Source organism: Sorex fumeus, unplaced genomic scaffold (genome assembly GCF_029834395.1).
Source record: "Sorex fumeus unplaced genomic scaffold, SorFum_2.1 ptg000063l, whole genome shotgun sequence".
Taxonomy (NCBI): Eukaryota; Metazoa; Chordata; class Mammalia; order Eulipotyphla; family Soricidae; genus Sorex; species Sorex fumeus.
Window position 1 is genome coordinate 76673145 of NW_026606120.1, and position 70002 is coordinate 76743146.

Genomic DNA, 70002 nt, shown 5'->3' on the forward strand with positions numbered 1-70002 from the left:
GACACGCAGGGTCTCATGGGATGGGGGTGGAGCCAGCCCTTTCCTCCCCACCCCAATGAGACGCCTGAGTCACTGCCCACGAATGGCCTCTCTGGCTCCTGATCAAGCCGCTTAATGGCCATGATCCCAGAGACTCAGAAATAAATCTCGGAACTCAGTGGCTTTCAGCAGAAATGCGTCTGGACCCCGCAGTAAATTACTGTCGCTGGGCAGGGGGGAAAGGGTACTGTCCCTCTGCCTGCTCCCCCTTGGCGGTTCGGTGGCCACCATCCTCCAGAGGTCATTGGACAGTCAGGTTTGGGCCCTCCGTGACGAGGCACGTGGGGTCTCACGGGATGGGGGTGGAGCCGACCCTTTCCTCCCCATCCCAACAAGACCCTGAGTCACCACCCACAAACAGCCTCTCTGGCTCCTGATCAAGCTATTTAACAGCCATGATCCCAGAGACTCAGGAACAAATCTCGGAACCCAGCAGGTTTTGGCAGAAATCCCTCCAGATTTAATTGTTAAAATTCCAGAATTTCAAAATTGCGCGCAACATCATATGTTATTCATAACCAGCAATAGAAAACAAATTGTCTACGGTTGCCTTTTCAGCAGATCTGAGTGTTGGGGTGAAATCCCAAATAATAATGGTGGGTCTGGTGTCAAAATATTGAATGTAATCAAAGTAGAGAGAAAGTAATGTGGAAATCATCTGCCCCACAGGTAGGGGGAGGGTGTGGGATGGGGGTATACTGGGGTTTTTGGTGGTGGAGAATGGGCACAGGTGAAGGTACGGGTGTTTCATTGTTATGACTGAGACTTAAACCCAAAAGCTTTGTAACTGCTCTCACGGTGATTTAATAAATAAAATTTTAAAAATTAAAAAAAAAGTAAGGTGGAGTTCATGCCCAATTCAATCAGCCTAATCAGTGACTGAATAAATAGTATTTTTAAAAAGAGGGGGAGGCTGGAGCAATAGCACTGCGGGTAGGGCGTTTGCCTTGCGCACGGCCGACCCGGGTTCGATTCCCAGCATCCCATATGGTCCCCGAGCACAGCCAGGAGTGATTCCTGAGTGCAAAGCCAGGAGTAACCCCTGAGCATCGCAGGGTGTGACCCAAAAAACAAAAAAAAAAAAAAGAAGAAGAAGTAATTCCCGGGTGAAGGGGGGGGGAAAAAGTAATTCCTGGGCACAGAACCAGAAATAATCCCTGAGCACTATGTGGCCCCACACAACAAAGCAAACTAACTAACAATCACTGTCACTGTCATCCTGTTAATCATCGATTACTCGAGCGGGCGCCAGTAGAGTCTCCATTTATCCCAGCCCTGAGATTTTAGTATCTTAAACTTTATGCTCTCTGAGGATGTGATGCGGCACGCCAGCTGGGTGTCCTTGGGTATGATTGTGACGCACTTGGCGGGGAATGCACAGGGGTTGGTGTCCTCAAAGAGCCCCATCAGGTAGGCTTTGCATGCCTCCTGTAGCACCATAACTGATGAGCTCTAGGAGTGCAGGTCGGTCTTGAAGTCCTGTGCGACCTCGTGCACCAGCCGCTGGAATGGCAGCTGGCGGATCTTGTGTGGCGCCACGCTGTGGGGCCGATAGTGATGCAGCTTCTTCACGCCATCGTGGCTGGTGCGCTCTTGCCTTGGTGGCCAGCTGCTTGCGGGGTGCCTTCCTGCCCACTGACTTGCGCACTGTCGGCTTAGTACAAGCCCTCTCGTTCTTCCCAACACAGCCGGAGGATACTTCTGAGTTAGGGAGATGAGACCCATTTTAGCTACTGTTGTTGGCATATTTGGTCCGTCACAGGTGGCTTGCCAGGTTCTGCCGCACAGGCTAGATACCCTCGGTAGCTTGCTGCGTTCTTCAGGGAGGAGATGGAGGCTTTTGGGGCGATCTCTAACTGCCCCCGCAGGTGTTCCTTTAACAATAGTTTCTTTAATGTTTTGTGCCCACACCCAATTGTGCTTCTGGCTCTGTGCTCAGGGATAACTCCTGGCAGAGCTTAGGGAACCATATGTGAGGCCAGGTATTGAACCCTGATCAGCCATCTACAAGGTGGACACCTTACCCCCGTATCATCTCTTGAGTCCCTAATTTTTTGTTTTGTTTTGGGTCTATATCCTCCAAGTACTGGGGTCAGGGGCCATCAGGGGGCATGAGGTGCTTAGGATTAATTAAACCCATGGTTCCTGCACTCAAATCATGCTTCCCAACACTTGGAGTTACCTTCCTAGCCCCAAATAATATTTTAACCCAATACTTCCTGCACTGTAGCACTGTTCTCCCGTTGTTCATCGATTTGCTCAAGCGGGCACCAGAAACATCTCCATTGTGAGACTTGTTACTGTTTTTGGCATATTGGATACGCCATGGGGAGCTTGCCAGGCTCTGCTGTGCAGGTAGGATACTCTTGGTAGTTTGCCAGGCTCTCCAAGAGGGATGAGGGAATCGAACCTGGATCGGCTGTGTACAAGGTAAACACCCTACCCACTGTGCTATCACTCCAGTCCCCAATACTTCCTAAAGCCATTATTTAGATGGAACTATTAACACAATGGTTGGTATTCTATGCTTTAGACTGAATGGCATACTTAATTTGGAAACCATATTTCATATTTCATCAATATATTTTTTGTTTGGGAGCTACACCTGGAATGCTCAGGGGGCTTCTCCTAGTTCAGTGCTCAGAGGTCACTCCTGGTGTGCTCAGGAGACTCTGTGGCATCAGAAATCAAACTATGGCCAGAGCAATAATACAGTGGGCAGGACATTTGCCTTGTATGCAGCTAACCCATGTTCAACCCCTGGCATTCCATACAGTTCCCCGAGCCCACCAGGAGTAATTTCTGAGTGCAGTACCAGGAGTAACCTCTGAGCACCACCAGGTGTGTCCCAACAACCAAGACAAACAAACAAACAAACAAACAAAAATTGAGCTAGCATGCAAAGGGTATGCTTCAACCCTTTGAATTATCTCCCTGACCTAAAAAAAAAAAAAAAAAAAAAAAGAAAGAAAATTGGTGAGGCACTACTTGAAGCATAGTCCTGTTTCTGTACTCAGGAATCAGCCCTGCAGTGCTTGGTGAATTAGGCAGTGCCAGGGATTAGACCCAGACCTGCAAAGCCAATAGATACTCAACGCTTTCAATTCTCTCCAGCCCTCAAAAACATTTTATGACTATTTAGATCTCATGCAACTTATTGCTAGAAGAGAAGATTCAGGGGACAAAGACAGTATAGGGGTTAAGGTGCATGCCTCGCACATGGCCAGTTCCCATTTGAGACATGGTACTAGGTATGCTCCCCTGAGCACCGCTGGGAGTTATCCAAAATTGCCACACATTGCCACACAGTGCTGAAGTGTGGCCCAAAAACCTTTCCCACAAGAAAAAGGAGGGGGGAAGTACACTCAGATACCCAAGTTGCTTTAAAACATTAGAAGTCTTCCCATATATAACTTGAGCAACTAAAATGTTATGTTTAAGGGGCCAGAGTGATAGTATAGCAGGTAGGGTGCTTGCCTTGCACATAACCAACTGGGGCTCGATCCTAAGCATCCCCCAGTACTGCCAGGAGTAATTCTTGACTTCAGAGCCAGGATTAACCCCTGAGCATTGTGGGGTATAGCCAATAAATAAATAAATAAATAAATATGTTATATTTAAGGGGCCAGAGAGATTGTACAGTGGATAGGATGCTTTCCTCGGACACAGCTGAACTGAGTTCAATCCCCAGCACCCAATATAGTTCCCTGAACACAGCCAGAAGTAATTCCTGAATGTAGAATCAGGAGTAAATCCTGAGCACTACTGTGTTTGGTCCCCCCCCAAAAAAATAACAATTTAAAAAAAAAAAAACTACCCTACCAGGTCTTAATCTCTTACCCATGCACGAAGTTTCCCCACTATCCTAGAGCTGTAGCAAAATTGCATTATCCCAAAATACACACACACACACACACACACACTGCATCCGGACCTTGCTTTCCTCTTGCTTTGCAAGGAACATTCTCTGGATTCCAGCTTCCGGGGCCTGGCTGCCCTTCCTCCCCTGGCCGTCCTTGGGCTGACCCTGAAGCCTGTCCCTCTCATGCACCTGCTCTTGCTGCTGCTGCTGGGCGAGGGCCCGCTTCCTCCGCTCCAAAACCATCTGCCTTCGCCGGGTCTCCCAGTGGTAAGCACTGCCCATAACAGTGCGGGCAGTGGGGACGGCAGAAGATCCCACACAGGGCCAGGGGCCAGCAGAGCCTAGAGGCTACCACTGTCCCCCCCCACCCACCTCTCTCTTCACACCCACTACCTATAGCCAGAACCACCTCACAATGTAGCCAGTACCAGGGCAACTGGGCAGGGCATCCCTGCCTGGGGAGAACAGCAGGTGTTTGTCCCAAGCTGCCAGTAGCTCTTTGCAGTAGACTGAGCAGGGAGAAGTCTCTCACCTTCACTCTGCAACTCAGTGAATCCCAGGGTCGCTTTCAAGGTGACCAGCTTTTCTCTCTGCCTCTTTCTCCCAGTCTTGCCAGGATTCCAGCATCCTCCTCTGGCCTTCTGCTTGCTTTCCCTCTTCCCAAAGAACTCAGTTGCCACTCTTCTCTTTAAATTCCACTAACCCTTTCTGGGGTCTGAAGAAGATGGCTTCTTAGAAAAAAAAATTCCAGAGACCATAGTACAATAGGCAGGGTGCTTGCCTGGCACAAAGCCAACTTGGGTCCAATCCCTGGCACCTTGTATGGTCCCCTAAGCTTTCCAAGAGTGATATTTGAGTACAGAGCCAGGAGTAGCTCTGAGTACAGCTAGGTGTAACCCCCAAACAAATAAAATGAGCATAAACCTTGTTGAGCACCTCAAGGTGTGTGAGAACCCCACAACTGGATGTGTGATCCCTACTCCAAGAGCACCTTAGCTAAATGTTTAAGCACCACAATCAGAGAGGTGCACAACCCAGTCAATAGAACATCAGCACCAACAAAGAAGGGAAGGAGAATGCGGGAAAGGAATAAAAACCACATACACAGAGCTGAAGCTATAGCACAGCAGGTAGGGCGTTTGCTTTGCATGCGGCCAACCCAGGTTCGATTCCCAGCATTCCATATGGTCCCCCAAGCACCACTAGAAGTAATTCCTGAGTGAGTGAAGAGCCAGGAGTAACCCTTGTGCATCGCCGGGTATGACCCAAAAAGCAAAAAACAAAACACACACACACACACACACACATACAAAGGGTGGGGCAGGAAGACAGTTTGAAGGGAGGGAGGGAGCAGCAGTTTCCATTCCAGGCACTGAAGGGTCCTCCAAGCCCTAGCCAGGAACGACCCACAAGCACTGAGTCGAGAACAGCTTCAGTACCCCTAGGTATACTGTAAAAAAAAAAAAAATCTTAAAAAAAGAAAAACACATAAAGTAATGAGGGATGGAGAGAAAATACATTAGGGATGATGCCTACCTTGCACGCAGCTGACCCAATATGGTCCCAAGTCCTCTAGGAGTGATCCCTGATCGAGAGCCAGAAGTAAATCCTGAGGACAGGGGGGTATGGACCCAAGACCCTGGTTCTATCCCTGGCACTGCATATGGTCTCCTGTACACAGACCCAGGAATAGTCCCTGAGCACCCAGTCCCTGTTTTTCCATTCCCCTGTACTTCGTCCTTTTGTTGCTATGGGTCGACCAGCAGAATGTCCACTGAACACTCAAGTCTCTCATGCCACCACGACTTTTCCCTGAAAAATCATGAGTATGAGTTTTTTCCTGTATGAGTTTTTTCCTATATGAGTTTTTTCCTGTATGAGTTTTCCCTGAAAACTCATACTCATGATTTTTCCTTTCAACTCAAATTATGCTGTTTGGGGGAACTTACTCATTCCCACAGTTGAAGAGGTGGCCAGCTGGTCTCCTCGATTACTTGTGAAAATTAATGTAATGAGAAGAACCTGAGGCTGGAACGAGAGTATAGCAGCTAGGCTCCTTATCTTGCATGTGGCCAACCCCATTTCGTTCCTCAGCATCTCATATGGTCACCCGAGCACTGACAGAGGTCATTCTTGAGCACTGAGCCAGGAGTAAGCCCCGAGTGCAGCCATGTATGTCAGTCCCCCCCAAAAAAGATGAAAGTACAGAAACTGGTCTAAATATTTATATCTCTAGACCTTAGTTTTCTAAAATAAAGATGGTATCCTCAACTGATGAGAAGAGGGACTATTTCATCCACAACGTTGGGACACGTGGTTAGCCATCTAGAAAAAAATAGTAAGATCGGAATTTCATTTCTGGGATTAGTCGCATCCCAACTTGGGATATGTAATTCCTTACTTTACTTTATGGGGTTGTAGGGTAACATTGGTTTGCCCTTCCTCCCTGGCCCCAGGGAGCTTGGGTTTCTTGATTGCTCCCCCAACCTGTAAATTACCTTTGCCTCCTGATCAGACTCTGCAGACTTGTAAATATTGTTTTTCTCTTTTCCTTAATATCCTTTGCATGGTTAGTTACTTCAGAGTAAATACTTTTTGTATGGACACAGGAAGACAGTTAAAAAAACAAGACCGTAACTTGGGAGTTAATTGACTCCAGATAACATTATATGCTCACATCTGTTGGCTCAATTTAAGTCTCAGTTGCCCTTACTCCCTGGATCCCCAAAAGCAGGGTCCCGACAAGGAACTGGATGGACTCAGGGCAAGCAGTGAGCTACCATGGCATCGAAATGGGCCTGGCCAAAGTGTCATATGCTTAACTATCTGTTAAGAGCATAGTCATGGCCAAATTCTGTCATGATCCAAGAACTAATAACTAGATTTGGACCCTGCTAGGGTTAGGAATAATTAATGCAGCCTGAGCACTGTAGTCTGAGTCTGTGGCAAGATGTCCCCAGGAGAGTCATCCTACAAGCCTAATTGTGTCAATTACTGTGTCCATACAGAATAGTAAATATCAGAAAGTAGAAATAAAGATGGTAATTAAGTTGGAGGTCTAAGGAGAGGAGAAACACACCTTAAGGGCTGTACTGCCCTGAGGGGCTGCAGGTGGCCAAGAAGGCTTGAATAACATGTTGATTTCACTTACTGTGGGGGGAGGTATGGTGAGAGAGGAGACAGGGCTGTGGGATTGGAGAGAGTGTGACATAGAGAGTGGCTGAGGGGACTGAAAAAGAAGGAGCTGTGGAGCGAGTTAGAGAGAGGGTTGGAGAGAGCTGGAGGAGAATTGTGAAAGTCAGAGAGAGAGTTTGGGAGAGCTACGAGAGTTGGAATAAACGGCAACTGTTCATCAACCAGCTTGGCCTTCGTTCCTCCTTCATCGGCCCAAGGCAAAGGTGCCATCTTCGAAGGAAAGTGGCTCAAGGGTACCAAACGCAGGCGGCAAGAGAGAGCTGCCAAGAGAGCCAGCAAACATCCATTAATGTGTGAGCACTCCTAGCGTCACCCGGGCAGAAGTTGTTTAAACAGCCCGGGAAAGGAGTTTACAGATGGGGTAAAATAAAATTGAAAACTACATTTCTGGATTGCAGAGATACCTGGATAGCAGGAGCACATGCTTTGCATACATGCCAGAGCCCTGTGTGATTCCGCGGCACTCCATAGTCCCCAGAACCCTTGTGTTTGGAGTAATGTCCAAACACTATGTTGAAAGAAACCCTTGTATAACGCCCCCCACCTCCCCGCCACGCGAAGTGATTTTAAGAACTAGAACAAGGACCCAGAGAGAGCCAGGCTCAGGTGTTGCCCTGATTTTCAAGTGCTTTGGTCTGTGAACATTAACATGAACCAGCTAAGGGGAACCACTGCCAGTTACCCACAATCTCGGGCAAGATGTTTAACCTCTGAAACAAAATCATTCATTTCCCATGAGCCCTTTGCAATGACAGAACATGAAAATCTTACGTGAAACAAAATCGTTCATTTCCCATGAGCCCTTTGCAATGACAGAACATGGAAATCTTACGTCCAGAACACCTCCTTTTGCTTAGCGGTGGGACACACCCAGCTGTGCTCAGCGCTTACTCCTGACTCTGCACTAAGAATTATTATTATTTTTATTATTATTTTGCTTTTTGGGTCACACTGGGCAATGCAGAGGTTACTACTGGCTCTGCACTCAGGAATTACTCCTGGCGGTGCTCAGGGGACGATATGGGATGCTGGGAATGGAACCCGGGTTGGCCGCGTGCAAGGCAAACGCCCTAGTGGGGCTGTGCTATCGCTCCAGCCCCACTATGAATTACTTCCAGCGGTGCTCAGCAGACCAGAGGGGGTGCCAAGGACCAAATCTGGCCTTATCTATAGTGACCTCCAGGATGCATCTACTGCCATAAGACCCTTTGATATACAAATGTAAAGCTCAGGATGCATCTATTGCCATAAGACCCTTGGATGTACAAATGTTTACCTTGAATGCTATGTAAAACTCAGGACCCTTTGATATACAAATGTTTACCTTGAATGTTAGGTAAAGCTCTTGTTGCTGACCTTACCATGTATGGTTATATTGCTTCTGGTCATGACTGCGCTGCCCCAGACCCTATATAAACAGCCTGTAGCCCTCAATAAAGTGCTGTCCTTTTTTCTCTGTTTCTAAACTGCACTCTGTCTCTTGTGTCTTGTGTTCATTCCGCTGGTCCCTCCTTGCACCTGCGAATCAATCCCTAGGGCCACCTCCGCAGGCCTAAGAGTGGTTTAGCGGCTTCCCCCCCCCCCCCCCCCCCAGCAGGTTTCGAGATTTGTTTCTGAGTTTCTGGGATCATGGCCTTTAATCAGCTTGAGCAGGAGCCAGAGAGGCCGTTTGTAGGCGGTGACTCGGGGTCTTGTTGGGATGGGGAGGAAAGGGCCAGTTCCAGAGGATGGCGGTCACCAGGCCACCAGGGGGAACAGGACAAGGCACTAAACCTATTCCCACCTGGAGTGGCCCAGCACCAGTAACTTACTGGAGGCTTGTATTTTTACCTGTCTTCCTGTATCCCTACAAAAAGTAATTGCTCTGAAATAATTAACCATGCAAAGGACAGTAAGGAGCAGAGAAAGACAATATTTACAAATCAGAGTCTGATCAGAAGACAAAGGTAATTGACAGGTTGAGGTAGCAACTGACAAACACAAGCTCCCTGGGGCCAGGGAGGAAGGGCAAACCAATGTTATCTTACACACACCCAGCTGTACTCAGCACTTACTCCTGACTCTGCAGAGTGAATTACTTCTAGCAGCGCTCAGCAGACCATAGGGGTGCCAAGGACCAAACCTGGGTCTCAACCATGTGCAAGGTAAGCGTCGACTCCTTGTATTCTCTTTCAGTCCCTGAGAACACCTTGTTCTAAAGGGGAAAACACCGGAGAACCAGGAGCTAGGGCTCCCCCGGCTGAGCGCGTGCTTTGCACTTTCACAAAGGAGACCCGGTTCCACGCTGAAACCACAAGGACTCCCAAGCACCAAGCTGGGAGTTGAACTCAAGCAACTTTGAGCTGCCCTACCTCAAAAGAAGAAATAATAAAAATTAAATGAAGGAGTCATCACCTACCTCCTAAAATGGATGCGGACAGAGGGAAGTCTGTGAAATGCCCTTTGGGCACAGTTTGCTCCCCTCCCAGAGGCCCTTTCAGGCACACCCCTTCCCCAGACCAGCCAGGCCCATACAAGAGCAGCAACAGATGCTGCCTCCTGGTGGCACGTCTGTCGTCAACAGCTTCCTGGAGAAAAGTGGGCAAGCAGTGATTCAGGCGCTCTGGTCTCCCACCTCCCGTTAGGGCCTTTCCTGCATGTTGGGTTTGCAAACAGAAAATCCAGCCTCTTCAGAAAATGTCTCATTTCTGGGCTAAAGAGGGTACAGCAATTAGTGTGAACCCTTGGCACCACAGAAGGCCAGTGAGCACTGAAAGTGGTGACACCTCAGTACAGAGCCAAACACAGTTCCTAAGGAGCCAGAGAGACTGTACAGAGGATAGGCGTTTGCCTTGCTGACCCGGGTTCCGTCCCTGGCATCCCATACTGTCCCCGGAGTGTGCGGAGTGCAGAGTCAGGAGTAAGCCCCGAACAGAGTAAGCCCTGAATGCACCCGTGTGAGGCCTAAACACCGAAACAACAAGACCTGATAGGGTCCACGTGGGGACAGATGTCAGCTGACACCAGGGCTCTGCTGCTCAGGGAGAGGCTCAGGCGAGGAAGAGGTGTGTGTGTGTGTGTGTGTGTGTGTGTGTGTGTGTGTGTGTGTGTGTGTGTAACTCCAGGAGGGTGAAAAGGCCCACAGCCCCAGGAGCAAGGGCAGGGAGGAGGCACCACCAAGTGACAGGTGAGAGGGGCAAAGGGAGTCGGGGCTGGGCAGGCCCTGGCAGCTAGGCTGACAGTGAGCCGAGCTGATGCGGTCTCCGGAGCATTTCACGCCGCACGTGGTGCAAGACAAAACCAAAAAGGCACCTAGAGAAGAGCTAGAAGAGAGCTGGGGGAAATGACTCTCCAGCCAGGAAGGTGTGAGGGTTCCGTGACACTTCTGCCTCAAAACTCAGAAGCCAGGCCAAGTTCTAGCACAGAGTTAAGGGGCTTACGTGGCAGAAGGCCTGACCCATTCGATCCATCCCCAGAGACATAAACTGTTCTTGCGGCAGTGCCAGTGTGATCCCTGAGCACTGAGCCAAGAGCAGTTCAATCACCTCTGATTTTGACCCAAACTCCACAGCGAGCGAGTGAGCGAGCGAGAGAGAGAGAGAGCGAGCGAGCGAGAGAGAGAACTTTGAGGGTGGGGATCCCACCTGGAGCTGTACGAATTCTGTGGCGTGACTAAACCCGTAACCACTGAACTCTATCTGTAGAGTTACACAAAACAAACAAGCAAACAGAAACATCTTAAACTCGCCGAAGGACCCAGCGACGAGCAGGTTATGCTTGGAAGAACAGTGAGGTAGATGCCAGACAGGGCAGCCCCCATCGCCAGGCGATCTAGCCCCATGTCTGCAAGGACAGAGACCAGCTTCACACTTTGACCGGAGGCCTTGGTGCCCAGAGCAAAACGTTGCTGCACTGCTCTCACCTCTCTGCACTCGGGTTTAGAGCCTCCCAGTTCACCATCCGGACGGGGCCAGCGGCCTCCTCATTGCTTCCCCTGTGATTGAGTCGGACCCGCACATGGTTGATGCACCTCACAGACAGGCACACGAGCCACGCGTCCCGGCGGCACTGCGGGCGCCCGCTGGGGTTACTCCTTCACTACTCCCAGGCATCTGCATCCCGGCTGGGCTGCTGGGCGTCCCCGCCCCGCACGTGCCAGATTTCCGTGCGGGGGAGAGAGAGGATGGACCCCAGGGGAAGAAGGGCTGGACTGGGGAGAGGGGCAGGGTGGGAAGTCAAGCCCCCCAGGGCCCCGGATGAATCCGAGAGTGCGAGGGGGCAGAAGGGCCCTGAAGGGAAGGAAGGCTCGCGGCGCCGCAGGCGGAAGGCGGGTGAGCAAGAGGGGAAGGAAAAGGCCGTCCCGGCAGAGCGTCCTTCCGAGTGGCCGCGAGGGAGTCGGGGGGCCCGCGCTGTCGGCCGGTCCTACCCCGCCGCCTCCCCGCCGGGGAGACTCGGGGGACGCTCGCAGGCCCCTCTGGCTGCGCCGCCCACCCCCGGATGCTGCCTTGGCCTCGGTGGGTCCCAAGGAGGGGCTCGGGCCCAGCCCGCTTGGGCTCCGGCGACACACAGGCGGTGGCGACGGCGGGTCCCCGCGCGGCGGCCGCGCTCCTAGCGGCGGGCGGGGGCGGAGCATGTAAATTGGAACGGGCCTGGCGGGCCCCGAGCGGCGGGCGCGGCCGTGGGCCGGTTCGCGGCTCGAGACGCGGAGGGCAGAGGGCGCGCGCGAGCGGCGCGTGTGGGGCGAGTCGCTGGTCCGCGCGGGAGCAGCGCCGAGGTGTGGCCGCTTGCGCGCGTCTGGGCGGCTCACCGTGAGTTGAAAGTGGGCGCCGTGGGCGGGGCCGGGCGCCGGGGCGCTGGCAAGGTATCGCTTCTCGGCCTTTTGGCTAAGATCAAGTGTAGTATCTGTTCTTATCAGTTTAATATCTGATACGTCCTCTATCCGAGGACAATATATTAAATGGATTTTTGGAGCTAGGAGTTGGAATAGGAGCTTGCTCCGTCCACCCCACGCATCGACCTGGTATTGCAGTACCTCCAGGAACGGTGCACCCCCTTGGGGGAACAAGAGTTGTTAAAGGTAGAGTTGTCTGCACTTCCTAGTTTGTCCTTTGCCCGGGGGATAATCTTCTTCTCAGGCACTCTGCAGGTGTGCGTTTGGCGGGGCAGGTTGCTAGTGGGAACTCCCCAACTGAGTCCACTTGTAGAGTGGGTTCCCCCACCCCCCGACTGAACGGGTATGGATATGCAATAGGTCCTTCTCCACCTGGGCTTCTTTAACATGATGGAACGGGGGGCAGATAAGGGAGAGGGTTCCAGAAGGAACTTGGAGGGGAGAGCCGCCATTCACATGCAGGTTCAGGCCCGGGGGTCCCCTTTGAAACAGGCTCTTCAGTCTCTTGACAACCGCCGACAGCCCTGCTCGAGCAGGTCTTCCTCCGACTGTGTGTGTGTGTGCTGGGGGAGCAGAGCCGTTGTGGCTCCGGGGACCAAACCGCCCGGGACCTTGGTGCACGGCACGAGTCTGGACCTGTCCTGTCTCCGGCTCTTGTCCGTGGGTGCTCACGGGCTCTGCGCTCAGGGGTCTTGTCCGTGGGTGCTCCCGGCTCTGCGCTCAGGGGTCACTCCTGGCGGACTTCGGGCACCGGCTGGGGTGCCGGAGAACGAACCCGGGTGGGCCAAGGGCGTGGCAAAACGCGGCACCCTCTTTCCTGCCCTCCCGGAGTTCTGTTCTCTCTGGGTGGGTCCCAAGGAAGGGGCTCCGCCCCAGCCCGCCTTGGCTCTGGCGACACCGAGTGGCAACGGCGGTTCCCCAGCGGCGGGCGGGGGCGGAGCATGTAAATTGGAACAGGCCTGGGGGGCTCCGAGCGGCGGGCGCGGCCGTGGGCCGGTTCGCGGCTCGAGACGCGGAGGGCAGAGGGCGCGCGCGAGCGGCGCGTGTGGGGCGAGTCGCTGGTCCGCGCGGGAGCAGCGCCGAGGTGTGGCCGCTTGCGCGCCTCTGGGCGGCTCACCGTGAGTTGAAAGTGGGCGCCGCGGGCGGGGCTGGGCGCCGGGGCCATGGTGAAGCATCGCTTCTCGGCCTTTTGGCTAAGATCAAGTGTAGTATCTGTTCTTATCAGTTTAATATCTGATACGTCCTCTATCCGAGGACAATATATTAAATGGATTTTTGGAACTAGGAGTTGGAATAGGAGCTTGCTCCGTCCACTCCACGCATCGACCTGGTATTGCAGTACTTCCAGGAACGGTGCACCCCCTTTGGGGACATACCGTGTGCAAAAGAAATGACTGAGTGCTCTTTAGGCTTTTCCTTAGAGGTTGAGTTGTATTTCAGTAGTCCAGTGCTTGGCGACGGCCAGTATCGCAAGTTTCTTCCTTGTAGGGAACGGATTATAGTGGTAGTTGTAAGGTGAATCTCTATTGCTCTATTTTCCTACGTTATCTTGCTTCAGTCCTTGGCTATCTTTTTGGTTATCCTGTAGCTCTTAAAGGCTCTTTAGTCTTTTGTTTTTGCTTGCTTGCTTTTCTTCCATCCTCAAGGCATTAGTTAGCACAAACTGTTACTCTCTGGGTTTTTAGTGTAGTACTTTCAGGGATAGCTCTACCCACCGCTACTCCAAAGCACTATTGAAGGACCATGCAGTACTAGTAGGTATACCGTCGTTTTCCTTCGTGGCTTTGTCTCTGAAGTTAGCTCATTTGTGTAGGGTATTTATCTCGTCTCTATCCACTGTGGTCTTCTCTTGACTGGTGTTCTGGTTCACCCCCATCCCACCGCTGTGCCCTTGGCCGGATCCGTAGGCCCCAGTGCAGGTCGCTGACGCCTTGCTCGGTCCCGCCTTTTCCAGCACCGCCCGGGGCGTGCGAGACACCACCGAGTGGCTCGGGAAGCAGGCCCTGGGGTGCGGCCCCACGCTCGGCTCACCCTCCCCCGCCCCGATGGATCCCTGCCTCCCTCTTGAGTCCTAGCTGTTCGGGCTTTGGGGGGTTGGGGGGAAGGTCTCAGTCCTCCCGCCTCCGTACCGCGGGACTGAGGTCTGACCCACGTGTGGACTCCGGCCCCCGCTCTTGGGCCCCGGACGATTAAATCGGAACCCGGACCCGGGGAGGCCCCGGACCTGGACCGCGATCTCCCGGGTGAAGGCGGCGGTTTGCGAGAGGGACGGGCTTGAAGGGCTGGAGCGGACGCTTTGCTTGAGGGAGGCCGGGGCAGCGCGGGGTCTCGCGGACACCCCCACCCACCCTCGCTCTCCTCGGCGGCCCCGCGTCACCCTCCTCCCCTCGGGAGCAACACCAATGGCTCCATTGGGAGTTGAGGCACCCGGCCTGCGATCGCGGGGCACGGCACCCCGGAGAGGGCACGCACGGGTCCTCCCGAGAAGGACGACGGGCGCGCGGTGCCTCCCGCTCGGCCTGGAATACGGAGGGGGCGCTCCTCGGGTCAGAGCGGCCCCTCGGTTGTCGGGGGGTCCCTCCCGACTGGTGGTGGGCGCACGGGGCCATCCGCAGGCAGGAGGCGCGCCACTACTGAGGAGTCTCGGAGAGTCGGGGGCCCCCGGTGTCTGTGGGGGGTGGGGGGTGGGGCAGCGTGTCAGTGTGACCCGCCATCACCCCCCTTGGGGGGCTGGTTCCAGCGGCGCGCGCCGCTTGGGCGCTGAGCGAGGCCGACCTTGCGGGGTGAGGGGTGGGGACGGTGCGACGCTTCTTCCCACAGAGCTGGACGCCGAGACGCTCTCGTCCCCTTCGTGGCACAGATAGGACGTTCCAGAGGTGACCTTCCAGGGCTCCCCGACGGGGACGAGAGAGGGGGCCGGGCCGGCCACTGCACCGCCCCACGGCGAGAGCCCGTGGGCACCGGCCCGATCCCGCGGGGTGGGGGTTGGGGGGTGTGGAGCTGAAGCCCCGACTTGTGGGTCTGCGGCCGGGAACTGTCCCTAGCCCGGGGCTGGGACCCGGGACCACCCCTTCTGCTCCGGACGGGGGCCCCCGAGTTGTTCGGGAGGTGACACGCCGAGCGACACGGACGCGAGCCGTGAGGTCCGGGGGAAGGAGAGGCGTGGGGTGCTGGGCTGGTGAGAGCTACGGAGGCGTCGTCGCTGCCACCGGGGAAGGGCGGAGGACCGGAGGGAGAGTCTGTGGAGGGCTCCGAGGTCCGCTCCCCCCGGCAGTCCCGGGACGCCGTTCGCCCGCCTAGCCCGCCTCGGGTCTCTGCGCGGGTCTCGTCCGCGCGACCGGCCAGGTGGGCGGCGCAGACCGGTTTGGGCTTCCGGCTGGCCGGGTCGGTCTGGGGATTGGAGCGGCTGGCGGTGGCCCCGCCTCCCGGGGCGGGCAAACTACCGGGGTATGCAGATTAGGAGCAGGGTTTAAGCCTGGGCAGCCGGGGGAGAACCGGGCGCGCAAGACATCTCGTTCTCGGTGTAGACAACCGAAAAATCTAGAGGCGAGACCAAGTGGCATCCAGCGTCCTTTCAAAGGACGGCAAAGAAGCGGATAGGGTGATGGTGTCAGAATTCTGTCACCGTAAGTGTGAGATGGGTGACCGAGGAAGGTGAAGGCGAGCGCGGCTCAGCCTGGTATCGCTTCTCGGCCTTTTGGCTAAGATCAAGTGTAGTATCTGTTCTTATCAGTTTAATATCTGATACGTCCTCTATCCGAGGACAATATATTAAATGGATTTTTGGAGCTAGGAGTTGGAATAGGAGCTTGCTCCGTCCACTCCACGCATCGACCTGGTATTGCAGTACCTCCAGGAACGGTGCACTCCCCCAAACAAGCTGGTTTCAAAAGAAAGACTTTTTTTCCTATACCTGTTATCCGTGTGTTTATAGGTGCTTTTTCTGTTCTCGCTTTTCCGCCCTGCTTGTCATCGTCTTTTCTTTTACTTTCCTTTTTCTTGCTCCTTGCAGCGCTTGTGCTGTGCTTCTCGTGTGCAACCTGTGTATCCTGACACTCTAGAACATACACTGCTTACTTGGCTGCTGCGTTATTTTATACTGTTTTCTCTCAGGTACTTGAGTTGTTTTTCACAGTTTGGTTTTGGTTCCGGTCTAGCGCTCCTGCCATTGCTGAGGGGTCATTTTAGGTTCTTTAGTTGCCTACTTATTTTGCTGCTTTCAGGGGAGCGATCGATTCCCTCAGGGGGCGACCATGCCTGCCGAGTGGATTTTTTTGGCTTTCAGGATTTCTCCCCCGACTCAGGTGTTTTAACGGCAGCAAGGTGAGAGAGAGCGTCCTGAAATTCAACTAGTGTTTTCGTATAAGGGGCATCCTGATTTCCCTGGTGGTGGTGGTGGTGGCGGCGGTTGTTTGTTGTTGGTTTTGGCCACACCTGCTTTTGCTGCTCCCGCATCAGGTGGGGTACGCCTCGAACGACCTGGCCAGGCCGCGTCCACTGCTACTGTGCGTGTTCTATTGTTCAAGTTCGCAGCAGCCAAGACTGGAGATAGGAAAGGAATGCAGGGAAGCTCTGGGACTATGGGAGGGGCTCCGGGAACCTCCAGCCTGGCTGAGTAAAGGTAAAGGTAAAGGCCCTCCCGTTGATCGTCGATTTGCTCGAGCGGGCCCAGTAACGTCTCCATTGGAGACTTTGTTGTTACTGTGTCTGGCATATCGAATACTCTCGGTAGCTTGCCGGGCTCTCCGAGAGGGGCGGAGGAATCGAACTCGGGTCGGCCATGTTGGCCGCTCCAGCCCAGCCTGGCTGAGTAGGGTCAATGAATGTAGTAGTTGCAGTTTATTCCAATCCCATCTCCATTCTCTGATTCTCCTCCTGCTTCTTCCTCCCCCATGCTACTTCATTCTCCTTCTCTGGAGTCTGGATTCTGATCCTCATCTCCTTTCTCCTCTTGTTCTGTAGTCTGGATTCTGATCCTGATCACTCAGCCCACTCTTACAGTCTAAATAAATCCCCAAGCATGAGGAGTTAGGGTAACAATTACACATAGGTGCAATCACAATCAATAGGGGTAGAATTCTTTCCCTTGGGGACATCTGCTCCTAGGACAGATAATGATCCTCATTATCAGATCAATCCACTCTGGAGTGGATTCCCATGGGTGTGTTTCTCTTCTCCTTGTCTAACAAACATATAAGCATATATAATATAAATCATTTTGTAATGATACAGTAAGAAATACCTTAAACTTAATAGAATTGCCCTCCTAGGGCCATCTCGATCTCAGACTGCAGTGCTCAGGCCAGATAGTCCTGAGTCCTACCCCTAGCAGGATCCTCGTTGTTACTTTTAGACATAGACAGCATTTGTCTATGATCAAACTCTTATAGTTAAGACTTATAGTGGCACTTTGGCCTGGCCCATTTCAATGCCAGGGTAGCTCACCACTTGCCCTGGGTCCATTCAGTCCCTCGTTGGAACCCTGCTTTTGGGGTGTTAGAAACTAAGGGCAATTTAGGCTTAAATCGAGAAAGCAGATGCCCGGGAGTGAATAATATTCAAAGCCAATTAAATCCTAAATTGCAAAGCATAATGTTAACGGTCTTCCTGTATCTATACAAAAATAGCATTGCTTTAAAGTAAACTGTTTATAAGGCATAAGGAGAGGAGAAAGGTAATATTTCACTTATAAAATCATAGATTTCTGACGAATCTAACCTTACAAGTTAACAGAGTCTGAGTAGGGGGGGAAAGTGATTAACTGGTTTGAGGAGGAGAGCATAGGGAAGAATTTACAGATAAACACAATGGAATGGAAGTATCTCAGGAGCACTGTGATAAACCTGAGTTCCTCCTGGAGAAAGGGAGAAAGGACAAAGCAATGTCATCCTACACCGGGCGAGTGCCAAAACTACCGGGCATCGAAATGGGACATTCTAGAAAGCATAAATGCATGCATGGTCTTGATGCAAGCTGTTATGACTTAAGAGACAGAACCCCCAGGGGGAAGGACAAGCTGAACTGGCCTGAGGACTTGGTCTGGGATTTAAGGTGAAAGCCTTGCTTGCTCTCAGCCCAGAGAACTAGGTGTTGGGATCCTTGTCTCTTACTGATTTTAAACAAACAACTACAAGTATTGATAACTTATACAACTAGAGAGAAAGATAAAAGCAATGTAGATGTTGTTTGGAGACAGAGTGTCTTCTTGAGTTGATCTCCCCAAAAGAATTTTCTCTGCCAAATGTTTATCTATGTAAATGACCAGTCACACCAGTCCTTGCCTCAACCCCACTTCAGATGTTCTATAAGTATGCTAGCGGCGCTGCATTAAACGGACCATTTGCACCATCAGACTGTGGTCCCTGTCTCCCTGTCTCTCTGTTGGGGAGCCCTTGGGAGGTGGGGAGGTACGGAGGCAGTTCTGGGCCACCAAATGCACATAACATGTCACAGCAGCTGCCCCCTCAATTTACTGTGTGAACTCACAGTATCCATTTTGTGTCTTCTAATATTTTTAATTCATTGAGTCCTGTGTTGAGAACCTTGGTTTCCTGTAACTTTTCAGTTACCTAAGAGCATTAAAATATGTATCTGAACCATTTATCTAATATCTTCTTTCACAAATCTCACCAGAAAGTATTGGATCAACCCTGTAGCATGTATAATTCAAAGATCTCCTTAGAACAATTTAGTTAATATGGTCATTCAAATAAAAGAAAAAAAGTTAAAGGGGGACCTCCTCCTCCAAAAAAAAGAACAATTCAGTTTGACCATGGTTTCTTTCCTTAAAAGTATGACAGGTTTACTTTCATATTTCACTATTTTGTACAGCTTGAGAAATTAGGAATTAAGTTAGGAATTAAGTTGCTAATCATTGTCTCATTTAGGTTGACAAAATTGTGCTCATATAGCACTTATACTATTAAAGTTCTACTGAATATCTCTCTGAATAAGAAGCATTGCATCATTTCTATAGATGTCCAAGAGATTTTAGGCACATACAACATTTGGCAGGAAAGTTGCTCCACATTATGAATTTTACCAGAACATACTCGTCTTTAAGACACTGTTTCTAGGAAAAATACAGAATTATAGTGGTAACACACCTAAATTGCCATGAAACACGCAAAGAGTTCACGATTCTAGATAAAACTCTCTTAAAGTCAGTATCAGGTTTCATACCTGGTGACAGAACTCACAAGAAATAATAACTGCATGTGTTTTCAGGTGGTGGGTAGAAAATATAATCTGAAAAAAACTGACTAATTTACCACCTTTTTTGGATCAATTCTCAATTTTCAGAAACCCCTAAAGTTAACAAATCAGCTCTGCTGTAGCTAAAGCTAAGTTTTAAGACAGCTTTTTTTCCCTTCAGTTTGTTATCAGAAACTGACTCCTTAGGCAGCAAGTCTTCTGGGGCTGGGAGCTCTTTCCAGGGGGAGTGACAAATGGAACTTTATTCTCTACTAGTATAAATAAACTAGTATAAATGCTGACATGCTCTTTTCTGAGCAATTCTAGAAATTGAGTTACAAACGAATTTGCAGAGTTTCCTGCCCCCGGGCCTGGCTGTCCTCGCTGGGGCCCCTTGGAGGGGAGCAGGTTGAGTTTCCCTCCCTGCCCCGACCAGGGCTCTGGCAGCCGAAGACCTCCAGAACCAGCCACCACCATGCTGAGACCACTCTCCACATGCATGAAGGTACCGGCAGAGGACCAAAGGCATGCGGGTCCCAGGGCTGAGATCTCCAAGCCTGCTCGGATTGGGGCTGAGCATCCTCCACCCAGATCCTCCAAATTCCAGTAGGCAGGGGTCACACCCACCAACTGGCCCCCTGGCGCCGTGTAATCCCATCAACGGCCAAGACCCAGAGACAATAAAACCCAGCTCCCGGAAGTGCGCGCCGCAAAGGTGGCAGCGCGACACCTTTTTATCTCATTCTTACTTTGGACAAAATGGCAGGCTACCGAATGTATAACCTGCCCACATGGCAGAGTCTGGCAAACTCCCCGTGGTGTACCCAATATGCCAAATACCAGTAACAATGATGGGTCTCATTCTCCTAACCCTGGAAGAGCTTTTAATGTGGCACTTTTTAAAAAAATCTCAGGGCTAGGACAAAGGAGATGTTACTGGGGCCTGCTCGAGGCTATCGATGAACAACAGGATGGTCGTGATCGAGTTACAGTTTCCTACATGTGTTTTTTGTTTATTCATGTTTGCCATCTAACCAAGTTAACAGAACTCAGAAAAATCAGGACAAATAACTGTCTTTTGCACTAGTCAAGAATTTGTGAAAGAGAAGCTGGAGAGATAGCACAGCGGGTAAGGCGTTTGCCTTGCACACGGCCAACCCGGGTTCGATTCCCAGCATCCCATATGGTCCCCTGAGCACCGCCAGGAGTAACTCCTGAGTGCAGAGCCAGGAGTAACCCCTGTGCATCGCCAGATGTGACCCAAAAAGCAAAAAAAAAAAAAAAAAAGAAAAGAAAAGAAAAAGAATTCGAGAAAGAATAGATTAAGTTCCTCTTTAGATGGCTGGAATCAACTCTGATCCTTAGCACTTAGCACTGTCCTCCCATTGTTCATCGATTTGCTTGAGCGGGCCCAGTAATATCTCCACTGTGAGACTTGTTACGGTGTTTGGCATACTGACTACTTCACGGGGAGCTTGCCAGGCTTTGCCGTGCGGGCGAGATATTCTCAGTAGCTTGCTGGGCTCTCTGAGAGGGGCGGAGGAATTGAACTCAGTGCAGAGCAAACGCCCTACCTGCTATGTTATCGCTCCAGCCCCAATCCTGTACTCTGTCTTAAAAGTACTAATTACAATCTAAAAGACTCATTGATGTCTGTTTGGGTTTGTTTTTTTTTCCTTAGGTTTGGGGCTATACCCAGTGGTGCTCAGGGATTACTCCTGGCTATGGACTCAGAAATGACTTCTGGCAAGGTACGGGGTGCCTGGGATCAAACCAGGGTCAGTCGCATGCACAGCAAATGCCCTGCCTGCTGTACTCTTGTTCTGGCCAACTTTAGAGTATTTCTTTCACACTTGGAAGGTAGGCTGGGGAACCACTAGCTGTGGTCAAGTTAGTCCTGACACTGCACTAACAAATGACCTTTCACAGAGCTCAGGGGACCATTTGCAAAGCAGGAGATCAAACTGAGATGTCTGTCACTGACTCTAGTTTACTATTTTATTGCATTTGGCTAGATCGAAGATTATATTATTATGTTAATGCAGTGTCTTATGTTTGGGTGATTCACTGTATCACTGTCATCTTGTTCATCAATTTCCTTGAGCAGGCACCAGTAACGTCTCCTTCATCCCAACCCTCAGATTTTAGAAAGTGCCACATTCGAGGCTCTTTCAGGGTTAGAGGAATGAGACCCATCATTTTTACTGGTTTTTGGGATACTGAATATGCCATGGGGAGTTTGCCAGACTCTGCCGTGCGGGCTGGATACTTTCAGTAGCCTGCCAGACTCTCCAAGTAAGAACTAGATAATGTCTTCTGGGAGCTGGGTTTTATAGTCTCTGGGTCTTGGCCGTTGATGGGATTACATGGTGCCTGGGGTGGGGGTTGAGGGGGAGGGGAACAGTTGGTGAGTGTACTGCCTACACACTGGAAGATGGGGGATCTGGGTGGCAGAGGCCCAGTCCCAATGCGAGCAGGCTTGGAGATCTAAGCCCTGGGTCCTGCACAGCTGGATTCCTCTGCCGGTTCCTTCATGCGTGAGGCTCGTCTGAACATGTGGAGAGTGGTCTTAAGCATGGCTATGGCTGGAACCAGAGGTCTTCAGCTGCTGGGGCTCTGCTCAGGGTGGGGAGAGAAACTCAACTCACCCTCCTCCAAGGGGCCCTGATGACAGCCAGGTGCGGAGGCAGGAGACTCTGAGCTGTTCTCTTCCGGGAGCTGGGTTTTAGTCTCTGGGTCTCGGCCATTGATGGGATTACACGGGCGGATTTTGGATGATTATTTCAAGTATTCCTTAATTTTATTGTTTTTAGCTTTTGGGGCCACACATGGTGGTGCTCAGGGCTTTACTGGCTCTGTGCTCAGGGGTCACACCTGGTGGGGTTCTGGGTACCACATGGGGATGCTTGGGATTGAACTCAGGTTGGCCTTAGGCAAAGCAAATGCCCTATCTGCTCTACTATCTCTCCAGCCTTAAATATTCCATCATTAAGAGTATGTTGACTGATTTTTCTTATGTTGAAGAAGTGATTTAGAAAAATAGTAAATTCTTTTCAAGGTCTTTACTTGTTAATATATTATTCAGGAATTGCCTAAAAATAGAGAAAAAAACTGCATGTTTTTGTTTTGTTTTTGATGTTTTCTGCTTTACATGTTCCTTTTAGAAATAATCTCAAGAGCATCAGACAATCAAAGAATATGGTAAAAAAACATGCAACATATATATGCACATATAGTTTATTGTAATTATTAAAATATTACTGAATTAGATTTTTTTTAGGGCTGGAGCGATAGCACAGCGGGTAGGGCGTTCGCCTTACAAGCGGCCAACATGGCCGACCCGAGTTCGATTCCTCCGCCCCTCTCGGAGAGCCCGGCAAGCTACCGAGAGTATTCGATATGCCAGACACAGTAACAACAAAGTCTCCAATGGAGACGTTACTGGGCCCGCTCGAGCAAATCGACGATCAACGGGAGGGCCTTTACCTTTACCTTACCTTAGATTTTTTTGGTGGCTGTGGTAGCAAACTGTCTTTAGTATCTGTTTTCATTGTCATTTTAATTAGAAATCAACTGACAAATCTAACATGAACCTTTATGCTTAAGTTTCTATTCTGGTTCTAGTGTGGCAAGTTTTAAATCTTTTCTAATGCAGTCATGGGGAAAAAAATATGTTTCTGCTTGAAGCAGTTGTCAAACAAGTTTCTTTCATTGGCAGTCAGACACAGGCAGTTGAATGAGGTTGTTTAGTCTAGGGTAAATGCTCATGAGATTACAAGATCACTGAGGAAATGTAATTATGCAGTTGATTCCAGAGTAGTGTTTTGTAGTAAGGACTTTAAGAATATTACATCATAATATTAATTTAAATATGTGGAATATATACCAGAATGAATATCAGAAAACAGCCTTCAAGGAACTATTATTATAGTGAAAGATAGTTTTAATTCATATCTCCGAGGGGCGGATGAATGGAATTCGGGTCTGCCATGTTGGCTCCGTGCAAGGAAAACGCCCTGTTGTGCTATCGCTTCAACCCACAGTGGATTTAAGGCAATTTATTTAATTTTATTATTGATTTGCGTTTTATCCAGTATATATTTATGAAGGACCCTTATGTGCCAGTTATTCATTCTTAGATGCTGACGAAAGAACAGTGAGCAAAGGGCTGGAGAGATAGCACAGCGGGTAGGGCGTTTGCCTTGCACGCAGCCAACCCGGGTTTGATTCCCAGCATCCCATACGGTCCCTTGAGCACCGCCAGGAGTAACTCCTGAGTGCAGAGCCAGGAGTAACCCCTGTGCATCACCAGGTGTGACCCAAAAAGCAAAAAAAAAAAAAAAAAAAAAAAAGAACAGTGAGCAAAACAGAAAACACCTACTGATACGAAGTTTATATTATATTGGGGTGAAGTTAGCAATTAAAAAAAAATCCATGATGGCTTCTGAGAGTGAGAACAGATTAAGGTGCTTGAACGCAGGATACAAGTTTTACATACAGTTTTAGTACTTTATGTCTTGATACTTACTGCTCTTTGAGTTTTTTAATTTTACAGATACTTCAAATTATGAGTTGTGAGGTTTACCCGGGACTGAAGGAGGCTAGCAGATGAAATAGTAACATTCCGAGAATCGATCACCCTGCTCTCAGTGCAGAAGAGGATTTTCAGCCAGGTAGCGACAGAAAGCCACCAGCATGCTTCCTCACATCCATCCCCTACAGGTAACAGGCCTATCAAGCGCATGGGTTCCACTGCCCTTTGGTCCTTTCTCCCCTTTTCCTGCCCAAGACATCTTAAAAGCCTCCCCCACCCTAAGCCTACCCTCATCTGAGGTTCATGGAGTTCCGCCTGGGAGTGCAGCCCAATAAACTTCTATTTCCTTAACTTTATTCGTCCCCTTTCCTTCTGTCCGCGCCGCACACGTTCTCAAACCTTACCAGTAAGTTTTCTAGGCCAAATATTCCAACAATTCCATACGGAAATAAACATATGCTTCACACACACAAAAAAGCTCTTTAGTGTTTATTTAACTTCTACATGATAGCATATATGACGCCGGAGATCGTCCCGGGGCGGGCACGTGTAAGGTAAGCGCCTCACGCTCTGTCCCAATTCACTTATCTTTCGACAATTGTGGCCTCGCCAAGAGGTCCTACCGCGTACACAGATTTAGCCAATCCGGTGAGGTGATGAGTGTTCCGTGTAAGAGTTCTTCAAGGAAGCAGCGGCTGCGTGCTTGAAAGAAAGAAAAAAGGAGCAAGGAAGAGAAATCTAGCGGCATAACAGATGAAAACGCGTTCTCGCGAGCAGCGAACTCACGTTTTCCCTACTGGGTAAAGGGTAGGAAAGAGCCGGAAATCGCGTAAGGATGGGCGGGACATGCAAATTTAAACTAGGTCATTTCGCGTGGAGCTCTGGGAGCACTAAAGTAAAAAGCTCAAAAATTTCCATTAAGTAAATATCTTGTGATGGCTGTATGTGCTGTATGTACGGCATGCACACGTTGTCCAGTGTAAGACGGATAGTGGTTGCCTGGTTGAGCGTAAATTTTCTGACCGTAAAGCAAAAGGGGGTACTTTGTGAGAGTGTAGGAGCGAAGGAGAGCGCCATTTTATCGCTTCTCGGCCTTTTGGCTAAGATCAAGTGTAGTATCTGTTCTTATCAGTTTAATATCTGATACGTCCTCTATCCGAGGACAATATATTAAATGGATTTTTGGAACTAGGAGTTGGAATAGGAGCTTGCTCCGTCCACTCCACGCATCGACCTGGTATTGCAGTACCTCCAGGAACGGTGCACCCCCTCTGGGGAATAATATGGTTTAAAAAGGAAGGCGATTAAATTTGTATTGTGTGTCCTTATACGCAGTTGATAGGAAAAAAGTTTTAAGTTCATTAGTTTATGTGGTTCGGGTTTGAGCCATTTATCGTATTTTAACTTCCCTGCAAACATTATGGTGAGAAGTAGAATTTGAGAATGCGAGAGGTTTTTTTTTTTTTTTTGAAGTGCATCTCTGCTGGACTTTCTCTCCACGACTAAAAAGCCAGGAAAGCGTAATCAAGCTGGAAGAGTAGTAGCTCATAGTGCGGTATGGTACAGGAAAGACGAAGGAACCAAACCAGAAAGAAGCAGACATCAGCAGAAAGATAAAATTAATGACGATAAAGCTGCCAAGGTATTTGAAGTACACAAATTCTCCAGAGGATTGTATTAACACACCCACCTGGGTCAAAAATAGCCATTTTTCTCAAGAACTCATGAAACACTGCTCTTGGTCTGTTCCATATACGTTCTGTGATGACCCAATTTTGCTGCTTCAGCTAACTTGTAACACTGCTTTCTATAAAACTGCTTGGCTGCTTTGCACCTGGGGGGGAGGGGGATTGTAATGTGAACAGGGCATAACTTCTTTCTAAACCAAGTGTGACAGGATTCAGGTGTATTTATTGTTCCTGAAATGTATTGTCTCAGTAAAGCACCCTGCAGACTTGGGTAAAGGATAACTCAGGATGTTTGGGTAAAGGATAACTCAAAATATGGATGGTCGAGGGAGATTACCTAAGGCTTAATGATTCTGGCTATAACCTTGCTTGTGCTGACAATCGATATACGTAAATGCTGATCTTTGAATCTATAGGCTAAGGAGTGAGGTACTTTTAAATGGATTGGTTACAAATCTATTGGCTATGAAATGTGCGGGCCTGCGGGGCTCTCAGCCACTGCCCACTCTGGGGTATGCTGTGGAGCCCCAGAATGCTGGTCTAAATAAACCCCGTTTGTACTCCTGCAGGAATTGTGTCTGTCTGGTCTCTGCGTCTCCCAGGGCCAGGGGACTCCGATCCCAACAGTATCACCCTGTCGAACCCCTCTCGACATCGATGATTACTTCTTTGTAGAATGGTGAGATCCTGGTAGTGAATCCGCAATACAGCTCACGGAGGAATGCCCTGATTGGCTAGAGCTTCAATGACCGCTTCCGTCTCAACAGGATCAAAGGCCTTCTTTAAATCAATGAACGTTAGACAGAGCGGCATCTTGAACTCCCGAGAAGCCTCAATGAACTTGGTTATAGTGTAGATATGGTCGATGGTGCTGAATCCTTTGCGGAACCCGGCTTGCTCGCATGGTTGTCCTTCATCTAGTGTTCTGCCAATCCTATTTAGGATGACTCGAGTGAACAACTTGTAGATGACAGACAATAGGCAGATTGGGCGATAGTTACCAATGTCATGGATTTCTCCCTTCTTGAACAGTAGTACATACAGTCCTGCTGGTTTTCCATTGGGACAGAACCTTGCATTCAGACAGGTAGCGTTGAAGAGCCGAGCCAGTGTATTGATGAGTACTGACGACAGGTTCTTCAGGTGTTCAGGTCTGACCTTGTCTGGGCCGGGTGCTGTTCGTTTCTTTACTGACAAAATGGCGTGTCGGATTTCGGAAGGGAGAATATTGGGAACGACATATCCATCCTGTGGAATTTGGTATGTCGGTAAGTGGACATGGCTATCAAAGAGATTTGAGTAGAAGTCATGGATAATCTTCTCCATTGCCGTTCTGGAGGATGTGATAGATCCATCAGGACGTCGGGGGGCAGTCATCTTGGTCTTGTAGTTGGCGAAGGACAGGCGGGCGTAACAAATACGTTTCCCGGCTTCTGCCGCATCTACCAGCACTTCTGCTGTATTCAGCCCCCCCATCACTTTCTATTCTTAGGCCAATCCAGACCCCGTCCCGTCATCAATGTAACTGTCTTTGCTTTACATGACTTACCTATCATTCTACACATATGAAATAGGTCATAAGTCTCCACTAAAAATTGGGAATATACCATTTGCTGGAGAAAGCTTGCAGAGAGGTCCTGCCCAGAACTGATTTTAACATAGTGGTTGGGGGCCCCATATCCTAGATGTTACAAATTTACCTGTCCCTGATAGTTCAGATGTCCATCCATTTCTCCTATAAGGGACTTTGATGGGAGTTACACCCACCACGATTCATGCTGCCAAAGATAACATTCTTTACCCTGAACGTAAAGATTCATGCAGATAAAGCTTGCTCAGAGTGGGACTTGGGATGCTCCCAGCTCCCAAGTTTTCCAGTAGCTTGGCAGTTTGCACCCACAAACTGTCCCTGATGCCATATAATCTCATCAATACTCAATATCCAGAGACTGAAATAAAGCTCCCAGAGGAGTGACATGGGCATAACCTAGGATGAATCTGCTCTATAATCATATTTTAAATTTCAAAATTCCTCACACGGCCACGAACCTCTCATGTTGATGTACCAAGTATAACATACATTTATTTGGGTACATGTTTGTAATCTCTTATACAAGGAAGGCTTAATGGCTCCAGGATGAAATACAACAATCTTCACTTACTTTCGTCTAGTGGTGGGAAGGTGTAATGGTGATGGGATTGGTGTTTGAATATTAATTGTAATGAATTACTGAACAACTTTATAAAAATAAAAAGATTTATGGAACATAGCTGCAGCCATGCACTCCAGCCGTGTCTGGATAAGAAACTTTATTGGGGATACCTGGTTAGCTCATCCTATAATATTATCATCATTATTTATTGTAATTCCTTTGGAATTAAGGCCACTAAATTAAGGCCCTGTGTATTTGCTCCTGGATCTATCATGACTTTTGATGAAAGGTCAAAAACTATCCGTTACAGTGGCTCAATCAGTGGATAGGGTTGTTTGCTTTGCAACCAACCAACCCAGGTTCAATCAGAGGAACCCTATAAAGTCCCCTGAGCACGGTCAGGAATAATTCCTGAGTGCAGAGCCAGGAGCAACATCTGGGTATCACTGAGCTTGACCTAAAAAGCCCCCCTCACCCCCCTCCTGACAGTTCTACTAATTGTGCTTTGTTTTAAAGGCTTAGACCCTTCTAGTCCCGTGTCTGGTTGTCTGTAAATTGGACTAGAGAATGACAGCGCTCCCCTGCAGGACTCTTGGATGTTTTATTGATCTCACACACATACTGCGTTCCTTCTGCCTTCATATAATCACCACTTACCTTGAATAAAAAAACGTTAAAAATTGTCTATTGGGGGCTGGTGCGATAGCACAGGGCATTTGCCTTGCACGCGGCCTACCTGGGTTCCATTCCCAGCATCCCATATGGTCCCCTGAGCACCACCAGGAGTAACTCGAGTGTAGAGCCAGGAGTAACCCCTGTGCATCGCCGGGTATGACCCAAAAAGAAAAAAAAAAAGTATTGACGATCAGTATTAGTCAGTGTCCAGTATTAGTTGGTGTCCATTGATCATCAGTCAATGAGGATGCAGCAGAATTGGGTACCCAGGTACGCATTCGTACCCAGCGGAAGCAAGTTTCTACATCACTGTTGATGAAATGAATCTCTGAGATGAATGCACATGATTTTATTCTTATTGTTTTGCTTTTTGGGTCACACTCTGAGATGCAAAGCGGTTACTCCTGGCTTTGCTTTATATCGCCACAGATTATACACCTAAAATAACTGCCAGAGGAGGTCACCCCCCTGTCTATCCCCAGGATAGTTGATTTAGGACAACAAATTAAGGCCTGTGATGGGAAATCAAGGCCTCTCAATCCACCAAGGCTGTGAACGCCCCCCTCCTCCTCCTCCTCCTCCTCCTCCTCCCAACACGGTGCTTTTTTTATTTCTGACTCATATCCTAGCGGCATGCCTGCTTCAAGAAACCCATTCACGCCGACGCTTTTTCTCTGCCGAATCTTTCTCGTTTCTTACTCCTAAACCCATTCACGCCGACGCTTTTTCTCTGCCGAATCTTTCTCGTTTCTTACTCCTCAGCGGCGTGCCTACATTCATTGACCCTGCTCAGCCAGGCTGGAGGTTCCCGGAGCCCCTCCCATAGTCCCAGAGCTTCCCTGCATTCCTTTCCTATCTCCAGTCTCTTGCTTGCTGTCAGTCTTGGCTGCTGCGAACTTGAACAAAGAAGCACAGCAGCGGTGGACGCGGCCTGGCCAGGTCGTTCGAGGCGTGCCCCGCCTGATGCGGGAGCAGCAAAAGCAGGTGTGGCCAAAACCAACAACAAACAACCGCCACCACCACCACCAGGGAAATCAGGATGCCCCTTATACGAAAACACTAGTTGAATTTCAGGACGCTCTCTCTCACCTTGCTGCCGTTAAAACACCTGAGTCGGGGGAGAAATCCTGAAAGCCAAAAAAATCCACTCGGCAGGCATGGTCGCCCCCTGAGGGAATCGATCGCTCCCCTGAAAGCAGCAAAATAAGTAGGCAACTAAAGAACCTAAAATGACCCCTCAGCAATGGCAGGAGCGCTAGACCGGAACCAAAACCAAACTGTGAAAAACAACTCAAGTACCTGAGAGAAAACAGTATAAAATAACGCAGCAGCCAAGTAAGCAGTGTATGTTCTAGAGTGTCAGGATACACAGGTTGCACACGAGAAGCACAGCACAAGCGCTGCAAGGAGCAAGAAAAAGGAAAGTAAAAGAAAAGACGATGACAAGCAGGGCGGAAAAGCGAGAACAGAAAAAGCACCTATAAACACACGGATAACAGGTATAGGAAAAAAAGTCTTTCTTTTGAAACCAGCTTGTTTGGGGGAGTGCACCGTTCCTGGAGGTACTGCAATACCAGGTCGATGCGTGGAGTGGACGGAGCAAGCTCCTATTCCAACTCCTAGCTCCAAAAATCCATTTAATATATTGTCCTCGGATAGAGGACGTATCAGATATTAAACTGATAAGAACAGATACTACACTTGATCTTAGCCAAAAGGCCGAGAAGCGATACCAGGCTGAGCCGCGCTCGCCTTCACCTTCCTCGGTCACCCATCTCACACTTACGGTGACAGAATTCTGACACCATCACCCTATCCGCTTCTTTGCCGTCCTTTGAAAGGACGCTGGATGCCACTTGGTCTCGCCTCTAGATTTTTCGGTTGTCTACACCGAGAACGAGATGTCTTGCGCGCCCGGTTCTCCCCCGGCTGCCCAGGCTTAAACCCTGCTCCTAATCTGCATACCCCGGTAGTTTGCCCGCCCCGGGAGGCGGGGCCACCGCCAGCCGCTCCAATCCCCAGACCGACCCGGCCAGCCGGAAGCCCAAACCGGTCTGCGCCGCCCACCTGGCCGGTCGCGCGGACGAGACCCGCGCAGAGACCCGAGGCGGGCTAGGCGGGCGAACGGCGTCCCGGGACTGCCGGGGGGAGCGGACCTCGGAGCCCTCCACAGACTCTCCCTCCGGTCCTCCGCCCTTCCCCGGTGGCAGCGACGACGCCTCCGTAGCTCTCACCAGCCCAGCACCCCACGCCTCTCCTTCCCCCGGACCTCACGGCTCGCGTCCGTGTCGCTCGGCGTGTCACCTCCCGAACAACTCGGGGGCCCCCGTCCGGAGCAGAAGGGGTGGTCCCGGGTCCCAGCCCCGGGCTAGGGACAGTTCCCGGCCGCAGACCCACAAGTCGGGGCTTCAGCTCCACACCCCCCAACCCCCACCCCGCGGGATCGGGCCGGTGCCCACGGGCTCTCGCCGTGGGGCGGTGCAGTGGCCGGCCCGGCCCCCTCTCTCGTCCCCGTCGGGGAGCCCTGGAAGGTCACCTCTGGAACGTCCTATCTGTGCCACGAAGGGGACGAGAGCGTCTCGGCGTCCAGCTCTGTGGGAAGAAGCGTCGCACCGTCCCCACCCCTCACCCCGCAAGGTCGGCCTCGCTCAGCGCCCAAGCGGCGCGCGCCGCTGGAACCAGCCCCCCAAGGGGGGTGATGGCGGGTCACACTGACACGCTGCCCCACCCCCCACCCCCCACAGACACCGGGGGCCCCCGACTCTCCGAGACTCCTCAGTAGTGGCGCGCCTCCTGCCTGCGGATGGCCCCGTGCGCCCACCACCAGTCGGGAGGGACCCCCCGACAACCGAGGGGCCGCTCTGACCCGAGGAGCGCCCCCTCCGTATTCCAGGCCGAGCGGGAGGCACCGCGCGCCCGTCGTCCTTCTCGGGAGGACCCGTGCGTGCCCTCTCCGGGGTGCCGTGCCCCGCGATCGCAGGCCGGGTGCCTCAACTCCCAATGGAGCCATTGGTGTTGCTCCCGAGGGGAGGAGGGTGACGCGGGGCCGCCGAGGAGAGCGAGGGTGGGTGGGGGTGTCCGCGAGACCCCGCGCTGCCCCGGCCTCCCTCAAGCAAAGCGTCCGCTCCAGCCCTTCAAGCCCGTCCCTCTCGCAAACCGCCGCCTTCACCCGGGAGATCGCGGTCCAGGTCCGGGGCCTCCCCGGGTCCGGGTTCCGATTTAATCGTCCGGGGCCCAAGAGCGGGGGCCGGAGTCCACACGTGGGTCAGACCTCAGTCCCGCGGTACGGAGGCGGGAGGACTGAGACCTTCCCCCCAACCCCCCAAAGCCCGAACAGCTAGGACTCAAGAGGGAGGCAGGGATCCATCGGGGCGGGGGAGGGTGAGCCGAGCGTGGGGCCGCACCCCAGGGCCTGCTTCCCGAGCCACTCGGTGGTGTCTCGCACGCCCCGGGCGGTGCTGGAAAAGGCGGGACCGAGCAAGGCGTCAGCGACCTGCACTGGGGCCTACGGATCCGGCCAAGGGCACAGCGGTGGGATGGGGGTGAACCAGAACACCAGTCAAGAGAAGACCACAGTGGATAGAGACGAGATAAATACCCTACACAAATGAGCTAACTTCAGAGACAAAGCCACGAAGGAAAACGACGGTATACCTACTAGTACTGCATGGTCCTTCAATAGTGCTTTGGAGTAGCGGTGGGTAGAGCTATCCCTGAAAGTACTACACTAAAAACCCAGAGAGTAACAGTTTGTGCTAACTAATGCCTTGAGGATGGAAGAAAAGCAAGCAAGCAAAAACAAAAGACTAAAGAGCCTTTAAGAGCTACAGGATAACCAAAAAGATAGCCAAGGACTGAAGCAAGATAACGTAGGAAAATAGAGCAATAGAGATTCACCTTACAACTACCACTATAATCCGTTCCCTACAAGGAAGAAACTTGCGATACTGGCCGTCGCCAAGCACTGGACTACTGAAATACAACTCAACCTCTAAGGAAAAGCCTAAAGAGCACTCAGTCATTTCTTTTGCACACGGTATGTCCCCAAAGGGGGTGCACCGTTCCTGGAAGTACTGCAATACCAGGTCGATGCGTGGAGTGGACGGAGCAAGCTCCTATTCCAACTCCTAGTTCCAAAAATCCATTTAATATATTGTCCTCGGATAGAGGACGTATCAGATATTAAACTGATAAGAACAGATACTACACTTGATCTTAGCCAAAAGGCCGAGAAGCGATGCTTCACCATGGCCCCGGCGCCCAGCCCCGCCCGCGGCGCCCACTTTCAACTCACGGTGAGCCGCCCAGAGGCGCGCAAGCGGCCACACCTCGGCGCTGCTCCCGCGCGGACCAGCGACTCGCCCCACACGCGCCGCTCGCGCGCGCCCTCTGCCCTCCGCGTCTCGAGCCGCGAACCGGCCCACGGCCGCGCCCGCCGCTCGGAGCCCCCCAGGCCTGTTCCAATTTACATGCTCCGCCCCCGCCCGCCGCTGGGGAACCGCCGTTGCCACTCGGTGTCGCCAGAGCCAAGGCGGGCTGGGGCGGAGCCCCTTCCTTGGGACCCACCCAGAGAGAACAGAACTCCGGGAGGGCAGGAAAGAGGGTGCCGCGTTTTGCCACGCCCTTGGCCCACCCGGGTTCGTTCTCCGGCACCCCAGCCGGTGCCCGAAGTCCGCCAGGAGTGACCCCTGAGCGCAGAGCCGGGAGCACCCACGGACAAGACCCCTGAGCGCAGAGCCCGTGAGCACCCACGGACAAGAGCCGGAGACAGGACAGGTCCAGACTCGTGCCGTGCACCAAGGTCCCGGGCGGTTTGGTCCCCGGAGCCACAACGGCTCTGCTCCCCCAGCACACACACACACAGTCGGAGGAAGACCTGCTCGAGCAGGGCTGTCGGCGGTTGTCAAGAGACTGAAGAGCCTGTTTCAAAGGGGACCCCCGGGCCTGAACCTGCATGTGAATGGCGGCTCTCCCCTCCAAGTTCCTTCTGGAACCCTCTCCCTTATCTGCCCCCCGTTCCATCATGTTAAAGAAGCCCAGGTGGAGAAGGACCTATTGCATATCCATACCCGTTCAGTCGGGGGGTGGGGGAACCCACTCTACAAGTGGACTCAGTTGGGGAGTTCCCACTAGCAACCTGCCCCGCCAAACGCACACCTGCAGAGTGCCTGAGAAGAAGATTATCCCCCGGGCAAAGGACAAACTAGGAAGTGCAGACAACTCTACCTTTAACAACTCTTGTTCCCCCAAGGGGGTGCACCGTTCCTGGAGGTACTGCAATACCAGGTCGATGCGTGGAGTGGACGGAGCAAGCTCCTATTCCAACTCCTAGCTCCAAAAATCCATTTAATATATTGTCCTCGGATAGAGGACGTATCAGATATTAAACTGATAAGAACAGATACTACACTTGATCTTAGCCAAAAGGCCGAGAAGCGATACCTTGCCAGCGCCCCGGCGCCCGGCCCCGCCCACGGCGCCCACTTTCAACTCACGGTGAGCCGCCCAGACGCGCGCAAGCGGCCACACCTCGGCGCTGCTCCCGCGCGGACCAGCGACTCGCCCCACACGCGCCGCTCGCGCGCGCCCTCTGCCCTCCGCGTCTCGAGCCGCGAACCGGCCCACGGCCGCGCCCGCCGCTCGGGGCCCGCCAGGCCCGTTCCAATTTACATGCTCCGCCCCCGCCCGCCGCTAGGAGCGCGGCCGCCGCGCGGGGACCCGCCGTCGCCACCGCCTGTGTGTCGCCGGAGCCCAAGCGGGCTGGGCCCGAGCCCCTCCTTGGGACCCACCGAGGCCAAGGCAGCATCCGGGGGTGGGCGGCGCAGCCAGAGGGGCCTGCGAGCGTCCCCCGAGTCTCCCCGGCGGGGAGGCGGCGGGGTAGGACCGGCCGACAGCGCGGGCCCCCCGACTCCCTCGCGGCCACTCGGAAGGACGCTCTGCCGGGACGGCCTTTTCCTTCCCCTCTTGCTCACCCGCCTTCCGCCTGCGGCGCCGCGAGCCTTCCTTCCCTTCAGGGCCCTTCTGCCCCCTCGCACTCTCGGATTCATCCGGGGCCCTGGGGGGGCTTGACTTCCCACCCTGCCCCTCTCCCCAGTCCAGCCCTTCTTCCCCTGGGGTCCATCCTCTCTCTCCCCCGCACGGAAATCTGGCACGTGCGGGGCGGGGACGCCCAGCAGCCCAGCCGGGATGCAGATGCCTGGGAGTAGTGAAGGAGTAACCCCAGCGGGCGCCCGCAGTGCCGCCGGGACGCGTGGCTCGTGTGCCTGTCTGTGAGGTGCATCAACCATGTGCGGGTCCGACTCAATCACAGGGGAAGCAATGAGGAGGCCGCTGGCCCCGTCCGGATGGTGAACTGGGAGGCTCTAAACCCGAGTGCAGAGAGGTGAGAGCAGTGCAGCAACGTTTTGCTCTGGGCACCAAGGCCTCCGGTCAAGGTGTGAAGCTGGTCTCTGTCCTTGCAGACATGGGGCTAGATCGCCTGGCGATGGGGGCTGCCCTGTCTGGCATCTACCTCACTGTTCTTCCAAGCATAACCTGCTCGTCGCTGGGTCCTTCGGCGAGTTTAAGATGTTTCTGTTTGCTTGTTTGTTTTGTGTAACTCTACAGATAGAGTTCAGTGGTTACGGGTTTAGTCACGCCACAGAATTCGTACAGCTCCAGGTGGGATCCCCACCCTCAAAGTTCTCTCTCTCGCTCGCTCGCTCTCTCTCTCTCTCTCGCTCGCTCACTCGCTCGCTGTGGAGTTTGGGTCAAAATCAGAGGTGATTGAACTGCTCTTGGCTCAGTGCTCAGGGATCACACTGGCACTGCCGCAAGAACAGTTTATGTCTCTGGGGATGGATCGAATGGGTCAGGCCTTCTGCCACGTAAGCCCCTTAACTCTGTGCTAGAACTTGGCCTGGCTTCTGAGTTTTGAGGCAGAAGTGTCACGGAACCCTCACACCTTCCTGGCTGGAGAGTCATTTCCCCCAGCTCTCTTCTAGCTCTTCTCTAGGTGCCTTTTTGGTTTTGTCTTGCACCACGTGCGGCGTGAAATGCTCCGGAGACCGCATCAGCTCGGCTCACTGTCAGCCTAGCTGCCAGGGCCTGCCCAGCCCCGACTCCCTTTGCCCCTCTCACCTGTCACTTGGTGGTGCCTCCTCCCTGCCCTTGCTCCTGGGGCTGTGGGCCTTTTCACCCTCCTGGAGTTACACACACACACACACACACACACACACACACACACACACACACACACACACACCTCTTCCTCGCCTGAGCCTCTCCCTGAGCAGCAGAGCCCTGGTGTCAGCTGACATCTGTCCCCACGTGGACCCTATCAGGTCTTGTTGTTTCGGTGTTTAGGCCTCACACGGGTGCATTCAGGGCTTACTCTGTTCGGGGCTTACTCCTGACTCTGCACTCCGCACACTCCGGGGACAGTATGGGATGCCAGGGACGGAACCCGGGTCAGCAAGGCAAATGCCTATCCTCTGTACAGTCTCTCTGGCTCCTTAGGAACTGTGTTTGGCTCTGTACTGAGGTGTCACCACTTTCAGTGCTCACTGGCCTTCTGTGGTGCCAAGGGTTCACACTAATTGCTGTACCCTCTTTAGCCCAGAAATGAGACATTTTCTGAAGAGGCTGGATTTTCTGTTTGCAAACCCAACATGCAGGAAAGGCCCTAACGGGAGGTGGGAGACCAGAGCGCCTGAATCACTGCTTGCCCACTTTTCTCCAGGAAGCTGTTGACGACAGACGTGCCACCAGGAGGCAGCATCTGTTGCTGCTCTTGTATGGGCCTGGCTGGTCTGGGGAAGGGGTGTGCCTGAAAGGGCCTCTGGGAGGGGAGCAAACTGTGCCCAAAGGGCATTTCACAGACTTCCCTCTGTCCGCATCCATTTTAGGAGGTAGGTGATGACTCCTTCATTTAATTTTTATTATTTCTTCTTTTGAGGTAGGGCAGCTCAAAGTTGCTTGAGTTCAACTCCCAGCTTGGTGCTTGGGAGTCCTTGTGGTTTCAGCGTGGAACCGGGTCTCCTTTGTGAAAGTGCAAAGCACGCGCTCAGCCGGGGGAGCCCTAGCTCCTGGTTCTCCGGTGTTTTCCCCTTTAGAACAAGGTGTTCTCGGGGACTGAAAGAGAATACAAGGAGTCGACGCTTGCCTTGCACATGGTTGAGACCCAGGTTTGGTCCTTGGCACCCCTATGGTCTGCTGAGCGCTGCTAGAGGTAATTCACTCTGCAGAGTCAGGAGTAAGTGCTGAGTACAGCTGGGTGTGTGTAAGATAACATTGGTTTGCCCTTCCTCCCTGGCCCCAGGGAGCTTGTGTTTGTCAGTTGCTACCTCAACCTGTCAATTACCTTTGTCTTCTGATCAGACTCTGATTTGTAAATATTGTCTTTCTCTGCTCCTTACTGCCCTTTGCATGGTTAATTATTTCAGAGCAATTACTTTTTGTAGGGATACAGGAAGACAGTTAAAAATACAAGCCTCCAGTAAGTTACTGGTGCTGGGCCACTCCAGGTGGGAATAGGTTTAGTGCCTTGGCCTGTTCCCCCTGGTGGCCCGGTGACCGCCATCCTCCAGAGGCCACTGGACAGTCAGGTTTGGGCCTGCAGTGAGGAGACACACAGGGCCTCACCAGGGGGTGGAATGTCCCTTTCCTCCCGATCCCAACAAGACCCCGAGTCACCGCCTACAAACGGCCTCTCTGGCTCTTGATCAAGCTGATTAACGGCCATGATCCCAGAGACTCAGAAACAAATCTAGAAACCCAGCGGCTTTTGGCAGAAATGCATCTGGACTGCATACAAGGTAGCTACCGCCTCAGAGCTTATTGGAAAGCCAGGTATGAGCCAGCGGTGATGGGGCAACTGCAGTCTCATGGGAAGGGGTGCCATACTGGCTCGTCCTTCACGCCCTACCAAAGTCACGAGTTGCCCCCACGAGCGGCTCTCCAGTGCGGCCATGGCTCCATAGGCAAAAGGACTTAATGCAGAACCCGGCAGCTTGCGGCAGAAAAGTGAATGGACCATGCGTTAAACTACAGCTCCATGCCTCCCAGGAGGAAAAGGGTGTTGCTCCCTTCCGCCCCCCCCCCCCCCCCCCCCAGCGAGGTGGCCACCGCCTCAGAGCTTATTGGAAAGCCAGGTATGAGCCAGCAGTGACAGGGAAACTATAGTTTCACGGTAAGGGGGGCTGTACCGGCTAGTCCTTCACCCTCTACCGAGGTCACGAGTTGCTCCCCACAAGTAGCTCTCTGACACAGCCATAACACCAAACGCACAGAAATCAATCTCCTAATTATCTGGCTCTTTGCAGAAATCCAAAATCGCAGCCGCGTGACATTATATGATTCTCATAACCAGCTATAGAAAACAAAGTATTTCACAATGCCTTTTCAGCAATTCTGATTGTTTGGGGGGGAAATTCTAAACAATAATGGTGCATTTTTTGTTGGAATAATGAATGTAATCAATGTAGAGAAGAGTTAAGTAGAAATCATCTGCCTTGGGAGGGGTGGGAGGGGGGTATATTGGGGTTCTTGGTGGTGAAAAATGAGTACTGGTGAAGGGAAAGGTGTTGATCATAGTATGACCGAGACTTAAATCTGAAAGCTTAGTAACTTTTCCCACAGTGATTCAATAAATAAATATAAAGGTAAAGGTAAAGGTAAAGACCCTCCCGTTGATCATCGATTTGCTCGAGCGGGCCCAGTAACGTCTCCATTGGAGACTTTGTTGTTACTGTGTCTGGCATATCGAATACTCTCGGTAGCTTGCCGGGCTCTCCGAGAGGGGCGGAGGAATCGAACTCGGGTCGGCCATGTTGGCCGCGTGTAAGGCGATAGCACAGCGGGTAGGGCGTTCGCCTTACACGCGGCCAACATGGCCGACCCGAGTTCGATTCCTCCGCCCCTCTCGGAGAGCCCGGCAAGCTACCGAGAGTATTCGATATGCCAGACACAGTAACAACAAAGTCTCCAATGGAGACGTTACTGGGCCCGCTCGAGCAAATCGACGATCAACGGGAGGGCCTTTAAATAAATATAAGAAAAAAAATAAAATTATGAAAAAAAAAGTAAGGTGGAGTTCATGCCCAATTCAATCAGCTAATCAGTGACTGAATAAATAGCAGTACTCCTACATAAAAAAAATTTAAAAATAAATAAAAATAAAAATACAAGCCTCTGGCTGTGAAGTTGATTGACTCCAGATAATATTACCTCCTGGACATCTGCTCTCTCGATTTAAGCCTCAGGTGCCCTTACTTCCTAGATCCGCAAAAGCAGGGTCCCTTGACTGGATGGACCCAGGGCAAGTGGTGAGCTAGCTACCCTGGCATCGAAATGGACCTCACCAAAGTGTCATAATGCTTTACTATACGTTAAAAGCATGGTCATGGACAAATTCTATCATGATCCAAAAATTAATAACTAGATTTGGATCCTGCTGGGGTTAAAAATGATTAATCCAACCTGAGCACTGTAGTCTGATTCTGGTGAGGTGTTCCCAGGAGAGTCACCCTACAAGCCTAAAAGTATCTATTACTGTGTCATCAGAATGGTAAACATTAGCAAGTAGAATTAGAGATGTTAATTTAGTTGCTGGTCTAAGGAGAGGAGAAACACACCTTAAGGGCTATTTTGCCCTCAGGGGCTGCAGGTGGTCAGGAAGACAGGAAAAACATTTTGATTGTGATTGATGCTGGGGAGGCATGGTTGAGGGAGAAGGAAAAAAGAGCGGCTGCGGGGGATTTGGGGGATAGTCAGAGAAATAGAGGAAGATTGAGGAGTTAAAGGAGACAGAAGGAAGGAGTTGGAGAGCGTTGGAGAGAGCTGGGAGAGATGAGAGATGGAATAAACAGCAACTAATCAGCAACCTGCTTGACCCCTCATCCTCCTTCTTCAGTCCGTGGTAGGGAAGCGGTTTACGAGCACCGCAGGCAGCGAGAGAGGTCCAACCCCCCAGCCCACTAACATTCTTTCATGTGTAATCCCTCTTGCCGTCCCAGGCCAAAAGGAGAGTATGCAGCTCCAGCTTGGTCGAGGGGGAGAAAAAAGAAATTACACAGGTGTGGTCCACCCCCAAGCAAAACAAGATGTTCTGGATGCAAGACTTTCATGTTCTGCCATTGCAAAGGGCTCATGGGAAATGAATGATTTTTTTTTTACTCTCTTTCAGAGGTTAAACATCTTGCGGTTCCCCTCAGCTCGTTCATATTAATGTTCACAGACCAAAGCGCTCAAAAATCAGGGCAAAGTCAGAACCTGGCTCTCCCTGAGTCCTTGTTCTAGTTCTTAAAGTCACTGTGTGTGTGTGTGTGTGTGTGTGTGTGTGTGTGTGTGCGCGTGCGCGGGGGTGGTTATGCAGGGACTACTCCCAGCATAGTGGGTCCCCCCCCACTTTTTGGGTCACACCCAGCAATGCACAAGGGCTACTCCTGGCTCTGCACTCAGGAATTATTTCTGGCAGTGCTTGGGGGACCATATGGGATGCTGGGAATCAAACCCAGGTTGGTTGCGTGTAAGGCAAACACCCTACCCACTATGCTATCACCCCAGCCCCCCAGCATAGTGTTTGGACATTACTTCCAAGGGTTTCGGGGACTGTGGAGTGCTGGAATAACACAGGGCGCTGGTATGTATACAGAGCATGTGCTCTTACTGTCCAGGTTTCTCTGCAATCCAGAATTATAGCTTTGAATTTTACTTTACCCCATAAAGTAAGAAATTACATGTCCCAGATTGGGATGCGAGTAACCCCAGAAATGTAATACCAATTTGACTTTATTTTTTTTAGATGGCTACCCATATGTTCCAATGTTGCAGATGGAATGTTTCATCTTCTCGTCAGTTGAGGATACTATCTTTATCCTAGAAAACTAAGGTCTAGGGAGAGAAATATTTAGACCAATTTCTGGTCTTTTATTTGGGGGGTGGGGCAAGGGGTTGGCTCTGCACTCAGGAATCACTCCTGGCAGTGCTCAGGCAACCATCTGGGATGCGGGGATCGAGTCGGGGGTGGCTGTATGCAAAGCAAGCACCCTACCCGCTATGCCATCTCTCTGCCCCCAGGCTATTTTATTTTACATTAATTTCCACAAGTCATCAAGGAGACCTGGCTGACCTCCTCTATGAGAATGAATAAGTTAACCTGAACAGAGAATAATTAGAATCCAAAGAAAGAAGCAGACTGGATCCTGTACAGAGCCAGTTCCACGGGGGCACCTCAGATGGAGTGAGTGTTCTCTCTCTGCCCACTCCAGATGAAATCTTGGTGGCCAAGAGCTTCCAGAAGAAAAACCCAGGTATGTGAGATCAGGGTCTAAGACCAGACCACATGGTGGCAGCAGAGAAGGGCTGACCCTTCCAATCTCCCTGCCCCATTGGGGTCCTGGCTGTCACACCCACGAAATGCCTGTAGGCACCATCTCAGCACATTAAAGGCCTTGATCCTGAGACTCACAGATGAATCTCAAAATGAATTAGCTCCCTACAGAGATGTCTCCGGAACCCAATCATTTACAATTTTAGAATTCCAGAAGTGCGTGGGTGGCTGGTTTTGCGGCTGTGTGACCTCTCATGATATTCATAATAAGCAATAGAAAATAAATTATCATCTGCCCCTGGTAGGCACGCTTGAATGGTGGTGGAAAAATTCGAAATAATGGTGGTGGGAAGGTGTAATGGTAGTGGGATTGGTGTTGAAATACTGAATGTAGGGGCTGGAGAGATAGCACAGCGGGTAGGGCGTTTGCCTTGCATGCGGCCAACCCGGGTTCGATTCCCAGCATCCCATATGGTCCCCTGAGCACCGCCAGGAGTAACTCCTGAGTGCAGAGCCAGGAGTAACCCCTGTGCATTGCCGGGTGTGACCCCAAAAGCAAAATAAATAAATAATATAAATAAATATAAGTGGACAGATTAAAAAATTTAAAGAATACTGAATGTAATCAATGTGAACAACCTTATGAAGTTAAAATTTAATTTAAAAAAAAGAAAGAAGCAGGAGGACAGAGATGTCACAGGGGTTAAGGTGCTTGCATTGTATCCCGCTGACCTGGGTTTGAGTCCCCAGCATCATATAGGTCCCTTGAGCAGCACCATGGGCCCATGAAAAGAACCAGGAATAGCCCTGAGCACCCCCTGATGGCACCCTCTTCCCCAAACAAAGAAGAGATTGGTTTATGGAGAAATGAATAAGTGTAGAATTTTATAAGGGTATCTCTCGTGCAGAGGGCCCAGAGATGGGACATGGGTCTGCAGTCTGGGAGAAATTGCCACCTGCACTCAGTAGGGGAGTCTTACACCACACTGATAGACTCATACCTGAGGCCAGAGTGAGCACAGTGGCCAGAGTCCTTGCATTCCTGGGAATGCTGCATGAATGGGAGCACACAAGCCCAGTGAGTGCCTGGCACACACCTGAATATGCCTGGGCTCCACGATTAAAACAGCTTGTACACCAGACAGTAAGTTTCATTGCCCAGCTAGACTAGACCCATAAAACTAGTTAAAGGTAAAAAGGTAAAGGCCCTCCCGTTGATCGTCGATTTGCTCGAGCGGGCCCAGTAACGTCTCCATTGGAGACTTTGTTGTTACTGTGTTTGGCATATCGAATACTCTCGGTAGCTTGCCGGGCTCTCCGAGAGGGGCGGAGGAATCGAACTCAGGTCGGCCATGTTGGCCGCGTGTAAGGCGAATGCCCTACCCGCTGTGCTATCGCTCCGCATAAAACTAGTTAGACACGACCAAAAGCCAAAAGTTGGACTTCAAAACTTGCTCACAATTACTAATTTTTTGGGGAATGGTTCCTAACAGTACTCAGGGGCCCCATGCCGCAACTGCAGACCTCCAGGGCCTCCAAGCAGACCTGTGGGGTGCAAGCAAACCCGGGGTCTTGTGGGTACTGCTCTTCAGCTCTTTTTTTTTTTCCTTTTTGGGTCACATCCAGCGATGCTCAGGGGTTACTCCTGGCTCTGCACTCAGGAATTACTCCTGGCGGTGCTTGGGGGACCATATGATATGCCAGGGATTGAACTTGGGTCGGCTGCATGTGAGGCAAACGCCATACTGCTGTACTATTTGCTCTGGCCCTGCTCGTCAGCTCTTTGAAGTCTCTCTCAGCCCCTTGGTCATTCCTTTTTTTTTTTTCTTTTGTGGGTCACATCTGGGGATGCACAGGGATTACTCCTGGCTCATACACTCAAGAATTACTCCTGGCGGCACTCAGGGGACCATATGGGATGCTGGGAATGGAACCTGGGTCCACCGCATGCAAGGCAAATGCCCTACCTGCTGTACTATCGCTCCAGCCCCCTCTTGGTCACTCCTATAGAGCACCCAAAGTGTGCAAGCAAAGCCCCACATTTTCTTTTTTGGGGGTCTCCCAAGCAGTCCTCAGGTGACTTGGGAAATACTCTTGAGATTCTCAGCCAACCGGTTCAGTGTGAGGCTCGCAGATCCAGTGTTGCCTGAGGGTGGAAGTATTATAACCCTTGCTTGGAGGATGGGTACTTGATCAGAGAGAGAAACTGCGCCTCAACTAATAGCAGAACTGGTATTTTACAGATCTATGTTTCTACCTTTAAACTTTAATTTCTTTAGATTTGGGTAACACCCATGGACTCTGGAGGGATTGCCACTGGAGATGCTCAGGGAACCATAAGTGGTGTCGGGGATTGAACCTGGATCATCTACAAGGCAAGCGCCTACCCACTGTACTGTTGCTCTGGCCTCTTATTTTATTTTTTTAATAATGATTATTGTTGTGGAATTGTTTTTCCCCAATGTGGTTAGACACGTTGCACACCAGGTTCGGGCAGACGCGAGGCGAAGGAAGACGGGTGCTCGGAGAAACCACTCCAGAAGACATCTGATGGTCGCTCACTTTATTGCCAACTACACACATATATTATAGAAGGTCTTGGCTTAAGTGGAAGGCCCAATCACATCAGGTTTAGTTTTACTGACCTATCACCTTTCCAACTCTGCTTTGCTCCAATCCTAGATAAGGCTAGATACTGCAGTTAGGAATGCAGTTAGGTGATAATTCTTGGGGGATGGGACTCAACACCAGATACCTGGTGCTTGTAAAATGTGCTTGGACACTCCCTACTGGGTCACTATGCAGGGACAGGTCTTATCTGCTCTGGCTGCCTGTTGCCATGCCACGGATTATGGTTTAGGTAGCATGTTACAATAGTATTTGAGGGGGTATTGAGCACAGCAGAGAGCTCAGAGGGAGGCCTGCCCAGAACAGTTTTGCAGAGCCTTTGATCTTTCTTAATTTCCTCTCTCACTGCTAGGATCCATTTGGGTAGGGAGGTGTGGTAAACCGTTCTATTGTTTTTCAGGTCAGTTACTAGTTTAGGAGTATGTGAGTTGGGGAGCTCAGATACAGAGAATTTGAATAGAAGGAAATGCATTGTGCGCAGAAAGTATAGGACCTCTGAGGGTATGCTTCATTGATTGTTTTAGCTCATTGTTTTCTTGACATGAACTGGAACAAACAGGTCAGTGAGTTGCAAGGAAGTTCAGTAGGCCCACTTCAATAATAATATTTGTGGTTTTGATATACAGCTACTACCATCAAAGTGCCCTCCTCTGATATTCTAAAGTTATTTTATTTTGGCTTTAGGGATCCGCAACCAGATGCTTAGGGCTTACTCCTGGCTCTGTCAGGGGTTAGTCCTGGCAGTGCTCAGGAGGGCACCATATGCAGGGTTGGGAATCAGGCTGCATCCGGACACATGCCAGGCTAGTGCCTTAACCCCTGCCCGTCTCTCTGGCCCTCCTGATGTTAGCTCTGGTTCACCTCTTCATTCCCTCATTCCTACCCTTAGCTCCATTCCCCGTGTTTGGTAAACTGAGTTTTCTAATCTTAAACCAAGGGTTTGTCATCTTACTATACAGACTTTTCTCCTCTTTCGCTTCGCAGATAAGTGACTGGCAGGATGGTGCTGTGTCCCGCATGGCTAAGTTGAACAGGATCTCCGAGGCAGAGGGAGAAGGGCAATGGGGTAAGGGGGGCTAGACAACAATACTCACTCAGCGTCTTTTTTGAACAAGCAACAGACTTTTATAGGTCTCTATAAGGAAGCGTGCGTTGGAAAAATACACAGGAATGTTCAAGTTTAGAATGTACTGACTGGGCTTCTAGACGGCAATGGTGTTTTTCTATAATTACATTGTTTCAATGATATTTTCCTTGGTTATATATTGATACACCTTAGCAACCTGTTCTGCCATAAGAAAAAGGGAAGAGCCCGCTAGAAAAACAAGAAAGTCCACCCTTAGTTGTGTAACCCAAGACAATGGTTTCTGATAAACCAGCCTTTAGACAACACGTCCCCAGGTCAAGAACTTTCTTAATATTAACTAGCACAGGCTCCCAACAGGATGGTTCTGCTAACTACATATTGTTCCTCCCACACAGAGTTATTCTGGGTCCTGGGTCCTGGTGAAGGTGCCTGCCTTGCACACATGAAGCCAAGAGATCCATCCCAGTGCCACTGCCCTTGCCAGCACACAGCCAGGTGTGTGTAGCACCGCCAATGTTGGAAACATTGGGTTCAGTTAGACAGAATGAGGAAACAGCCAGAATGGGCAGTAGAACAGGGAACTGGTGGTTAGAAAACTGGAGCCAGCCAACACAAAAGAGTAGTGAGGCAAGGGTCCTGTATTTGCTCTGCCTCTGCTTGAGGTCCCTGATACGTGGAAATAGACTCCTGCAAGAGTCCACAATAAAGATGTTTGTCCCAATATGCTGAGCTTGCAGTTGTGCAAGAGTTAGCCTGGCAAGGTAAGAAGAGTTATGCTCATGATCGAGGAATGCTGCTGCCCTTCTATTTCCTGGTTCACAGCAATAAATACCGAACATGAAGGACAGTCGGGGCTCTCAGTCCATTTGGCTGTTTGAGCCGAGACCAAGAATGAGACTTCCGCTGAGTAAGTGTGAACACCACAGCCACCCTGGAGAGCATTGCCACTAGAAGAGGTCCAAGCACCACACATGGGGGTGGAGTGCCACCCCGACCATCATGCTTAGAATCACTGCAGCTGAACAGGGGAACTCTGGGAGCCCAGCTGCTGTGTGTGAGCCGGGCATGGGGGCCCCCAGGCATCGCAGCAGCAACAAAAGGAAATAGAAGGGGGAAGATAAAACAACATTATTTTGGAGGTCACGTTCAATTGTGCCCAGCAGAAACATGAACTCCAGCCCTTTGAACTATCTCACACATCCCAAATAATTTATTGATTTTTTTCGGGGGCCACATCCAGCATTGCTCAGGGGTTATTCCTAGTTCTGCACTCAGGGATCACTTCTGGCAGCTCTGGGGGCCATCTGGGGTGCTGGGGATTAAACCTGGGTTGGCTGCATGCAAGGCAAATGCCCTACCTGCTGTGCTATTTACTGGCTCACCCCAGAATTATTTTGATTGTTATTTTATTTTGGGAACCACTGGGAGTGACTCCTCATTATGGTATCAGGAGTAGCCCCCAAGCACTTCCACACATTGTGCCCTCCCAACATAAGTTCTAGGGTTGGAGCCCAGTGGGTAGGAGAACAGCAGGTAGGATACTTTCCTTGTATGCTGCAAATCTGGGTTCAATCCCCAGCACCACATATGATCCCCTGGGTACTGCTAGGAGTGATCCCTAAATACAGCTGGGTATGAACCCAATACCACCAACTGCCAAATAAATTCTGGGCCTAGGATCTGGCTCAAGTAGCAGGGCACATAGAAGGCCATGAGTTTGCGCCCCAGACCACCTGTCTCCTTCCCCACAGTGATGCCAGGTGTAGCCTTGGTGTCCAGACTCTCCCCAGCCAGCACCAGGCTCTAGTACCTCATTGCCGGGCTAAGTATAGGCAGGAGTGGTCCTGGGGTCTCCCCCAAGCCCCCCTCAGAACTGCTGTGGTATGACCCCAGTGGGAAAAAAATCTGGATCTTTAAATAACCAAGAAGCTTTATTTAAGGACAGAAATGCAGACGGCACCCCATATGATCCCTTGAGCCTGCTAGGAGTGATCTCTGAACACAAAGCCAGGAGTGAGCACCACCAGGTGTGGCCCAAAACCAAAAATTAATAAAAATAAATACTGTGTTGGAGCGATTGGTTTCCTTGCACATGGCCTGCGTTCAATCCCTGGCACCCCATATGGTCCCATAACCTTGCCAGGAGTTATCCTTAAATGCAGAGCACCAGAGGGTGTTCCCTCCATAAAAAGGAAATGGGAAGTGGTAGGGGGAACAGAGAGAGCACAAAGGTTAAGGCATTTGCCTTGCATGCAGCAGACTCCAGTTTGAATCTCCTCTAACACATATCGTTCCCTGAGAACCTCCAAGAGTGAGCCCTGAGCACAATGCCAGGTGTAAGACATAAACACTGCTGGGTATGATCTAAAAATAGGAAAAGGAGGAGGAGAAGAAGAGGAAGGGGGGGAAAGGAGAAGTGAAATTGGTGGGCCCCCATGGGTGGCTTATGTGAGGCAGGGAGGAGAGAGACAGTCACTTTCTCCTGATAAGTCTCTGCCACCCTGGACTGTCTGGGAAGACTCGGTCTCAGGATGGAGCAAGGATTTGCTCTTTGCAGAAAAGGAGAGTCAGTTGTAGACCTTTCCCAAGGTTTATAGGCTCTTGTCTTTCTTGGAGAAAGGAATTTCAGGAGTAGGGGTTGGAGCGATAGTATAGTGGGGAGGGTGTTTACCTTGCACGCAGCTGACCAGGGTTGATCCCTGGTGTCCCATGTGGTCCCCTGAGCACCGCTAGGAGTAATTCCTGAGTGCAAAGCCAGGAGTAATCCCTGAGCATCACTGGGTGTGACCCAAAAAGCCAAAAAAAAGAGAATTTTAGGAGTATTTTATTTGGAGGTTTTTAAGAAAGGGAAGGAGGGAGAGAAAGTGAGAGAGAGAGCAACACGTTCAAGGGAGAACGCAGGCTTCTCCAAAGGTGGAGAGAACCTCAGTACTCTTCTCAAGAGGGGACATGTGGGCACCACATGTGCTTGGCGTGTGGGCACAAGCAGCACCTGGGCTTGGGCAGCATATGTGTGCCCTTCCTTTTTTCAAGGTGGTTTTTATAGGTTTTTTCACAAGGTGCCCCACATGAAGCTTTCTAGCTAGATCAGAGTCTGTTGCTAGGGTGGTTGCCAAGAGAGGGTACCTTGGCCTGGAGTTTCTCTGGGGGCGGGGGGGGGGGGTCGTTCAGGTGTCACATCTCCTTTGGATCTTCACTGCAGACTCTGTCTCTGCTGAAGTTTGTGTCTCTGTGGGGTCCAGCCTCCTCAGGGTCTGTCACTGGCGCCAGTGAAAGGACCACAGAAACTCCATTTTGGAAAGCCAGACTCCATTGTGTGCCTCAGGATCATGAGTTTACCACCTAGTAAGAAAAGCATACCAGACCCCAAGGGCATGGACATCTGAGCACAGATAAGGAGCATGATTCAAGTCAATGTTACAAAGTGTTGACTGCTCTCCTCCACTTCTACACCCTCTGCTTGCTTTCTCAAGGCCGTGAGAATGCACCTGGCAGGGGGCATCCAGACACCCGGGCACAGCGGCAGGAAAGCATAGGGCTTAAAAATCTCTCCTGGAAGGCGATAGGGGTTTCAAGTCTCTTAGACTTGTGAACCCTCAGCTCTGACTGCCCTCAGCGCTGAGTTCCTTGTATGAGTGTGTTTTGGTGTGCAAATGCAACCTTGAAAAATCTGTCCTGTCTCTGTATGTCTCAGTCAGCGGCTGAGCTCAGGCTTGTGGCCACGAAACACCAGGAAGATCTTATCAGGCCTAGTCCTTATTTTTTTTTCTTTATGGATCATACCCGGCAATGCACAGGGGTTACTCCCCGCTTGTGCTCAGGGGACCATATGGGATGCTGGGAATCGAACCCAGGTCAGCCTCGTGCAAGGCAAATGCCCTACCTGCTAGGCCTTAATTCTTGCAGCTTCAGGACTATTGGATTTATTACTTCTCAGGAATTCCATTGTCATGGGCCCTCTTTATCTCTCTATCTGCCTGCCTCATAATGAGGAGGAGGAGAAGAAAGAAGAAGGAGAAGGAGAAGAAATAGTAGGAATGGAGAGATAATACACTACATATGGTCCTTGGGTCAGGTATGGTCTGTGAGGATGAGCACAGTCTCCTGTGTGAATTCTGAAAACTGCCAAGGTGTGGCCTTAAACACCAGAATCAAAACCACAGTATTATTATTTTTAATTTATTTTATTTTTTTTCTTTTTGGGTCACACCTGGCAATGCACAGGGATTACTCCTGTCTTTGCACCGAGGAATTATCTCTGGAGATGCTCGGGAGAACATATGGGATGCTGGGAATCTAACCCAGGTTGGCCGCGTGCAAGGCAAATGCCCTACCCGCTGTGCTATTGCTCCAGCCCCTTATTTTTTTAAAAGAAGGAGATAGCAGTTTGGGGATGTGGTTCAGCTGTAGAGCATATGCTTCATATGTGTGAGATCTTAGATTTGAAACCCAGTACTACAAAAAAAAGGGGGGGTGCGGGACAGGGAACTGACTTCACTGCAAAAAATAGGGGGTTGGCAGGAGCCGCAAAGAGGGCTAAGAGCGCATGCAGTGAATGCAGAAGACTGGTTAGATCTGGGGCAGTGCCTGATTCTCTAAGTCTGGTTTAGAGAAGCCTGAGATTAATGTGACTCAAAAACCAGAAACAGGAAATGGTGATAATCAGGTGACAAGATGGGAACTTTGCTAAGGGCCTATAAGACTTAAAATCCAAACTGGGTCCTAGGAAGAGAGCTCAATGGACTGCTGTGCAGGCTTCGCTTCTCAGAGGCCCAAGTCCCATCCCAGGCTTCTCACGGCTCCTCAAGCACCTAACTGGGAGTAGTGCCTGAGAACCGCCAACTTTCCACTTCTGAACTGGAAGGGGTAGAGTGACATGTAAAGGAGAAGAATTCTCCGGCAGGAGGGAAGTCTGAGAGCAGAAGCATAATTGGGAGAGTTAGAGAGGAAGGAGAGGGGCTCTGTCAAGGAGTTTGTCTTGGAGATTCTTCCTCTGCTTGAGGACTGCTTGGCGCTCAGAACCTTGGAGAAGTTTTCCCAAACTCAGCCAGGCGCACCTCCCCCGGTCTGCCTATTTTCCTATCTGATTCCAGTTTTTTTCTAAGGCAAAGGGAGAGGAGGAGACGCAAACAAGAATCTATTCACTTCCTTTTTTGCCAATTTTATTATTGAAGCTGCCTTCTCTTCCTCTTACTGTTTTTCATGGAAATAGTTTTATTTATTTATTTATTTATTTATTTGCTTTTTGGGTCACACCCAGCAATGCACAGGGGTTACTCCTGGCTCTGCGCTCAGGAATTACTCCTGGCGGTGCTCAGGGGACCATATGGGATGCTGGGAATCAAACCCGGGTGGGCCATGTGCAAGGCAAACACCCGACCTGCTGTGCTATCGCTCCGGCCCCCATGAAAATAGTTTTAGAATTAATTTATGTGAAATTAAATGTCCAGTCTTGTTTCATCGACTGTATCTGAAAACCTCTGAGGTTCTATTGTTGTAATAGATCCTTGTAGGGATCCTCCTGCCTGGGTTCTTTGTCTTCTATTATTTTGGGGAGGGGGTGTCAGTGGCTATACCCCATGGTGCTTAGGAATTATTCCTGTCTCTTTGCTCAGATATCATTCCTGGTAGGGCTTGGGGAACTAGGTCCAGTGCTGGGAATCAAATCTAGGTTGGCTATATACAAGGCAAACGTCCTTCCTTGCTCTGGTACCTCTGACTCTTCATAAACTGGACAAATAGTCAAACAAATATCAAACAGATTAGTGGAAGAAAAATGTACTTATTGTTAATTTTTAATCTTTATTGAGGAACTGTGATTTATAATGTTGTTGACAGTGCTTTCATGCATACATCATTCCAACCCTATACCTAGCACCAGAGTCCATCCCAAAGGTGATTCAATAAAAAATTAAGCAAAAAAAAAAAAATTCCAAAACCTCCTCCCTTTCAACCCACACAGATTACTAATTTTTATTTATTTATTTTTTAAATTGAAAAAAAGGGGGCTGGAGCAATAGCACAGTGGGTAGGGGTTTGCCTTGCACGCGGCCGACCTGGGTTCGATTCCCGGCATCCCATATGGTCCCCCAAGCACCTCCAGGATTGATCCCTGAGTGCAGAGCCAGGAGTAACCCCTGAGCATCGCCGGGTGTAACTCAAAAAGAAAAAAAATTTTTTTTTTTTTTTGCTTTTTTGGGTGACACCCAGTGATGCTCAGGGGTTACTTCTGGCTCTGCACTCAGGAGTTACTCCTGGCAGTGCTGCGGAGACCATATGGGATGCCAGGGATCGAACTCAGGTGCAAGGCAAATGCCCTACCTGCTGTACTATCGCTCCGGCCCCAGGTTACTAATTTTTAAATTACCGAGAATAATGGGAGAGTTTGGGGCAAACCTGCAGTGCTCGGGAGCTATTCCTGACTCAGTGCTCAGGAGTGAACTCTAGCACTCTGAGGATAGAGCAGGTTTTGTGCCCTGCAAGGTAAACACCTAATCTGTTCTCATTTAGGTCCCTCATTTTATTTTTTGGGACCATACCAGATGGTGCTCAGAGATTACTCCTGGCAGTGCTCGAGGGACCATTTATTGTTCTCAAAATCGATCCCAGGTCAGCTGTGTGCACAAAGCAAGTGCCCTGACCGCTGTGCTATCTCTTCAATCTCTTCAACCTCTAATTTTAAATTTGTTATTATAGTCTAGGTTACACGGTTATAATGGTGTTACACTTATGACTTTGATTTGCAAAGTTACAGGGTCTTCCCCATTACCAAAATTCCCAAGGACCTTCCACCACTGTTCTTACGTCACCTCTAGTCCCCCCTCTTCCTTCACCTTCTACTTCTTCACCCACCCCTCCCCCACTATTTGGTAATCTATTTTGTAATCCAAGACCGTAATTTGTCACCATTTGATACTATTTCTTTGTTTCATTTTTCTACATACCACAGGTGAATGGGAGCATCTGGCATTTGTTCTTTTCCTGGTTTCATTCAAGTTGCAGAAAATCACAAGACTTCATCTTTTGGGCCAAAGAGATAGTACAGGGGCTGTAGAGAGCACAGTGGGTAGGGTGCTTGCCTTGCATGCAGCTGACCCAGGTTAAATCCCTCGGCCTCCCGTACGGTTCCCCAGGGACCCTAAGCACCACCAGGAGTAATTCCTGAACTTCGATGGGTATGACTCCAAAACAACAACAACAATAAAAGAGTTAGTACAGTGGGTAAAGTGCTAGTGACCTGGGTTTGATCCTTGTCACCCTATATGATGCTCTGAGCATAGCCAGGTATGACCCTTGAGCACAGAGTCAGGAGTAAGCCTTGAGCACCCCTGGATGGAGCTCAGCTCCCTCTAGCCTCCAAAAATTCTGAATTCGGGGAATGGAAAGATAGTCCAATGGGGAGAGCATTTGCCTTTCATGCAGCAGACCCTGGTTCAATTCCAGGCATCTCATATTGTCCCCTGAGCTCTCTCACTGTCACTGTCACTGTCCTCCCGTTGTTTATTAATTTGCTCGAGCAGGCCCAGTAACATCTCCATTGTGACACTTATTACTGTGTTTGGCATATCGAATACGTCACGGGGAGCTTGCCAGGCTTTGCCGTGTGGGCGAGATACTGTAGGTAGCTTGCCGGGCTCTCTGAGAGGGGCGGAGGAATTGAACTTGGGTTGGCCATATTGGCTGCGTGCAAGGCAAACACCCTACCCACCGTGCTATCGCTCTAGCCTGCCCGCTGAGCACTACCAGAAGTAACTTTTTAAAAACGTTTTATTGAATCAGTGTGAGATAGACCCTTGCAAAGCTGTTCATGATTGTATTTTAGTCATACAGTATTTCAACACTCAACCCTCCACCAGCGTACATTTCTCAGTACCAGTGTCCCCAGGTTCTCTCCCATCACCCCCACCCCCAACAACCCCCTGCCTGCCTCTATGGCAGATGCTTTTCTTCTCTCTCTCTCTCTCTCTCTCTCTCTCTCTCTCTCTCTCTCTCTCTCCCCCTTTTGGGCATTGTCATTTGTAATATTGATAGTGAAAGTTTATCAAGAATATCCCTTTACCTGCTTTAACACTCAGTTCTTGTTCAGCATGATCATTCCCAGCTATTATTGTACCGGTCTCTTCTCTACCTTACCTTACCTACCCTCTGCCCCCCACATGCTTGTGGTTAGATAGGAGTAATTTTTGCAAGCAAAACCACAAATAAGCCCTGAGCACAGACAGTATGCCACCCCCCAATAATAAATAAATAATGTAAGCACAGAGCTTGTTGAGCACCTCACAATGTGTGTGAGTACAGCAACCTCACCCCAAGAGCATCCCAGCTTAATGTTCAAGCACCATGGTCAGACGTGTAGGCAATCCAGTCAGCACCATGTCACACCAATAATGAAGGGAAGGGAAGGGGGATGTGGAAAATAAATAACCCCCCCCACACACAAAAATAGGGTGGGCAGGGAGATAGTTTGAAGAGATGGGATACCAGTTCCCACTCCTAGCACCAAGTGATTCTCCAAGTTCCACCAGAAATGATCCCCAAGCATTGAGTCCAGAACAGTCTCTGAGCAGTCCTACATATGGTCCATAACCAAAACCAATCTCCACACACACACACACACACACACACACACACACACACACACACCAAAACAAAAACAAAAGCAACCAAGGGCCAGAGAGTTAGGAGAGCAGGTAAGGCGCTTGCCTTGCATGCATGCTTGCCTGACTCAGATTTGATCCTCAGATGGTCCGCCGAGTCAGCCAAGAGTGATCCCTGAGTGCAGAGCCAGGAGTAAGCCCTAAGTATCGCTGCCCCCACCTTCATAAAAGGCACTTTCCTTGCATCTAACTGACCCTGGATCTATTCCTAGCACTGCATATGACTCGTGGAACACTTCCAAAGCCAGAACACAGAGTTCCTGAACACAGAGCCAGGAATAGTCCCTGCTCCCAGGTGTGGCCCAACTTCTTCTCTACCTCAAAAATTTAATGAATAAAAACTGTAGTTGAGCAATTTTATACTTCATCTTGTATACTTCTCATCCATGGCTCCATTTGGTCCTTATATAGCCCTGGGAAGAAGGTAACAAGCCTTACCCTAGTATTATAGGCAAAGAAACTGAGGCCCAAGCCCAGAGAGGGCAGGTTCAGAGGAAAAGGTAGGTCATAGGCATTCTAGAGTCCCAGGATGAAGTGACTTTCTTTTTTTTTTTTCCATATCTGGCAGTGCTCAGTGCTTACTCTCCGATGTGTTCGGGCATCACTCCTGGTGGACTTAGGAGACATCTGGGGTGTCAGGAACTGAAACTGGCTTGGCTGTTGTAAGGCCAGCAACCTACCTGTTGTACTATTTCTCTGCCCTGCAATGCTTTCTTCTAAAAAGTCACCTTGTGGGGCTGGAGTGATAGCACAGTGGTAGGGCGTTTGCCTTGCACGTGGTTGACCCGGGTTTGATTCCTAGCATTTCATATGGTCCCCTGAGCACTGCTAGGAGTAATCCCTGAGTGCAGAGACAGGAGTAACCCCTGTGCATCGGAATCCCTGAGTGCAGAGACAGGAGTAACCCCTGTGCATCGCCGGGAGTGACCCAAAAAAGCAAAACAAAACAAAAAGTCACCTTGCTCAAACTCCAGAAAGGGTTAGTTTAGAAATGTTGTTTTAATCAGTTTTATCCTTTTCTCTTTTTTTATTATTTATTTTTGTTTTGTTTCATTTTGTGACAAGACCCAGCAGTGTTCAGGGCTCACTCTGAGTCTGTGCTCAGGGAAGTGCCCACAAGGGGCTCAAGGGACCATAGAAGGTGGCTGAAATTGAAACCAGGTTGGCCACGTACAAGGCAAGTGCCCCACTCACTATCTCTCAAGTCCCAAAGGTTAGTGGAATTTTTGTATTTTCCTTCTTCTTTGGACAAGGAGGGGAGCAGCAAAGAAGGGAAAGCTAATACATGAGTCCTTTGGGGAGAGATTTGCAGAGGGCCAGAGGAAGATGCTGGAATCCTGGCAAGAGTGGGAGGAAGATGCAGAGAGAAACATTGGTCACTGTTGGAACAGCCCTGGGACCCACTAGGAGGGAGGCTTCTCCCTGCTCAAGCTCCTGGAGAGAGCTAGACTGGGCCACTTGGGACAAACACCTGCCGTTCACCCCAGGCAGGAGTGCTGGGAACTAGATAGATATCTAGTCCCTGTCAATCTATCTAGTCCAAAGGAGACAAAATGGGTAGTTTATAAGACCTTTAACCCCAGAGTGCTGGTACTTGGAGGCATAAAACCGCGGGGCGGCGGGGGACGGGGGGGAGTCCTGTATCTGCTCTATCTCTGTTCCTTCTCCAGGAAATCTCCCCTTGAAAAAGCCCATTCCGAAGATGTTTGTCCCAGTGCACTAAGGCCCTCTGATGTGTCAAAGGTTAGCCCAGAAGGATTAAGATAGGCAGGGACTGGAGCAATAATGCAGAAGGTAGGGTGCTTACCTTGCACAAGTGATCCCTGAACACAGAGCCAGGTGAAAAAGGTAAAGGTAAAGGCCCTCCTGTTGTTCGTCGATTTGCTCGAGCGGGCCCAGTAACGTCTCCATTGGAGACTTTGTTGTTACTGTGTCTGGCATATCGAATACATCACGGGGAGCTTGCCAGGCTCTGCCGTGCAGGCAAGATACTCTCGGTAGCTTGCCGGGCTCTCCGAGAGGGGTGGAGGAATCAAACTCGGGTCGGCCATGTTGGCTGCATGCAAGGCAAACGCCCTACCGCTGTGCTATCGCTCCAGCCCCAGCGGGGACCAAACAAGTAAAGACAGGCATTTGACCAAAGAATGTTCTTCTCCTGATGAATACTGGTTCTAAACAATAAATGCTGTATGTGGAGGACAGAGGGGGTTCTCAGTCTATGAGGCTGTGAGCCCCCTGACTGCAAGCTTCTTCTCTCTTATTTTGTTCTCTTTTTTTAAGCCTTGCACTATCTCTACTTGAGGCCTATTCACCTGGGGCTGGTCCCAGGGATGGCACCCTGCCCAGTTGCCCTGGTGCTACATTGTGAGGTGGTTCTGACTATAGGTAGTGGGTGTAAACAGAAAGGTGGGGCGGGGAGACAGTAGTAGCCTTTAGGCTCTGCTGGCCCCTGGCCCTGTGTGGGAATCTTCTGCCGTCCCCACTGCCCGTACTGTTATGGGCAGTGCTTACCACTGGGAGACCCGGCGAAGGCAGATGGTTTTGGAGCGGAGGAAGCGGGCCCTCGCCCAGCAGCAGCAGCAAGAGCAGGTGCGTGAGAGGGACAGGCTGCAGGGTCAGCCCAAGGACGGCCAGGGGAGGAAGGGCAGCCAGGCCCCAGAAACTGGAATCTGGAGAATGTTGTTTGCTGGGATGAAGAGGAAAAGCAAGGTCCTTTGATGGGCATTTGGATGCAGTGTGTGTGTGTGTGTGTGTGTGTGTGTGTGTGTGTGTGTGTGTTTCTCTTTGGGTCACACCTGGCAACGCTCAGGAGTTACTCCTGGCTCTGCACTCAGGAGTTACTCCTGGCAGTGCTCGGGGGACCATATGGGATATCAGGGTTCAGATCCAGGTTGACCGTGTGCTAGGCAAATGCCCTCCCCTGTGTGCTATTGCTCTGACCCCGTGTGTGTGTGTGTGTGTGTGTGTGTGTGTGTGTGTGTGTATAATAATTTTGGATAATACAGCTTCACTACTGCTCTAGGCTAGTGGGGAACCCTCATGTCTGGGTAAGAGATTAAGGCCTGGTAGAATTTTAAAATTATTATTATATTATTTTTAGTAAAAAATAAAAATAACGCTATCATATTAATTAATAATTTTAATAAGTTTAATATTAATAATATCAATCATTAATAATAATAGCGCTGTAGCAGCACTGTCCTCCCGTTGTTCATCGATTTGCTCGAGCAGGCACCAGTAACGTCTCCAGTGTGAGACTTCTTGTTACTGTTTTTGGCATACCAAATACATCACAGGTAGTTTGCTAGGCTTTGCCGTGTGGGCGAGATACTCTCGGTAGCTTGCCAGGCTCTCTGAGAGGGGCGGAGGAATCGAATGTGGATCGGCCGCCGTGCAGGGCAAAGGCCCTACCCGCTGTACTAAAGAATATATAATGGATTAAATAGGAAAAAAAAGGAGGAGGGGCAGGGTGAGAGAAAATCTACATCATGCAGCTGAGGGTTGTGGCTCGGTGGGCAAGGAATGGCTCTGCAAGTGTGTTTGATCCCTGGCACTGCCCGGGGCCAGGGATCAAACCCAGAGTAGCCCCAGGGGCAAACCCAGAGCACTCTGCTGGGACTGGACCCCTACCCACCAGCACTGCTGAGTGTGGTCAAAACACAGAAGATACACCTCAATGGGCCTGGAGAGACAGCAGCACTCTAGGCTTTGCCGCTGCTCTTGTTGGGTTACTGGAAACTTCTGCAGCCGCCTCAGGCACCCCCCTCCCCTCAAGAATGGGTGGTGCTCCGGGGGCCCTTGGGCCAGCTGCAAATTTCGGGAAGTGGGTCCTCTCCTGGCTGTCTTGCTCCAAGTCTGGCCTTGCCTGGGCACCTGCAGGCCTTCCGTTCCCATGCCACCAGCCACTGGAGTGACCCTCTCCCCAAGGTCAGACCCCGAGGTACCTCCGGGGGGCCTCAAACTCCCAGTTTTCAGAATAAAGTCATTCCTGGAGTCCAACTGCCTATGACCCTCTCGGGGTAATAATAATATTATTAGGGCTGGAGCAATAGCACAGCAGGTAGGGTGTTTGTCTTGCACACAGCTGACCTGGGTTCGATTTCTCTGTCCCTCTGGGAGAGCCCGACAAGCTACTGAGAGTATCCTGCCCTCTCCGCAGAACCTAGCAAGGTCCCTGTGGCATATTGGATATGCCCAAAACAGTAACAAGTCTCACGATGGAGACGTTACTGGTGCCCGCTTGAGCAAATCGATGAACAATGGGAGGACAGTGCTACAGTGCTATTGTATTATTATTATTTTGGTTTTGGGCTACACCTAGAGGTGCTTTGGGGCTCTTCCCAGTGGGGTGCTCAAAGGTGCTAATGGGATCCTGCAGATGAAAGCTGGAGCCTCCTGAATAGACAGCTTGTGCTTTAGTCCTCTGAGACTTCTCCCTGCATCAAGCCTGGGAGGCTTGTTGTTTTTATTGTTGTTTTGCTGTGTTTGATTTTTGTGGTGTTGACAACAGCACACCTGCAAAACAAGTATTCTGCCACTGAAAACAAGTGTTACTGCAAAACAAATATTCTGTTCACTAACTATATTCTGGTGTAGGCCCTTGAGGTTTAATTATTTATTCTGGTTGGGGGGGGGCGACAGATAATGCTCAGGACTTACTCATGGTTCTATGCTCAGGGATTACTCCTGGTGGGTCTGGGGGACTATATGGGGAATTGGGGATAGAATCTGGCTTGGCTGCATGTAAGGCAAGTGCCTCACCAGGTGGGCTCTGGCCCCTTGCTCAGGAGATTTTACAGCCGTATTGTCCATCAAGGTGACAATGAGACATGTACTACTGAGCACTTGAAAAAGAGTCAGTGAGACACCAAAGAGAAGTACAGGGCTTAAGACATTTGCCGTGCACTCGGTTGATCTGGGCTCAATCCCCAGCACCCTATATGGTTCCCTAAGCACCATAAAGAATGATCTGTGAGCTCAAAGCCAGGAGTACACCCTGAGCACAAGCAGGTGTGGCCCATAACTGAAAAAAAAAATAAATAAAAGAAGAAAAAGAAATGTAGTGAGATCAAGGAGTGAATTTTTAAATTTTGTAATAAATTAATATATTTAAACAGAAAATTTTATTATTTTTTCTGGCTTTTTGAGTTATACCAGATGATGTTCGGGGGTTACTCCTGGCTCTGCACTGAGGAATTACTCCTGGCGATGCTCAGGGGACCATATGGGATGCCGGTGATTGAAACTGGGTCGGCCTTGTGCAAAGCAAACGCCCTCCCCGTTATACTATCGCTCCAACCCCTAAATGTAAAATTTTTAATGTTCAGTTTGTATATTGGGAGCTGGAATGATAGTACAGCGGGTAGGGCGAGTGCAAGGCAAATGCCCTACCTGCTTCCAGCCCCCTGTTGGTCACTCCTATAGAGTACTCGCGGCTGACCCAGGTTCAATCCCCAGCATCCCATATGGTCCCCTGAGCATCACCAGGAGTAATTCCTGAGTGCAGAACCAGGAGAAAACCCTGAGCATCCCTGGGTGTGATCCCAAAACATTAAAGAAATGAAATTTTAAATATTTTTTGGGGCTGGGGAAGCACTGTGGGCTGGAGCATAAATGCAGGAGGCCCAGGTTTGATCAACACATGGTCCTCTGAGTATCATCAAACATTGATCTAGAAGTGACAACTGGGACCTGCTGGACATGGCCCTCTTTCCCAACTTATTTTTTTAGTTAAGAAAAAATTGTTTTAATTAAGAAAAGTTTGTTTCCTGTGTTTCTGTTTGTTTGGTTCAGTTTGGTGCCACAACCAGTTACGTGCAGGGTTTACTCCTGGCTCTGTGTTCAGGGATCACTCCTGATGATGGAACGCGGGAATCATACAGGGTACTGGGGATCAATCCCAGGTCTGTCAGGCAAGTGTCCTACTAGCTATACTATCACTCCAACCATTTCAAAGCATTTGTAAGAAATTATTCTTGGAGGGCTGGAACAATAATACAGCAGGTAGGGCACTTGCACCCCACATGATCCCCTGTGTCCTGCCAGGAGTGACCCCTGAGTGCAGAAATAGGAGTAGGTCCCGAGTACTACCAGGTGTGACCCCAAAACAAGAACTGAAAAGAAAAAAAAAGAAAAGATTCTTTATCTTCTGGTCCTGAGAACAATTTTCAGCACAGTTCTAAGCTAGAAGTCTTTAGAGCTGTCTGGTTCCTGGGTCATGCTGAGGGTCACTGGCACTAGAGAGTTCTTGGGAGTTGTGGAGGGTGATGGGAGGGTCCAGGCTGCAGCCTCAGTTTCCTGCTCCAGGAGCAGAGACCCTGTGGGCCCCTCCAGCTCTAGGGTCTGCTGCCTGGATCTCTGGCAGATAGAAGCCTGAAGGCAATCACCGGGCTTCTTTCCAGGAACGGAAAAGACTCCGAGAGGAATGCCAGGCTGAGAATAATGCCCACACATGGACGGAAGCTTGGGTCAAGCCAGGGCCAGCGCTGGTCCAGCAGCAGCTACCACTGCAGCCCCAGCCACCATCTCAGTCAAGGCACCAAGGCACTGAAGATCAGTGCACCAGCAAGCAGGTCCTCCAGGCTGCTCCGATGCCAAGCCCACAGCTTGGCTCAATGGAGACTCAATATGTTGCAGGTGTATTCAGTGCTGCTCATGGTAAGCTCCAAGGAGGGAAGAAAATTAATTCCTCCAGGACTAGTGAGAGGGCTGGGAGCAAGCAAAGGTGGGAGAATCCCTGCCCCTACTCACCCTGTAGTCCTGAAGCCATCTGCTTTGCCTCACTGCAATTCACCCCGGGAATTACCTCCTCTGTGTGGTTTGTGCCCACTGAGAGCGCTAGGTGGCTGCAGCAGATTCACTGGCCCTGGGAGGTCCCTGGCTCAACCTGAGGATTTTACAAGTGGGCTCAGTTTGGACTTTGATCCCAGGTGGGGGGGCTGTTGCTTGTCCCCTAGACTCAAGGGACAGGGTACAAGTCGGGCTGGGGGATGACTCCAGGCCTGGAACAACTGTTCTACGTGTGGGAGGCCAACGCTGAACTCCTGGCACTGCATGGTCTCTGAGCACTGCTGGGAACAATGGGCCAAGCGCTGAGCCAGGAGGAGCCTCTGAGTAGCGTTAGGTGTAACCCAAAGACAAAAAATAACAAAACAGAGAGTTTGCTGGGAACCGGTTTCAGAAGCTGTGAGGTGGGTGGTGTGTCCTTTGCTTCCTCATCAGGTTTCAAGAATTCATGCCAAGCTAAACTCAACCTTTCCCTCGCTTCAACCTAAGCTCAAGAACTCTCCTTCATGCCCCAAACTGACGGTGAGACAGCGGGGAAGGCAGTCTGTTGGTCTAGGTGTCCGAGAGCGCACTAGTGTGAAGGTGTGGGGGGCGAGAGACAGGATCCTGGCAGGGGTTGGCTGTGTGTGTGTGTGTGTGTGTGTGTGTGTGTGTGTGATCATTTCAACCACTTCTGGATAGCTCATCCCTTCCTTCCTTGCCCCTGGGACAATGTCTAGGTAGCCTAGGGGGAAGGACTGACAATCTATCTGGGCAGCTAGGACAGAGGTGCCAATGATATGACAGGAGCTCTTTGTTTTGTTTGAATGTTCGTAGGCCAACCTTGGTGGTATACTTCTGGCACGGTGCTGGGCAGGGGTGACCTGGAGGTGCTGAGGATCAAACCTGGAGCCCTTGCAAAAAAGCCTGTGTTTCAGAGGCTCCGGTGGAGGGAATTGTTTGTTGGTTTTCAGGGGAATTGCTTTTGCAGTGCTAGGAACTGAATCCAGGCTTCATGCATGCCAGTGATATGCCTTTTGCAATGCTCAGTCACATCTGTGGCCCTAAAGGGGCTGTTTGAGGTGCTCGTTGGAGAAAGCTGTGGACACAAGAGGAAGCTAGAGCTGGGCAATCAGGATCTCCTCTCTCTGGGAGTAGGATTTAACTGAAATATTTCCTTTTTTTTTTTTTTTTCGGCCACATCCAGTGATGCATATGGCTTACTCCTGGCTTTGCACTCAGGAATTATTCCTGGCGGTGCTCAGGCGAACCATATGGGATGCTGGGAATCGAACCCTGCTGCGAATTGAACCCGGGTTGGCTGCATGCAAGGCAAACGCCCTACCTGCTGTACTATCATTCCAGTCCAAAAATTTTCCCTTTTTTTTTTGTTTTTTGGGTCATACCTGGCTGTGCTCAGGGACTACTCCTAGCTTTGTGCTCAAGGGTCACTCCTGGTGGGGCTTGGGGGAACCATATGGGATGCCAGGGAGCAAGCCAGGGTCAGATGCATGCAAAACAATAATAGCTTTGCCCACAGTAATAGCTCCCCAGCCCTAATTTACTTTGAAAGCCTCGACTGCCCCATCAATGAAAACAATTTAAACACCATGGTTTACAAAATCTCTCAGGATATAGTTGTTATAAGGATTCAACGTTCCAAAACCAATCCCACCACCAGTGTGACCTTCCCTCTACTCATTGCTCCCGGTTTTCCGCCCAACCCCCAAACTTGTCCCCTTAGCAGGTACAAAATAATTTATTTTTGTTTGGTTTGGGGCCACCTGGCAGTATTCAGGGGTTACTCCTGGATCTGCACTCAGGAATTACTCCTGATGGTGCTTGGGAATGTCAGGGATCGAACTTGGTTCAGCTGTAAGGCAAATGCCCTACTAATGTTTCAGCCCTTCAAAGTAATTTATTTTTCTATTGCCTGTTACAACTAAATGGCTAATGGAATTATCAAAAAATACTTCAGTGAAAAAAATTTTTCTGAAAATTGTTATACCTCACCATGGGGTCATTAAGTCCTTATATTATTGTTTTTGTTTATTGAACTTAGCTGGCATCTATGCTACTTTCCCATCTAATTTTCTATGCCCCTACTGGGCTGTCAGTATTGCGGAATTTGGAGGTGTGCGTGACTGTGTATTCCAGAAACTCCAGGATCTATAGAACTGGGCCAAGTTAGTGGCTCAGTGGCTGTGGGGTGTGGGTGTGATGGGAGTGGGGTGGCTTCCAGAAGTATAGCCTGGGGGAGGGGGAGCAGGAGAGACTGCCCACCCCCACTTTGAAAAAACCCCAGTTGGCGTACCTGGAATTTCTGTGGGTTTGGCATTGCTGCAGAGATTAGCAGTAAAGCGGTAAAGTTGGGCCATTGGCATGCTGGAGGCTTCGGGGTGTGAAGGCAGCTGCTGGGTCTTTGGCAGGGTGGTGACTCAACCCACATTCCTCCCAAGAGTGCTCCAGAATTTTCAGCCGAAAGACCTGTGAACCTGTGAATTTTAGTGGGCTTGCATCTCTTTTGAGATTTGCCATGAATCTGGGCTGGTGAGTTCACATCATGGCAGCGCTGGTTTGAGAATGATATTCAGAGGTAGGATATAAGAGGGGAGATTGTGCTCCTGTGAGTAAGCCAGAAATACAGGGCAGGAGACCTGGGAAGAGGGCTGACGCCCCCAGGGACATGCAGAACAGACAGTAACTGGGAAGTGTCCAACAACTCCCTTCCTGCTGACAGGAAACTTAAATTTATGCTTTATTCATACTTAGCAAGCACAGTTTGCTTCATCTGAAGCCAAACCTTGTCACTTAACGACATCCTGGCCTTCTGGAACTTCTGTGCTTTTGTCAGCACCACCTTGCTCCCCATTCCCGACACAAACCCCTTTAGACAGGATGCCCTCCATTCCGCTTGCTTGTTCCCGCAGGCAGCCTGACACCCGGTTCCCTCACCTCTTCCCCCTCTCTTCATCCTGCTCCAGGTCTAGCGGCTGCCACCACATGAGTCATCTCTGCCTGATAATTAAAAATCAGTCACCTTTAGCCAGCAAAACTGTTCCTGCTCAGCTAAGAAACAAAACCGTCTCTCCTTGTAGCCCAGTGGGGACCTGGAGGGTATGTGGGGTCTAGCTTCACAGAGTGACGGCAAAGAGAATTTGGAGGCCCATCCCTGCTGGCAGCATCTGAAGGAGGGCAGAAGCTTCTGTTCCTGTGGTGCATTAAGTATGTGAGCATGTGAACACGTGTGTGTATGTGAGCATGTGAATGCCTAAGTGTGTGAACGTGTGTATCAGTGAATGTGTAAACAGGTGAGTGTGAGCAGGAAGCATCGTCTAAGTGTGTGAGTGGGTAAGCGTTTGAGTGTGTGAGCAGGTGTGTGAGTGGGTGAGCATGTGAGCGGATGAGTTTGAGTGTGTGAGGGTCTGAGTGTGAGTGGGTGTCTGAGTATGTGAGCAGGTGAGTGAAGTGTGAGTGGGTGTCTGAGTGTGTAAGCATGTGAGCAAGCAGTTTAGTAACACAGAAAGTTGTCTATGCTGAAGGATTTGGGGGTGACGGCAGCATGAATCAAAAGCCTTTCCTTTCTGAAGTCTCTTTAGCCCTCCCTTCCTTGGGCAGCATGGAATAGTCGCAGGCACAGATCTGCATCTCCTGTGCCTGGAGTTTAGGGACAGCAGACAGGTCAGAGCAGGAGAGAGGCCGGCATGGGGGCCAGTGATGAGTTTGCATGGCAGTCCACATATTCTTGGCTCTCGAAGACCTTCTGCTCCGAATGGCTGAGGCAGGAGTAAGTCAGTGTGCCCCTGGAGAGGAAGCAGGTATCACTGCTGTGTCTGGGGGGAGGAAACTGTCTGCCCTCCCCTCCTCCTTATACCCTCTTCTGTGTCCCACTCTGCCCAGGCACTTCAGCCAGAAGCCGCACTATTTTTTTTTGGCGGGGGGGGGGGGGGGGGGGGGATAACACCCAGTAGTACCCAGGGCTTAATCCTGACTGTGGTCAGGGATCACTCCTGGTGCTTTTTTTTTGGGGGGGGGGAGGGTCACACCTGGCAATGCTCAGAAGTTACTCCTGACTCTGCATTCAGGAATTACTCCTGGCAGCACTCAGGGGACCATATGGGATGTCTGGGATTAAACCCAGGTCAGCCACATGCAAGGCAAGTGTTCTACACTCCGGCCCCTGTTCCAGATAGTTCTGTGGTGGTCACCCCAATAGCTTGTAAACAAGGTGGGCTAGACCTATGATTCCCAGAACCAACAGAGAATCCTGAGATGAGATTGGACGGCTTTCTCTCCAGCCACGAGGGGAGCCAGGTGAAAGTGGAATCACAGAAGGGGCCACAGAGCTCCGTGTGCTACGTACTGGATGTGCAAAAGCACGTGGTGGACTTTAAATTCCTGCCTGGAACAGATTTTGCTGAAAGAGAAAGAGAGAGAGCACATGAACCCACATTTCACTGGACAGAAGGCGGAGAAGCCCTGTAGATCCCAGCCTGCTCACTCCTGGACTCGGCCGTGGGAGGTGGAGGTGGGAAAGTGCCTCTCTGCCCCTCTCCCCACTCCTGTCTCCCTGAGCCTGTCACCTGTTGCAATCTCACTCCTGAAGGCCCTGATGGCTCTGGGCAGGCACTGATGGGTCCCTCCCAGACTCTGCAGATTTCTGCTGAAGGGCCCAGGGTGACATTTTCTCAGGATTAATCACATTCCAGTTTGTTTTCCATTCTATGGGGCACTGGGGACTGGTGTGCCTGTCCACTGCTGTCTTACCCGAGACTGCGGCTCAATGCGGACTCCAAGGGGAGTCTTGGGGTAGAAGCTGAGTTTCTGGGTCTCTTGAGCTAATGCAAGGGCATGCCTGCTTTGCATGGAGGAGACATGGGTGGAGCCTAGCAGTGCACGCCCCACTGAGCAGCACCAAGAGCAAGCCCCAGCCCAGAGCGAGGCAAAGTCCTGAGCACCTTAAGGTGTTGGATAAGACTGGGTTGTCCTTGCTCCTCCCACAGTAAGCTTAGGTTTACTGAGCTATTCCCACAACAGTGCCCCTGAGACACACCCAATTCCATCAAGCACTAATAATCCTATATTGCTTTTCTCTTTCCTTTATGTCATTTGCATGATTTATTTAGCAATGTCCTTTTTTGTATAGACACAGGAAGACAGTTCATGCTATGCTTTGTAACATGGGAATTAATTGACTCCAAAATAATATTTACTCCTGGGCATCCATATTTATGTGACTTAAGCCTCAGTTGCCCTTAGTTCCTAGCACCCCAAAAGCAGGGTCCCAGTGAGGGACTGGATGGATCCAGGGCAAGCTGTGAGCTACCCTGGTATCAAATGGGCCAGGCCAAGTGCCATAATACTTAGCTATAAGTTAACAAAACGTTCATGGAAAAACTGTCATGATCCAAAAAGAAGTAACTGAATAAGGACCCTGCTGGGGTTAAGAAAGACTAACCTGGCCTGAAGACTATGGTCCAGAATATACAGTGAGATTTCCCCAGGAAAAGCCAAACTTTAAGCTTAGTATATCTCTTACTGTGTCCATACAAAATGACATTGCTAGAAATATTATAAGAAGTAAATTTACAATTATTGTTTAAATGGATTACTAGCTGAGGAAAGGAGAAAGCAATATACCCTGGATGGATTACAGAAATCTGGAATACCGAGCCCTCAGATGAGATTTTATCCTCGAGTTAATTTCCTAAAGGAGTGACTTTACATCTGTTTGTTGTTAGGATAACGTTCAACCTCACCTTTATGTATTCCCATCCTTCATGATTTCTACATATCTATGCTGTAAAGGATAAGAGGAGACTAGACATTGAAGACTAGAGGAGAACAGGGACTTTGGGATTTTGAGGTCTTTGGGGACTAGGAGGAGTATTGGAGGATGCCATGTCACTGGAAGTAGAGGACTACGAGACTATGTTGAGACGAGGAAGAAGATATAATGAAAGGGAGGACTTTGAGGTCTATGAGGAGACTAGGATGACGAAACTATGATGACTGGGACTACGATCAAAATTACAACTAAAACTGCGTCATGAGGGGAGAGATCAGACTACGCCAGGGAAAAGAGAGAAATAAACTGACTACCGACCAGCCTGGGGCCCGGGTCCTGTTTCTCCATTCCCCTGGTCCTTTGTCCGTCCACTCGTCTCCATCGTCGAGCCTGGGGAAGTGGCTCTCGGCCACCGAACACTCATGTCCCATGGCCCACACGCCTTTTCTTGAAACTTACATCAAGGTGTGGTCTAATACCCAAACTTCAAACCCAAATGAACACCACCACCATCAAACCAAAACAGCCTGGTCTCCATCCCAGGAGAGAGGCTACACCGAGAGCCAGAAGAGTACTCACTGTGTGCTTTCGTCCGCAATCCCGGTGGCTACTGCATACACCATCTGTCGGTCCAGTGGACAGAGTGAGCCCCAAAGCCCATGCCCACCCCGCCTTTCCCAACCACACGGGTGCGCAGGGCAGCCCAGGGAGCAGGGAATCACCTGTTGAGTGGCCAAAGGGCCGACGCGGCGGCTGAGGTTTAGGGAGACCTGACCCACCACCAGGGCCACATGCAGGGCTTCGATAGTGAGGCGGGTCACAGTGACCGGGTAGTAGTTGCTGTTGGAGATATTCAAGATGCTCTGGGGAGGAAAGCAAGGAGATCTGAGGGTGGCCCTCTCTGCAGAGAGCTGATGCATCCCAGTCACCCAGCCTCAGTCCCTCTCCCTCCCTTAGGGGCGTCAGCTGGTGAGCACCAGTGTCAGGAGTATTGCTCTGTCTTCTTTTTGGTTTTGGTGCCACACCCAGCTGCGTTCAGAGATTTCTCCTGGTTCTGTGCTCAGGAATCACTCCTAATAGTGCTGGGGGGGAAAGGGGGAACATAGATGGGCCCCGATAGAACCAGTAGAACCGGGGTCGGCTGGATACAAGGCAAGAACCTAACTGTGCTCTCTCTCACGGGTCCTTCGGGTGTCAGCTTTTACTCAGATACCAAGCCGGCTCCAGGTCTAGCCTCATCCTCCTCGACTCCTTCAGTCCTGCCTGCCCAGGGAGTCCCAGTCACCCCCATGGTGTTTTCTCTATCCCAGGTTCTGACTTCAGGCTGAGGAGAGTTCCAACTTCGTATCTGCTGTGAGGGCCATGGTTGCTCCCGGTTTCTCCCCTTTGGGTGCCACGAGATCCCTGGTTTCCCATCCGTGGGTTGTTTCTAAGAAACATTGTTAGAGGGTGTGGCTGGAGCTTTGGGGCACAGGCGCCCACGCACCGTTATGTTGATGTAGACCTTTTTCTGGTCGAAGGCCACCGTGGAGGAGTTGAGGCCCACAGGCTGCACAGAGATGGAGTGAGGAAACAGGGCAAAGGATAAGAGTGAGCTGGTCACCAGGGAGATAAGCACTGCCAGGAACACGAACAGCTTCCTGTGGGAAAGCAGGACCTAGGTTAGAGGTCTGAGAGCCAAGACTGGTGGGGTTCATGCAGTGCTCGCCACATGGGAGGCTTGCTGTTGACCCCCACTGCCCCCATGGATGCACAGCTCAGGTGCAGGGGTGGCTCAGAGGGGGCAGGAGCACTGGACTGGGGGCAGGTAGCCTGCTTGCCTGTCTTTCTTTCTTTCTTTCTTTCTTTCTTTCTTTCTTTCTTTCTTTCTATCTTTTCTCTCTCTCTCTCCTTCGCTTTTTGGGTCACGGGTGTGATGCTCAGGGGTCATTCCTGGCTCTGCACTCAGTAATTACTCCTGGTGGCACTTGGGGGACCAAATGGGATGCTGGGCACTGAATTCAGTTCGGCCACATGCAAGGCAAATGCCCTACCCCTACCCGCTGTACTATTATCACTCCAGTCTCTTTCTCTCTGTCTCTGCTTCTCTCTCTCTCCCTCCCTCCTTCCCTCCTTCCCTCCCTTCCTTCCTTCCTTCCTTCCTTCCTTTCTTCCTTCCTTTTCTTTTCTTCTTTTTCCTCTTTGGACCATACTAGGAGGTACTCAGGTTTATTCCAGGCTCTGTGCTCAGGGATCATTATTTATGGGCCTTGGGGGATCATATGTGGTACTGGGGATTGAACCTGAGTAAGTTGTATGTATGTAAGACAAGCACCCTACCTGTTGTACTATTGCTCTGGTCCACAGCCTGGTTTCTATCTCTCAGCTCTGGGCACCCACAAGTTCAGCAACACCATGCCCCACCCCAAAATCTTTAAGTTCTTATCTGAAAAATGGAGATTAGTTTACTTACCTAACAGAGTTTGCTATGGGTTGATGCCTGTAAAAGCACTAATGCCAGATCTTGATGCATAGCAAAAGTGCAACGAATGTGAGCTCTTATACTAGAAGAAGTCCATCTGAATTTTCAAAGTTCTCAATTTTATCAGGGACTGGAGAAATAGTACCGCAGGTACAGTGCGTGTCTTGCATGCGACCAATCCAGGTTTGACCCCCACCATCCCATCCCATATGGTTCCTCAAGCACCGCTGGGAGTAACCCTGCATTGCCAGGTGTGCCCCAAAAGAAAAAAACCCCATTAATCTTCAAAATAGGGCATTACCTGTTGATCCAACTCCAAATTGAGGTATGCATTAAAGAGAAGATAGCATGTCATATTTTTTTGTCTTTTTTTTTTTTTTTTGGCTGTGCTGGGCATCGAACCAGGATCTCATACATGCCAGACAGGTGCTCTTCACTGAGCCATATCCACAGCCTCTCACTGAATGTCTTATGAAGGGCACTGCCAGACCCAGATTGTGGGGTGGGGCTAGGTGGTAAACTCTCAGACCGGAGCCAGAGAGAACCAGCCAGAGATGGGTGGGGTTGGAGAGTGTCACAGAACCAGGGAGACAAAAAGGAACAGCTCCCAAGGTGGAAGGCGGGAGACAAGGTGTGTGGGAAAACTTACGTGCGCCTGGGTTTCAGCCTCTGGTCTCCATAGGGGATGAGGGCCACCAGCTGTTTCTCTAGCTCTGTGGCGAGAAAGGATGGAGGGAGGGCCACAATGAGATCGTGACAAGTACTTCCTGTGTCAGCCGCCCAGAATGACCCCTACAGACAGCGGCATGCGACCAGGGCTTCAGGGCAGACTGGAAGCGCCAGGCTTAGTTACGGACACTGGCAGCGCAGCGTGGCCCTCTCTGGAGTGGTAGTGAGGTTTTTGATAATAGGCAGAAAGATCTCTGCCCGTAACCAGCACATCAGAGCCCCCTAGCTTCTTTGGAAAGGTCATTTGTGACTTTCGGGCTCCTGAGACACAGGGTTGCTAAGCAAGCAGTGTCACTGAACCCCTCGCGCCAGGGCTCTGACCTGAGGAGAGTCAGAATCTCTCAGGCCAGCCGGAAACTCGGGGCTCAGGGGTTGGAAACCCAACCCCATCGGCGGGGGGTCTGGCCAGCGGGCTAATGGAAACTTATCCTGATTCCAGCCTATGTTGTGCCTTGGGCCACTCACCTTGAGGGATCACCCCACTGCCTTGGCAGGTGGGACAAGTCACAAAGCTGGCACCAGCAGATCTGTCCCAAGGCACACAGGAACAGAAAGATTTGCTGCCACAGGAGCTGATGCAGCTGGCAGCCTTGTGGCTGGGGGTGGTGGTGGAGGGTAGGATGGACCTGTTCTCGCCCACCAGAGAGCCCCGCTGGGAGAACATCCTTCAGGGAGAGCTTTTCAAACAGAACAAAGTTCAGGGGCTTTACGTTCTCAAGAGAGCCAAGGAGTCACACTCTCAGTTCAGCAGCAACCGAGCAGTTAGGACTCGAGTCTCTTCTCGGAAAGCTCCTGGCATTTCATCTCCTGACGTCATCCCAGGTGCTCTATTTGCTTTTCCTACAGAGGGAATAGAAAAGCGGAAGTTATTCACTTTAAAGGGCTTCCCTAAGTGAAGGGCTGAGCTGCTGCTTTTCTGTGAAAGCTGCTGAACATACTCATTTATTTTAGGAAAGGAAGTTGGGTAGAGAGTGGGGCAGGCCAGAGTCCCTTCTCCGTAAGAGTCACTAGGGATTCTGAAGAGGACTCTTATGGGGGTTGGGGGGGGGCAGGCAATCTAGTAGGGTGGCAGGGCTGTGACAGATAAGCTTTCATTTCTCCTCAAGGCACTACCTTACTAGGAAGGCAAATTCTTCCAAACGGGAGAAGCAAGACTGGCGACAGGTATGGCTAAAACCCCAAAAACCCCAAAATAGTTCTTCACGGAACCATAAACATCTTCCTCACTGTTCTCTGGGGTGGGGGCTACTAGGGAAGCAAGATTAGGGGAGGCTCTCTGCAGTTAGGAACGTCTGCAGTCTGTTAGAAGGATCAAGACTAAGTCTAGGTTTTCCCCCAAAAACTCCAGAGTGAAGGTGGAATGAGGT

At 50.5% G+C, this 70002-nt stretch overlaps 1 protein-coding gene and 7 non-coding genes across 8 annotated transcripts; 4 read left to right on the plus strand and 4 right to left on the minus strand.

Moving 5' to 3' along the window:
• Positions 1 to 11938: 11938 nt before the first annotated feature.
• LOC130036399 (U2 spliceosomal RNA) lies at positions 11939 to 12129 on the plus strand. Its single transcript, XR_008794427.1, has one exon. It is a non-coding gene; the product is annotated as a U2 spliceosomal RNA (small nuclear RNA).
• A 1010-nt stretch (positions 12130 to 13139) lies between these two features.
• LOC130036393 (U2 spliceosomal RNA) lies at positions 13140 to 13330 on the plus strand. Its single transcript, XR_008794421.1, has one exon. It is a non-coding gene; the product is annotated as a U2 spliceosomal RNA (small nuclear RNA).
• A 2317-nt stretch (positions 13331 to 15647) lies between these two features.
• Positions 15648 to 15838, plus strand: LOC130036397 (U2 spliceosomal RNA). The gene has a single exon (XR_008794425.1). It is a non-coding gene; the product is annotated as a U2 spliceosomal RNA (small nuclear RNA).
• An 8936-nt stretch (positions 15839 to 24774) lies between these two features.
• LOC130036392 (U2 spliceosomal RNA) lies at positions 24775 to 24965 on the plus strand. The gene has a single exon (XR_008794420.1). It is a non-coding gene; the product is annotated as a U2 spliceosomal RNA (small nuclear RNA).
• A 4785-nt stretch (positions 24966 to 29750) lies between these two features.
• On the minus strand, positions 29751 to 29941 carry LOC130036398 (U2 spliceosomal RNA). The gene has a single exon (XR_008794426.1). It is a non-coding gene; the product is annotated as a U2 spliceosomal RNA (small nuclear RNA).
• Positions 29942 to 32258: 2317 nt separating this feature from the next.
• On the minus strand, positions 32259 to 32449 carry LOC130036394 (U2 spliceosomal RNA). Its single transcript, XR_008794422.1, has one exon. It is a non-coding gene; the product is annotated as a U2 spliceosomal RNA (small nuclear RNA).
• A 1010-nt stretch (positions 32450 to 33459) lies between these two features.
• On the minus strand, positions 33460 to 33650 carry LOC130036396 (U2 spliceosomal RNA). Its single transcript, XR_008794424.1, has one exon. It is a non-coding gene; the product is annotated as a U2 spliceosomal RNA (small nuclear RNA).
• A 28848-nt stretch (positions 33651 to 62498) lies between these two features.
• TMEM106A (transmembrane protein 106A) lies at positions 62499 to 69409 on the minus strand. Its single transcript, XM_056127818.1, has 7 exons — positions 69101 to 69409; positions 68556 to 68619; positions 66932 to 67085; positions 66168 to 66308; positions 66025 to 66068; positions 64021 to 64074; positions 62499 to 63460 (listed from the first exon to the last, which is right to left on the minus strand). The coding sequence occupies exons 1-7, from the start codon at positions 69297 to 69299 to the stop codon at positions 63340 to 63342; spliced, it is 777 nt and encodes a 258-aa protein (XP_055983793.1). The 5' UTR covers positions 69300 to 69409; the 3' UTR covers positions 62499 to 63339.
• Between the last annotated feature and the right edge of the window lie 593 nt (positions 69410 to 70002).

Excerpts from the sequence above, each read along its gene's own strand:
- TMEM106A (XM_056127818.1), bottom strand. The coding sequence starts at position 69,299 with ATGTTCTCCCAGCGGGGCTCTCTGGTGGGCGAGAACAGGTCCATCCTA. Across the intron at positions 66,069-66,167 it reads GCCCTTTGGCCACTCAACAG|ATGGTGTATGCAGTAGCCAC; the intron begins GTGATTCCCTGC and ends CTGGACCGACAG. Across the intron at positions 64,075-66,024 it reads ATTGCGGACGAAAGCACACA|CAAAATCTGTTCCAGGCAGG; the intron begins GTGAGTACTCTT and ends TTTCTCTTTCAG.